The sequence below is a fragment of the Syngnathoides biaculeatus genome, chromosome 13, assembly GCF_019802595.1.
Source record: "Syngnathoides biaculeatus isolate LvHL_M chromosome 13, ASM1980259v1, whole genome shotgun sequence".
NCBI lineage: Eukaryota > Metazoa > Chordata > Actinopteri > Syngnathiformes > Syngnathidae > Syngnathoides > Syngnathoides biaculeatus.
Window position 1 is genome coordinate 20680995 of NC_084652.1, and position 70951 is coordinate 20751945.

Genomic DNA, 70951 nt, shown 5'->3' on the forward strand with positions numbered 1-70951 from the left:
CCACTCAAACAACACACTATCCCAGTTGAACTTTCTACACACACACCACATGGCGGTTTTTCTGATTTTCGCTGGGCTCATCTGATTCAAACTGGAAAAGTCTCCTGAGATCTGATGAGTCTACACTTCATATTGTTTTTGGAAAGAAACAATATCATGTCTTCTGGGCCATATGGCGGAAAACAAATTGATTGTTATCTGTGCAACGTTTAAAAGCCACTGGATCGTGATCCTGCTGCTGAACCCATCAGCTTCAGATTACAAACAACTGGCTGAGCATTCTTCTTGGGCATTTTCTCTTAAAGAGCAGAATTCATGGTTCCATGGATCACAGCCAGACGCCCAGGTCCTGAAGGAGCAAGCAGCTCAAGACCACCACACTGTCAATACCATGTTCGTATGTAACATGCTTTCTTACTACATTTATGCCAGATGTAATGAGACACACACCTTCCAAAAACCTCAACTTTAATCTCATCCGTCAATATAATACTCTCCCGAAAGTCTCATGCAGACGTTTTATTTGCTTAAAACAAGTCTTTATGTTCAGTATTATTATTATTCATATTTTGGGTGGTTTGGAACTCTGCTATGGAGGTTGTTTTGGCCGTGTCTCTTCCTTGTTGTGTCATTATCACTGACCTTAACTGAGACAAGGGAGGCCTGCAATTCTTTAGAAGCAGTCTTGAGTTCCTCTGTGCGATCTGGGATGAGTCAATGCTGTTCTTTTGGGGTAATATTTTTAGGACTCCCACTCCTTGGAACGCCATGTTTTTTTTTCCATGTAAGGATAACGGCTCTCCCTATTGTTCGCTAGAATCTTAAAGCTTGAAAAACGACTTTGTAACAGGTTCTGTCATGATCCTGCCGCTCCAGCACGAGCTGTGCGGGTGCCTGCGCGGGTGCGCTGATTGGGGCGCACACCTGCGTCTCATGCGGGCTGATTAGTCTGTGTATTTATATCACCCCGATGACGATTGGTCCCCGCCAGTTCGTTGAGCTTCATGTCCCGTTCCAGCACACTCGTATCCCTGATCGACAACCTGTGTGTACCGACCTTCACCTGTTCTCTGACCAACCTTGTAAGCCTGACTCCGTTACTTCTCCCTGCTTTGATTGTTCTCCGGTGTACCGACTCCTGCCTGCCCGCTCACCTGCTCTCTTCGCCCGACGTCCCAACTACCGCTGCTGCACCGGACTGCCTGCTCGATCCCCAACCTCGGCATATAATAAACGTTTCTCCTTGAACTACCTTGCATCTTCCGAGTCCTGCATTTGGCTCCTACTCTCGTTCCGATGGGACGTGACAGGTTCTACACCAAAAGATGTTACTTTATTTATTGACTGTTCTTCAATTTGTTTGCATCGTGACATTTTGTTGCAGAGAAATTTTTTTTAGTCATTTCTTGATTGAACATGTCTGGAGGTAATCACGCTTGGCTGTAATCCATAAAAAATAACCAAAAATTGTGATTAGTAACGATTCATGATTGAACATCGGGGATGGTAACTTTTCTACACAGGTCTAGATAAAATTGAATAGTTTTTATTTCCTTGATAAATGACATCACCATGTAAAAATAGCATTTTAACTTCACTTGGGTCATATTTGTCTGATATATACATACATTTGTTTGACCATCTTAAACATTAAAATGAGAAAACTATGAGACAACGTAAGAATGTAAGAAGGGACCCAGTACTTTCTCAAGGCACTGTGTGTGTATGTGTGTGTGCGTGTGTGTGTGTGTGTGTGTGTGTGTGTGTGTGTGTGTGTGTGTGTGTGTGTGTGTGTGTGTGCGTGTATATACAGTGGGTACAGAAAGTTTTAAGACCCCCATACATTTTTCACTTTTTTGGATCCATTTGCTTAACTCATTTAAGTGTGTGTGCGTGTGCGCGTGCGTGTGTCTGTGTGTGCGTGTATATACAGTGGGTACAGAAAGTTTCAAGACCCCCATAAATTTTTCACTTTTTTGGATCCATTTGCTTAACTAATTTAAGTTAATTTTTCCTCATTAATGTTCACACAGCACACCATATTGACAAAAAAATGTTGATTTTATTTATTTATTAAAAAAGAAAAATGAAAATAACACTGTCCTAAGCATTGAGAACCTTTCCTGTGACCCTCATAATTACGATGATTGGGATGACCAGAACCCTTCTAACAGATAGCTCTTTGGCCGATTCAGAACAACTCACTTTCACTCTTCGTCATGATGTTGTCGTATATGGACTTTTGCATCTCCCGCCATGAAAATACTCTCGAAGCATTTGTGTTGGAGAAGAACCAGGAAGTGACATTTTTTGCAGTCGCGGGGTCATGTGTTTATACTGGTTTATACCTATTGTACCGGCGAAAAATTACTTGTTTTTTTTCCATTGTGTTGGGCAAAATGTCGGTTCGTCGTATTGCTGGATTTTGCTCGAACACTTGTGAAGATGGATTCACTCTTCACACTTTGCCAAAACACCTGGTTCATCGTGAAAAATGGATTGGAGAGGTGCAAAGGACGAGAGCTTTGTGGGTTCTAAATGACAGGTAGGTGTGTTTAGAGGTATTTAAAACACTAATAGTTGTGGGGGACTAATTTGTCTCACAGTTTATATCATATGTTACGTGTGAATTTAGAATAAATCCCCTTGGTCAAACCAGCAACATATAACAAAGCATTTGAATACTTCTGTTTAAGACAATTTAATCACACACACAATACAATACAACACAAAACAATAAAAGAGAAGTACAAAGACAGTCCAGTAGCGTGTAACAAGAGGACGCGTAATCACCAAACTCGAACAACTTCTTCGAAAGTGTCAGGTTTAAGGAGCCTAGGACATTTAAAGTAAAATTATCAAGGAAGGAAGACAAGAGGAACTTCTGGCTCGCGAGGAGAATGTGGGATGTGTCTCTTTCATAATCTCCAACCCGTTCTAATCACATGTCCACGTCTCCACTTTTTTATTCCTTAGCGTGTTTTGCATCACAACAAGGCAAATGTGACAAACAAAGCAACCGTGACAAAAATAGTCCATGTGAGTCTTTGCGATGTCTTCACCATCCTCTTGCGATCGTCAGTCTTCTGTTGTCTTCTGCATCACTGTCTGGTGTTTCCACGGCACCCAATGTAACTTGATTGCATCACATTTGTTTAAGTACATCATAGCAAAGTTTCCATGGCATCCAATGGGCCTCTCGACTGTATCACATCACATAAGCAATGAAGCATTAAAAACCAAGAAACCAAATATGAGATAACTTTACATCCAATTAATCCAACAGAAAGCAGCAATCATAAAAAACTCCATCCACATCAACGACATAATCCTTCATCGCAGAACGTAACAAAAGTGCTGAATGTGTCAGTGTGCACGGCCGCGGCGTTATTGTCGTTCACCGGCGGCCGCGGCATTATCCTTTGACGCAGAAGTGGATTGTGCGGAGAGGTGGTTTGGCCGCATGTGGGAAGAAGAAAGGAGTTCCCCCCCTCACCGGCTACCAGTGTCTGGGCACCCCTGAAGTAGTTACTTCGCTTGGTATGGGTCCTCCTGAGTACGCTACATACACAAGACTTGTAAAAGAGTTAGGAAATTGAACAATTATATGCCAATCATTTTGAATATTTCCTATAAGTGATCTGCATATCGTCTTATGGCTCGAAATTATAGGGTAATATGCCCCCCACACACACACACACACATACACACACAGTGCCTCATTCCATTGTGAGATGTTCTCTTCTTCGATAAGAGCTTCTGTGTCAGAAGGGGTGTAGGAAAAATTTGAAAATCTGTTGTTCATCTCCCATAGCAGGTGGGACAGTGTTTTAAAACATTTCTGATACCTCGCTCAGGAGTTCGGTATCAAATTTTAATAGGTTCGTCGGAGATAGGCACTCAGAAATGAAGACAAGACACACTTCTGGCTACCAACAATTGGCACTTTATTGGTCCCACACAGAAATGGTAACACAAGCACAAGCACAAATCACGTGGTATGAAGCTAAGTAATATCCAACCAGCTCTTAGAAGAATATCCAGCTCTTACCGTGCGCTATTGGAGAGCCAACACTCCAGGTAGAGAGCAGCTTCAATACCGGCTGGGCATCCGTACGCAACCCGCAGCAGACTCTACCGAGAGTATCTAAAGTTCTCCTTTTATACTCTAAGCATGTGCGGAAGGAGGGGTGAGTGGCCAATTCATCCCGCCTGACGCCACACTATTCTTTGTTACCAACAGATGGCGTTGCACGACATCATATAACACAAAAACATCTTTTTATGACATTGCTGGTTATCCAAACATCCTTTTATGACATTGCTGGTTATTCAAAGCTATTGCGATCGTCTTTTAGGTTATACAAAGCTATTGCGAAACATATACGAAGCTATTGCGAAACATCTTTTAATTATGGAAAAACAACACAATAAAATTATTCTTACTTCAGACAGCATCTTCTCAATAATGACTGACCCACTGTGACATCTTTAAATGATGTTGCGGGCAATATGGCTGCCACTGGGATGTCGAGTGAGACTTCTGCAACTTTGTGCATGAATGACATGGCCTCCGCTCGTATTTTTTCTTTCATATAGACATTGAAGTGAATAATATATGTAGTTTTCATAACAATATCTATTTTAAAATGTATATAAGGATGTCGGTAGACCTTGAAATGATTTTAGCAAGGTGGCACGGTGACGCAGTTTGTTAAGTGTTAGCCTCAGTTTTGAGGACCGGGATTCAAATTCTGCCCCCCTCTGGGTGGAGTTTGCATGTTCCCATGCCTGCGTGGGTTTCCTCTCACATCCCAAAAACTTACATTCATTGGAAACTCTAAATTGCCCCTAGGTGTGATTGTGAATGCGACTGTTGTCTGTGTCCATGTGCCCTGCAATTGGCTGGCAACCAGTTCTGTGTGTACCCTGCCTCCTGCATAAAGATAGCTGGGATACAATCCAGCACTCCTGTGACCCCCGCCTCCACCCCATTCCATCTCGCACATCAATCTTAACCTTTTTCTTCTCTGTCTCCTAACCAGTCTAGCTCTCATCTTTACATTTGACGAGTCCTATTTCTACCTGGACCTTGTAAAGGCCAAACACATTATTTGCTGTCTTAAGTAAATCAGGATAAATAAATGAATCCACATATCAGAATAAATCAGGCGTCAAGTCTGTGATTTACATTTCTTTATTTGAACGGCTAGTTGGTAAGGTACAAGGTATGGTCATTACAATTACTAAAAAACAGCTAAATCATAAAATACTTCAGTTGGTGTGATGAATACATTACTTTAATTTTTTGTTTTAACAAAACATAAGATAAAACCGTTTTTATAAAATAAAGGCAGCATGTGTAATCCTGTGCAAATTAGATACAAGCAAATTATGGTTGAGACATTTTATTCTCATTCTGATTCACTGAAGCCACATTCCTGAGAAGGCGATATTTGTGAAGGACAGATACAGCGGGTATAATAACAAGGGTTCATACTCAGTCGGACCCAAAAAATTTAAGGGCTTTTAAGGGCCATTCTTAGGGGCTGACACGAAAAATTTAGGGCCATCGTGGGAAATCAAGAGTAAGGAAAAAAGACTCACCCAATGGTGCCATCGGCTGTTTTTGGTTCATCAAAGGTTCCAGTACCTCACTACCTGTGACAGTGATCACCTGTCACCCCTTGTGGTAGTTCTCATTGATATGACCATTGTCAATGTCTTCACATAACAGTCTACAGAAAAATAGATTCTAACTACAATTGCAACTATATACACAAATGTCTTCTACTGATGTCTGTCTCAGCACCCCTACTGTAGCTCCTTGAGCCTACCCAGTGCCTCCTCTATTTGCTGCTGCAGAGGTGCCAAAGTGGCTCTCTTTTCCTTTGCTCTGCCTCTGAATGGATTGGCATTGGTGATAAACCTCAGCTTCCTCTTTTCTTCTACCTGCTCACACAGGCTATCGGCCTTCTCAATAAGCGTAGATATGTCAGTCTCTATTCTGGCTTTTTTGGCTTTGAGGCAGTAGAGATGAAAAGTGGGCAGCGATGCCAAATGTAGCCAGGTATGAAGTCTTCCTTTCCCCACAGTAGTAGTTTTTAGCAATGTCACTGTCTGGGAACATGACTGCAAACACTTTTGAATTATTTTCACAAGATTTGTAACTTTAATGGCTGCAGATCACTTTTTAAGTGCACACGATCTCTGCCTTTAACGAGTCCGCCTTCGTGTATTGAACTTCGTTCATAGAGCCTGACTTCTGGCTGGTTGAAGTCGATGGCTGGACAACTGTACATGCGCATGCACTGCTAGTGCCACTGCCTGAAGTTGATGCTTCACTATCTTGATATTTTAGAAACAGATTCATACCAACGGAAGATGAGAGAGTCTTCGCCAAATCAGCGTGTCTCCTGTTTTTCCGGTGCGACTCCAGTACTGTGTTCCTTTTCCAACAAAGGTTGACTTTAAAACACTCATAATTACGATTTAGCGGACAAATATAGTTAAGGAAAATTACAGACATCTGAAAGATTACACACGATTAAATATCCATTATAATAATTCACTACTACTATCCTACGGTAAGTCACATATCAAACAAATATTAGACACAATTTATATTGTCTTTAGTACCATTCAAACAGTGTGAATCAACTACCTGTTTTTGTTGTGTTATTAAAGAAAATATTTGAAAGGAAACATTTTAAATATGGCTCCAACTCTAGCGACCTGAATTCAATTCTGGTACATGAGCGATTATCCAAAACAAATCATTTTGCTGCGATTTCAGCTCCCTGCTGATCAAAGACCACTTTCATTTGACCTGCACATTATTCACTGATCCTGAACCCGGAGTCGGTGTCTTATGTGCGTCCCATCTATGTCTTTCATACAAGCAATCAGGAAATTGCAGCACTTGCGTGTATACTGCTCCGGATATTCCCGGAGATGACTCACGTGGACGCTGGAGACAAAATCGTAAGTGTCCACAGGGACACCTTTACGTTCGAGGGTGCCTGCAAAGAGCCTGACGTCTCTCTGCCTGATGACCTGATCCGCACGAGAGTAGAGGAAGAAATGAGGCCAAGCGGGTGGCCTCTCTTGCACTGCGTCGTAGTGGTTCTTGTGCACATACTTGGTTAAGGGGTACAGCACAATTCGTAACAGGAAAACAGTCACGGCAAACAGTGCTAGCAGGACGGACTTGAAAATAAGGTTTATTTTGGGCCCCAAAGTGGCTGCCAATGCCCGCACTGCCCCGAGGACGTTCCCGCTACCAGGGGCGCTGTCCACAATGGCGCCGATTACAAACAGGGAACTAAACCGCTTGTCCTTGTGCAATAGCTCGACGACATATCTGTATAGCATGAAGCCGCCGTTACTGAACACGTGGAAGAAAATTGGACTGTGCTCCACCTCATAGTCATCGAGGATTTCCAGCAATTTGAGGGCTGTACTTCTAAGTTCTTGATATCCAAATGACTCTGAAATAAACACCGTCTTCAGAGGAGCTGTGTAACGGATAGTGACACATCCCTATCGTGGAGGACAAGCACAAAACGACGTCAAATAGATTGAACCACACTCACTATAAATGGAATAATTAAAGCTTTGACCTGTTTGTTGTAGATGGCGCTGTACTTGGTGAGGTGTTTGTCCTTGCAGCCTGCCCATCCCAACAATATCACAACAGGCTCTTTTGTTCCCCGCCAGTGTGTCTCTGAAAAAAGTGTAAACCTAAATAGTCACACAGATCGGAGACAGATTTCGAAAGCGAAGATATCGCACTGACGGAGTACAGTACAGGTGGAATGCACAATGAACGCGGCTCACCGGAGGTGTCTTCATCTGGAAACACAATATTGTAGTCGATTTCATCATTTTCCATTGCGCTGAAGGCAGTTTTTGCTTTATGTGTTTAGAAGATTTTACGACAAAATGAGATTTTTTTTTTCAAGCCATATGCCTATCATAATATGTACAGTACAATACAGTTTCAACAGTAGAGTTATACTGAAACTACTGTCGATGTGCGTTGTGCAACGCGCTAACGCCGGAAATCACAGATATGTGTCCGTAGACACGACTCGACAATTTTGCGTTCCGTACCGACGGTGAAACTACGCTAGGGAGGTCAAAGTCGTCATGCGTGTGTGGACGGCAAGAAAAACAAAAAGACCAAGGATGCCGGTACCTTGTGCGGCATGCGGATGCGTACAACGCCGCACAATTACAAGGCAACTCGGAGTCCCTTTCACACATAGAAATGTTTTTAACTTATTCGCCCCGCCCCCAAAATGTGTGTGTGTGTGTGTGTGTATATATATATATATATGTATGTATGTGTGTGTGTGTGTGTGTGTGTGTGTTGGTGTCATATATTTATTTATTCATGTATTTCATGTATTTATCTCTCTATCCAGCCATTCATCCTGTTCAACTGTATGGCCAGACACAATTGTTAATCTGTATGTCTTGTGTGTTGTAACAGATTTGCTGTCCAGCAGGATGATTGAAATTCTCCAACTGGTTAATTATTATTATTAATACTATTAGTATTACTGTTGTTAATTACGTTCTTGTTTACTGCATCTACAACCGGAAAGAAAAGTGGTTTTCGGAGACAGATATAACGGACACGGGTTGTCGACCTTACCAACATGGCCGCGACTTCCGACCGTCGGTTAGCCCAGCTGATACAGCGTGGTGACTTGTCTACATTACATCTAGGGCGGAAATTGCGTCTACTTTGGGACACAAATTTGCACGTTTTAACAATACACTCCTTTTAAACTGCGTGCTTATGGTGACGCTAAACGAGTGCGGGCAAAGTCGTCAGCGGATTTCGTGTGTGTGTGAGGAGAAAAGATATAAACGCACCGCCATACGATCACAAGAGAAGGGAATACCTCCAAAAGGAAAATAATGAAAAGAAAAAACCTTACGTAGAGAGAGAGAGAGAGAGAACGCGTTTACAAACAAATGCCATAAAATTGGGTTTTGAAATTAGTAAGGTATGACTTATAAATGCAGTGCCCATCCATGCACTTTGACGAGAGGGTCAACCTTCCCAACATGGTCGCTACTTAATCCCATTCGTTAGTCGTACTCTAGAATTGTATTAAAATGGGCGGATTGATGCGTTGATGGCTAGAGCAATATTTGGACGATATAATGTACGGATATTGTATGTAACTATATATGTTGAACTAGTTAAAATTCACAACGGGTAATCCTTGAAAAAAAAGTGACTTTATTAACCCCTTTTTGGGGTAAGAATTGTGTAAGTGAACCATACCACTGAAAGCAGTTTCAAAGTTTGTTGCACTTTACATCACCTCTCAAATACACCACAAAAAATTACAACCACAATCACTTACAAGTGCTAATACTGTATGTCTTGGAAGGAGTACGATGTTTAGCTCTGTGTAGAAAAAAATACAGTGACAGAAATACTGAGATAGTTTTATTTTGCAAATATATGTCATTACAAAACAAAAATAAGACAATACAGCTCAATTTATTTTCAGCAGGTTGTTGTAGATGACGATGATAAGATTGGCTGGCAACCAGTTCAGGGTGTACCCTGCCTGCTCAGAATGAGACACTTATCCTCACAAGGGTCGTGGGAGTGCTGGAGCCAATCCCTGCTATCTTTGGGCAGGAGACAGGGTACGCCCAATTATAGGGCAAATATAAACAACCATCTGGATTTATATCCAATCCACACCAACAGGTAATTTAGAGTCTTCAATTAATCTACAACACGTTTTTCTGGAGTCCCCGGAGAAAACCAACACCAATTTGAACCCCAGACCTCAGAACAGTGAAGCAGAAACTCTAAACAGTTGCCCACGGTGCCGCCATAATAGTAGTAATAATAATAATAATTAAAGTTCAATAGGATCCAGCACTCCCCGCAACCCTTGTGAGGATAAGCGGCTAAGAAAGTGGATGGATAAAAGGTCAAATAAAAAAAAAAATAATACTGGCTCAATTAACCCTCCTCTTTCAGAAAAGAACACTCTTTGTATTTCCAAAGCCCTCATCAGTTTGTCATTTATAAAAAGTTATGAAATTACCCTGTCCTGTTTGCTTCCCCAAACCATTTCCATCTTCAGCACATGGGCCTTGGATGACTTGGAGAAGGTGCTCTTGACAATGTTGAGTGGCGCTGCCTTGCCACTGAGATAGACTTTATTGAAGGAATTGGGAAGCAATGTCTTCTCTTCCTCTCCATTCGCTTCTTCCTTATTCTGCAGGGTGCATGAGTAGGCAAATATATAACCTGTCATGAAGGCATCAAACCCAGCCCGGTGTGTGCCCGACTCAGCCTTATTTTCATTTCTTCCGCTGGTCATTTCAGTCTTTGTGGACTCTGCTTGGTCCTCGCATATTTTGTTCTCCTGACTATCTGTTTTCATATTTTCCCCTACATGCAGTTGGGCATTTATATTACAGTCTATCAAATTTGAACTTTCCTGGCACCCTGGAGTCAACCCGTGATGGCCCTCTTCTGGAGTCAATTCCAAATGGGGCACTTTGCTCTGGGGAGCACCATCCGAAATAGAACTTTCCTGTTCGTCGTCTCTCTTTTTCTTCTTTTGACGCTTCCTCTTTTTTTTCTTGTCATTCTTGGAGTTATCATCTTGGAGAATGATGAGGTCAGTGTCATGGGACAAATGACATTTGGTGCCTTTTGAACACCAACCAAATGCCTGCCAGACAAACCCAGAGAGAAAAGTTCAGGAAAGGAGAGCTCATAATATGATAGGTGAATTTCCTGATCACATTTTGATTTAATTGAGGTAATTCCTAAATACCGCAATTTATAAATGATTACTCGAAAGTTTCTTTAAAAACTCCAAAAACAGTCATTCAAAATGCCTTACATTAAAAACCTTACATAAAATGTGGGCATTATTGTACACGTTTAAACAACTTGTGGTCATGACCAGACGTCATTTGTCTAGAGTGGTCAGTGTTTGGTTTTAACAAAGGTCTCCCACTGTAATGACTGAATGTGACGTTTTTTCTTTTTTTTTTAACAATACACTTTAATTTTAGAGTCACTGATGGTGTAGTTGTACACCCAACTGACTTTGGTGCAGGCAGCATGGGATCAATTCCCGCACAGTGATGGTGTTGATATCTGCCCTGCGACAGGCAGGGTGTAGTACGCTTTTCGCCCGAAGCTGGGTGGGTTAGGCTACAGCTCGCCCGTGACCCTTGTGAGGATAAGCGGCTTGGATAATGGACGGATGGACTTTAATTTTAATATGTGGCTGTAAAACTCAATGGGAAGCGATCAGTATTGGGCACATTAAAAACTAGTTATAGTTACTGGTTACGTCTCCAAAAAAGTAACTGAGTTACTAATTGAGTTACTCCACTGTAAAAGTAACTCGTTACAAGTAAAAGTAACTATTGCATTAAACCCCCCCCACACACACACACACACAAAAGCCAGATGCATAGAGCAGAACAGCAAAAAAAACAGGTACCTGCACAGAGGTTTGAATTTATTGAAACTCATGTTTACAGTGAACTGAAAATGTTTATGGATTTGTTAAATCCAACTCTTTACATGCATGGATTCCTCTTTCCAAACATCCACCCACCCAACCCAGTCATCTCCAAATTTTAGCCCTTAAACTAGTGGTTCTATCTGAAGAGGAGCAGCTTCTCAAACTTAAGGTCAGAGAGTCTGGTCCTCTTTGGTGTGAAACCAGCTTCCCCACAATTGACATGCACATGTTTACCTTTCACCTCAACGAGGTTAAAGTAGTGTCTGAATCTCCATTTGGCAAATGCCATCTGAGTCCTCCTCACTCTCCATCTCTCGCTATGGCTGAAGACATAATCTTACTTATACCTTAGCCCACAAGTGCCCAATGCGTTGATCGTGATCGACCAATCAATCACGAGGCCGTTTCGGTCGATCATGACGGCATGCCGAGAAAAAAAAAAAAAAGACATCAGGCTAACTTTAGCTCACTGCGCATGTGCAAACAAAGAGTACAGGAAAACACACTAGTCAGTGAGTCCCCCCCACCCCCCATTTTAAGCTCTCGTTTAAAGGTCAAAGGTGTCATCCCTATAAACATTCTAAAATAGTGAAATGAAAAATACATGTAACATTATTCACTTCAATGTCTACTCGAAAAAAAGAATTATGAGCGGAGAGCATGTCATCCATGTGCAAAGTTCCGGAAGTCTCATTCGACACCCAAGTGGTGGCCATATTGGTTGCATTTACTGTCCGTGACGTCACCCCGGACATTCGCCATTGAAAACACACTGTGGCCCCTACTGTGGGACGGGCCCCTTCTTTTCGAAGAAGAGAACGTCTCACAATCGAGTTAAGTGTCCGGGGCAATATTATCCTATCGTTTCGAGCCATATTTGGATTATATGCAGATTACTTCTAACTAACAACAGACCCCCCAACAGTATGACAGGATGTAGCGTACTCAGCCGCGTATCACTTTCATACGTAATGGGACGCAGACAACTTTTTCATGATGTCATTTTTGAAGTGCATTGCCTCATCTGCCAGTGTAGTGAAATGTGGAGCTGTTTATGGAAAATACGACATCAACATTCCACCGAAAAGCAAGCTGAGAATGAGAAAAGTGAACAAATCCCAATTGGCCGCACAGCAGTTACTTTTCACACAATATTGTTCAACAGCGAAAGCCACCACTGAAACATCGTTTCCGGGTTCGCCCCATCATCGTTTAATAACAAGAAGTCCTTCCAAGATCATCTTTTAAAAATAAGGCGGAAATATTATCGTCAATGAAATCTCTGCAGCTGTAAAGGAGTACAGTTACACGGCGATGTGAAGCCACAGCTGATGTGTGGAAGGACATCGGGGATTGAGTGTTTCTCACTGCAGTTGGACGAATCCACTGACATGAGTGACACAGCCCAGATGTGGATTTTCATTCGTAAAGCATTGAGTGATCATCAACAAGAACTCTGATCATTACAAAAAATGTTTAAAGTTAACTATGTTGTGTAATATTGGCTAATGCGGTAATGCAAGGCACACATACATTTACACAAAGAATCCTCAATATATTTTAAATATGTTTTGCATTTTTGTAGTGGGTAGATATTTGTGACTTGGTCATTCTATTTCATCATTGGTCATTCTAAAAAAAAAAAAAAAAAAAAAAAAAGAAAAAACACGTCACAACCCCCATCCACATCCCACCTGTCAATCGCAATAGGCTGGATGCTTGAGAAGATCTTGGGGTAAAAAAGTCTGGGCACCCCTGCCTTAGCCAATCATCATTGCTTAGGCCATTATCTCACCCTCCCCTCCCGTGTCACTCCGAAACACTCACACATACACGACAAGATATACACTTGCGCCTGAGTCCTTTGTCTGTGTGCGCGAAGTCGGATGACAGCTTTTGTGTTTTTCTTTGGGCAGCTTCAATAACGTGCAGTAACGGAGTGTTGATAATGGTAACGGCGTTATACTGACAGTCAGAGTAATTAGGTCAGTTACCCGTCACTGAAAAAAAGTAACACTGTTACTAACCCCGTTTATTTAAACGGCGTTATTCCCATCACTCGAAGTGATTGTAAATTCTTATTTGTAATCAATTGTTTTGGTATATTTGACATCAAAATGCCATAATTGTTGAGAATTCTGTGGTTGTTTTGGGAAGTAGAGCATTGCACTATGACGCATAATATAACAGCACCTACAAACAGATCACCCATCCATCCATTTCCGTAGTCGCTTATCGTCACAAGGGTCGCAGGAGTGCTGGAGCCTATCCCAGCTGTCAACGGGCAGGAGGCAGGGTACACCCTGAACTGGTTGCCAGTCAATCACAGGGAACATAGAGACAAACAGTCACAGTCATATTTATTATTTCATAACTGGATTGGACACGAAACGTCTTAGTCTGTCTGAAAGTTCTGAGGCTTGAGCTTCGGACACCGGCTGCAGCTTCCCTGCGTGGAAAATCAGTCCGGCACTTGACAGAAATGAATGTTGGAATAGTTCCTATGCATATTATAGAGTTGGAATGAGAAATGGAAGTGGTTAAGATTGTGATATTGTGTAGTCTGTATTTACCTCATTTTTAACCTTGGACGAGTACACACAAGACTGATTCCCGTTCAAATTTCTTCAAACCAAGCAAGCATGACCTCCACAAAGTTATTACTTATAAATAAATGTGATTGAAGCTTGGGTAAAACTCACCGAGAAGGACTGGCAGATGTCAGCCTGCACCGAATGAGGGGACCCAGGTGGACAAAATCTGTAGTCTACGTAGCGACACATGGCGCCAACATACTGACAAAACTGCAGGTGGACCTGACGGCAAATTTTACCAGAGGCCACATTTCGACTATTATCCAACTTACTAGAAGGAGCAGAGAAATGCAAGCAACATATCCATTACCTTTTAGAAACAAGATGTATTCTATTGGCCTAAACATACCGTAAAAATATACCTACCATTTCTTATAGGCATACTCCAGGTATGAGGCACTGAAGCGAAGATCGAATTCTGTTACGTATTTAGTGTCAAAGAGGCCAGCAGGAAACATCTCAGAAAGGTCAGCTGTGAAGGTGGCTAAACGATCTGGTAGATGTGCATAGAAATTCTAGAAGAAGATACAATTAAGTGTTAAGGAGGCCAATCCTTGAATGTAGCATCAAAAAAACAAAAAAGAAGGAAACTAGGGATGTCCCAAGCCAAACTGAGATAGGAAATCAGTCTGATGTCAGCAAAAAAATAATAAAAATATAAATCAGATTGGACTGGATCTAAAAATCAATGTTTTTACCACTCTCATGCAAGGAGTCCATTCCACACGCCATTCCAACGCTTCTAGCCAGCAGTGCTCAGACAACATGCAGAGCCCACATGATCACAACTACGATGGAAATTTGAGACCCTTCCGTGATTTCTAAGTGGGAGAACTTTCAATATAGCAATGTGTTCAAATAATTATTTTCTTCACTGTATATTCTTCAATGTGAAAAATGAGGTATATTGACACAATATTCAATGGTGACTTTCTTTGTTACTGTAAATTTCATTTCATTTCAAAATTCATTGTCTCCACCACACTGCCCCTCAGAGGTCAAGACGTGCACAGCAGTTACTTTATTTCACTGAGTGCTAATGTTAATAAATGGGTGTTTCTGATTATTGTTCTCTTTTTCTGTACGATCATTTGATCAAGCCGTTTTTAATGCAACATACCACAAAATAAGCAAATAAAATATAGAAATGTATGATTATTGCTGAAATCGGATCGGAGCAATATTGGCATCGGCCAAAACTGAAGGCTGCAATATCCGTATCGCATCAGAAGTTAAAAAGTTCGATTGGGACATCCCTAGATGAAAATGTACACATATCCTACCTGGTAGAGGAAAGCAATATCAATGAGGCCATTGTGGAGGACCAGAGGTTTTCTAGCACGGAGTAGCTCAGTAAATAAAGCCCGGATATGGACACCCTGATTGTCGGATCCTCCCTTTCATGAAGAAAAAGAAAGCAAAACTCCAAAGTTAAATGATCAGATAAAAGGAAAGCCAATAATGTAGTGCAGTAAGTCCTAACACAAAACAACACCATCCTAAAGTGCAGTAAAGCCCCACACACAACATTAATCATAAAGGTTTTAAGAACTAAAAAAATGAGAGGTTCTTGCCCATGCTAGTCAAGTCCATGAGGTCTGTAAGACAGTGACAGGTTTTTCTTTTTTAACTTTAAAACTTGTCCAACAATGTAGTCTTTCAGTGCGGCCTAACAGGCGGCAACCATAGACAACAAACACAAAAAAAGTGAAGAAAAACAAATCCGAGAATGACAACTTATGTAATAATGATAGGCACATCATTCAGAAACATGCAATAAAAAAAATAATAATAATAATAACCAGCCAGTGTTCCAGACACACATAAAGGGAATATGAATTCTAATTTAAGATGATGAAACCGAGCTTCACCACAAATTCAAAGGGTATGTTTGAGGATATGCGGAACGGAAGATGAATGAATGAATGACACCGCATGCAGCTGAAGGACTGCAAGATGATCATTACCTTATTATTACCCTTATGATACGGGATCCCTTCTGCATACTGCTTGTTGAAGTCAAATCCATGTTGTACCAGGAACTGGACCGATTGGGGCTCTATTATGTATTCTTCCGAGCATAGTAAAGTGAGGTTATACACCTGAACCAAGTATGTGTCTGCAGTCTAAATAAAAAGGAAGGAGGGTAGATTTTAGAGTTTCGACAGAACCAAAGATATGCCATGAGCTGGGGATATTATTTTACATATGCGATACAAACAATTTCAAAGGTCTAATCCAGAAGAAATTTATTGTATTTGTCTATCATGCAAATGTAGCTAAATTATCATTTAAAAAATATTTTAAAAATTCTCAACACAACAGAAATGAAATGAAATAAATTAGCGCCCAAGTGTAGATTTTGTTTGTAATCTGAATGCCTCTCATGTCTATTTCAAACCTCGGCTCTGTTGAAGCTGCTTCCGTGTGATGTCACGCGAGGACTACCCCAGTACAGAAACGACTTCCAATATAGACAATCATACAAACGAGTGGGATTTAGAGAAGATAGACAGCGGTGACAAAGAGGTTTTTATGTAATGTGTCAATGCTACTGGCTTCTTGTGCGTGCATAAGACATCACACAGGTTTCCGAAGCAATGAGTGTTTATTGAACTCCGAGGACACGGAACAGAGTGAGCGGCTACACATAGACTGCCGCAGGTAAATAACTAGAACATAGATTAGGGACCTAACCCATAACACCAAGGAGAGGTGTATGGCCCTACTCGGCATAGTGACAAAAACCAATAATCGACAGAATGCTCTGTGGAAGAGATAGAAACAGGAATTTTCTTATTCATTCCATGTTTGAAAAAACATCCCATGCAGGTGTAATTCAACCATATATGTTCGAACCGGAGTTGACAAATGTAACAGGGACAGGATTCGACAAAACCTGACGAAGCTGACGTGGAACGTCGCACCCGAAACACAGACTGGTAGTTGCCTCAAGAAATCTATGTACACTTTGTTGACGAAATCATCTAATTCAAACACGTTTAAACATCTGATGCTACTTGCACACAACATATATGTTGTTGTTGTTGTTCTACTAGCGACTGAGTCGGCGTAAAACAAAAATCGAAACCTTCGGTATCGTTCTGCGTTTAAAGATTTAGCCCGTATTTTAAATAATGCACCAAAAACTTGAGCGCACACACTGGCGTAGTCGAATTTCAGAAAGATCTCAGCGTCAACAGTACACTAGCTTTATACAGTGTCCAAATTTCATCACCTCCTAAACACCACATGGACACGGATATTAGCTGACATATCTATCTGTATCGGTATTGTACTTACATTTAAAAAGAGGTAGATAATTGCCAATACTAAAAAATTATTATACACTTACTTGCTACTGAAGCCAAGTGAACGCTGTCCCGGGTTTTCAAAGCAGTCCTCCGTGAAATGCTTGGAACATATTACTATCCACTTTGATTTGTATGTCCAATACGCCCGCTTTGTCTTCACAAACCTGGTCCATAACCTGGCTATCCATTCATGTTTCGGCTATTCATGTAAGCTGACCTAGTCAGCGTTTGACACAGAACAGACTTTTGTAACACACTTCCTCATTATCGTTGCTACCTTTTTCACTCTCTGGCTAGATGTTGTCTTGCCGTGACGTTACATTCCGGAGAGTAACAAATCATGATACTGACTTTGACGCTAATGTATTTCATTTCTGTTGTGTTGAGAATTTCAAAAATATTTATGAAATTTTAGCTCCATTTGTATGATAAACAAATAAAATACATTTCCTCTGGGTTAGACAATTAAAGCATTTTGAAAATGCATCATCTTGTTGTACCTTATCGGTTAACTTCTTGTAGCTGGCAATTCCCAAGGAGAGGATGGAGCGAGAGCGGGCTGCATGACAAATAGCTTTATATCTGTCTTCTATTGACCTGAACCACAATATGAAAGACAGTATATTTATAAAAAGGCTACGAAAATAACCTTGCGAATTTCACGTGTAGTGTGGGAGCGTTAGGACATGTTTAACTCACTCTGCAAGCAATGAAGCTCGATTTCCAAGCCCACTCAGCTCCTACAACAATAAATTGCAATAATTAGGGATCATTTACTTGTCAACGTGAAAATTTACTTTATTTTGTTTATGCAAACTATAGTACTCATTCACGTACCGTATCAAGAGCAACGAAGGAAGCTGTTTTAATTGCCACTACCATAGCAGGCCAAAGTTCTTTGAAATTGCCAATGTGGACATCAACAACAGGAACGACAAACGCGGATGTCATCTTGCCAAGTAAAAGCAGCTTCTAACCAAAAGGAAGACAATATATTGCGGTTCGTCACTTCCACTTGCTTCGTTTACTTGCAGTCGCTGAACAAAACTCTCAACTGTCTTCATTCAAAGCTGCTTTATGGGATTTATGGCATGCTGAATTCATAGTGCAATAAGAATTGTTCAAACAAGTACAGTATAATAATCACTGTGAGAAGAATCACTAAATGTTAGAAATTAGAACGGGCAAGTAAATACGGACCCAACGTATTCGATGGGTCTTAAGGTGTCATACGCGCAGGGAGTTTACAATAGGCCTGTTTTACCACCACCGTTGTTCCAAATAACATCAAGAATATCAATATAGTATCTTCATTACATTGCAATCAAATGAATATTCTAAAATCTTTCCATGTATTCCAAACTTTCTTTTGTGTATCTCTTCAATTAACGTCTATTCCCCTCCTGTATATTTTTAATCAGGCGTTTCCTGCGGACATGTAAATTACGTCACATTCAACTAGCTAACCGCAGGTCGCCATTTTGGCTCAAACAAAGTAAGAACATTTAGTTGGATATTAATATTTTGAAATATTTGGTGAAATACAATACAAATCCTTTGCTGGCCACCTTTTTAATGTAAGTGAGCTACTATTAGATTAATAACTCATTTTTGTTCCGAAAACGTAATGTTTTATTTCCACAAAGTAATGATTAAAATTTACCGAGCTTGTTTGGCAATATAACAAAAAATTAATATCATTCACTCAGGTTTTTTTTTTTTTTTTTTGCGTGAAATGGGTGGATGCTCGGCTCCTAACTGCACCAATTCAACTAGTATAGGGAAACAACTGTTTAGATTCCCCAAAGATCCTGTCAGGAAGAAGAAATGGATTGTAAATTGCCGACGTGACTTTGAACCAACGCCACACTCGAGGCTGTGTCAGGTGAGTACCTGTAAATCTCTTAGTGGGGAAGGAAAAAACTTCATAGGGGTAAGACTAATAATTACGATAGTATTAAGAATAATAGTGATGCATTAGAGGCAAATATTGAAGGGCAGTGTTTTTTTTTCCCAAAAAAGAAACAATTTTTAACGGTCTAATGAGGGTCATCTTCGCATCTTTTCATGTGTTCCTCATTGTTGTGTGCCAGTATTTTCGTCCAACTGCACCTTATCATTGCATTCAAAACAGTGACATATTTTATATATAAATTCATTCCATCATTTATATGATCTCTTCTTAATCCTTCCTTAATACTCTAGGACCATTTTGAGCAGAGTCAGTTTGAAGAGTTGGCAAAGTCTCCAGCAGGAGGAAAGAAGTTGAAGCCCAATGCCATCCCAACTCTCTTCAGTGCTGGAGACCCTCCATACCCTGCGGTTACTGCTCCATTTGTTATACTGCCCTTGAAACCTGAGCTAGGTAACTTTTTCTCTACTGTACTCTACATCGACTTAAGTTTATCTTTTGATCATGCCACAATGAGTGTAGTTTAACACTGACTGCTCAAGCATGTTTTATTTGTGCAGTAATTTAAGATCTATGTTTGAGTCAGTTTCCCAAATGCATATCCATCCATCCATCCATCCATCAATCCATCCATTTTTCTGTACCACAAATCCTCACAGGATCTATGGATGCAGGCGTGCTGGCATCTATATCAGCTAACTCTGGGCGAGAGGTGTGGTTCACCCTGTACTGGTTGTCAGCCAATTGACCCCTCGTACAGGGCACTTAACCACGCCTCCTGAAGTGACGTCACGCCACGTGCGCCTACGTCAGACAAACAATTAGCAAAAAGGGCGACGCAGCAAGAAAAGAATAGAGCGAAACTGTCCAATTTACCGGCTGATTTCTCACTCGCATTCTTAGCTAAAATATCGTTGAAAAGCAGACAGCAGGGCTTCAAGTACTTCAGCGAGGGGTATTTCAATGGTATTTACATGCATATCGATGGAGAAATCATTGATATTAGCGCGAGATCTTTCCGGAGTCAGAGGAAGACCGAGAAGCCACATAATAAAATATATTATAACCCAAAGACGAATTCATCATTGACAGTTTCCTATTTTCGTGTTACATATCACACTTGTGTGCAGAATCTGTATATGTATCTGTATAGCCGTTTGTGAACCGCCGTATGAAGGAAAAGAAGAAGGCGAGGCTTGATTTACGAGTTGTTTCTCTCGTTTTCTTTGTGTAACGTCACGCGCTCCCCTCAATAATTACTCTTGAATTAGTGGCGAACCTACGTAAGTCCCGACCGAGTACGACAATCACTACTTTAGTGTCCTCAAACATCCTTCCTTCAGTCTTGGTGTCTCGGTGCACGTCGAAGACTTTTAGGACTGCTAGTCCGGTTTAGCTTAGCTCATTAGCCGCGAACAAAGGGACACGTTTGTGGAGTCAGATCATCGCAAAATATCGCTCAACACAGATCAAGTGTGTCAATCATTCACACGTAGCTATGTTATGCAAGCGAAGAACTGCTAATTCATTTATATGAGACATGTATTGAAAATAAAATATAGGGCTTACCTTCGTGCAAACATATATGTTCTGGTTGATGGATTCAGTTGATCATGCGGTCTTCCACAAAGTTTGATCCATCGAAGACATTTTTCGTACTCGGTCTTCTGTTCCGGTTGATTTGAGATGGATTCAGTTGATGATGCGGTCTTCCACAAAGTTTGATCCATCGAAGTCATTTTTCATACTGGGTCTACGGTTTTGGAAAGGGTACGAAATGAACTCCACCAACTAGCCTTTCAGGATACCTGTCGTCACTATTATAAAGTCTGTGACTACACCTCTTAACCATATCTATTGTTAAAGAATCCAAATACGCGATAAAACGCTAACAAAAGCTATACTGGACCATGCAACGTTGTCTGAGGGAACTGGGGGTTCAAAAAAGGGGTGTGGTTTAAGCAGATCTCTGGCCTCTGATTGGTCAGCGACGCGGATGATGCACTTTCTACGGAGGGGTCAATTACATGGGACATATAGACAATCAATCATTCAGACGCACATTCACGCCTAGAAAAATTTGAGTCTTCACTCAATCTACCATGCATGCTTTGGGCACATGGGAGCAAACTGGAGTACCTGAAGTGATCCCATGCAGGCACAGGGAGAACATGCAAACTCCAAACAGGGAGGCCAAATTTGAACCCAGGACCTAAGAACTGTGAGGCAGATGTAACCAAATGGACTACCAATGGCACCGTGTGTAACTCGACTTTTGTTGAGCCATGGTATGTTAGAAAAGTCCCAGGCCACAAAAGCAAATACGAATGTGATCCAAAATATATGCATACTGAAATAATGATGATCTCTTCTCCATTTACTCACAAATGTACTTGGGATGAAATCCTAGACACATCAGGAATATTCATGTAGATGCAAGGGCTTAATATCCATCGAGCCATCCATTTTCTGAATGGCTTCTCCTCAAAAGGGTGGTCTCCCTGCTGGAGCCCATCCCAGCCATCTTCAGGCAGCAGGCTTCGTATAGAGCTTGTGCACCTACGTTACCAAATCATGTCACTGGTCCGAAGTGTTGGTCAAGCAACGCATTCTTCAATGCTAAGTTGGTTGGAGACATCACAAAAATACATCTTATAGCACAAGGCCCAGAGTTTTGTCCAATGCCGTTAAACATTTAGAAGGTGATAATAAACGAAGGTATGTGGAAAAATGGGAGACATTCGGCACAGAGGACCCATATTTGATGCCGAAGTCGATGTTTTCGCCGATAAGAAATTGGACTGTCAACCCGCTTTCGCTTGTCCTGGATAACTGGATCTACACATGTATCTGGTGAGGAAGTCGAGATTTACACGGAAAAGTTTGAATGCGTAGAAAAGTCTGTACGCATACAAATACTTCGTTGCTGGATCTGTTCTCAATCAAGAATAAATCCCACATAGTGATGGAGCCACTCAGATTTTTTTCAATACAAATACCAATATTTACCATATTTTCACGCCTATAAGGCGGACTTAAATGTCTTGAATATTCTGCAAAACGGAAAGAGTGCCTTATAATGCGGAGCACCTTATACGTGATCCGTTGTTCGAAATTTGTAACCGACTGGAAGCATTTCCTGCTGACACACTAGTTATTTAAAGGAAAAGCGGACCTGTGAGAGGACACCATGTGGAAGTTACAGGAGAAAGTGTGGGCATGGAGAGGGCGCGAAAGACGCGTCCCCTAGAAGGTACATAATGCCGGTATGTGTTTTGTGCTAAACAACATAGCTTTAGCTAAGGTCCCCCAAAAATGGCACCAACAAAGAGATATGCTGACAAAGAACAAACCACCGCCCTGAATAAACAAACGCAGCTAATGAACTTGAAGCTTGCTGTTATACTGGGAGCCTATAAGGCGAGGTGGCCCAAGTTGGAAGAACAACACGAGCAATGGATTACTTAAAGAACAAACAATCGCCATGAAAAAAAAACAACGAAGCAACTTCATTCACTGGACATCGTCATGAACAAAATAAAAGTAAAGTTAGAACCGATGGATAAAAATTACGAACATAACGTTATTAAGAGGCAGCGCCGGGCGAGTTACACCACAAGTTCTGAAAGGATTGTGGATGCTTGGGCTCACGTGTCTGCTTCCACTTGAGGAAGTAGGAAAAAAAGCTTTGTCATGTCGAGAAGACCAAGCTGAATTTCCTTGGAAACAAGACGAGGTGGCCCAAGTTGGAAGAACAACACGAGCAATGGATTACTTCACAAAGAACAGACAATCGCCGTGAAAGAAAAACAACGCAACTTAATTCACTTGACATCGACCTGAACGGGGTAAGCAAAGGGAAGTTGCCAGCGGCGTGGGATATACCGTGTACAGTACACAGTGAGTTCGTTTGTACTTTATTAACGTATTTAATAATGTAGCTACACTATGTAGCGATACTAGCTTAAAGCATGCGGTAGCATGCATGGACGCTATTTAAAAAGGCACCCGGAGGAAAACTTGAGTTCGGTTGTACTTTAAGTATTTAACATTGTAAACAGTCAACTTGGTTATACTTTTATTGAAGTATTTAAAAAGCATGCATACACGCTACCGTGTGGTTTCGGCTAGTATCTCTATACAGCTATACTGGATAGCTACATAGTCAAATACTTAAATACAGTACAATTGAACTCACGATTAACACTGTTAAATATGTCAGTAAAGTACGTACCACTGAACTCTGTTTCCGATCCGGTACCTTTTTAAATAGTGTGCATGGATGCTCCCGTATGCTTTAAGCAAATGTTGCTATATAGCTATATCCTTGACAACATTTAACGAACATGCGTTTGAGTTCGATGTTTTGCTTTCACGAGCGTACCCATGTTGAGGCACTAACAATAGTAACAGTAACACCACCCCCTCTCGCATTCTCTCAAGATGTTGCTTATTTTGTGTAGTCTTGACATCAATTTACATATTTTTTTCATAAACGTTGTTAACTAAGCAAGCCTGCACCCAAACAACCGGTATTCACCCGGAAACAGGAAATGCTAGTTAGCCCGAAAGCGCATGTTCAGAGCTGCTTCATGTACTGCGAGCGCATTTACGTCCAAAGTCATCAACATCATGCCAAATTCAGTTACACCAGGGGTGCTCTTTCCTTCGATCGAGGCAGTGTAGTTGTCGATAGCGAGGCAACTTTATCTGCGAGCATGACTGAGCAATCTGGTTGAGTGTATCAGTACAACGCGACGTAACAAGATTGAGACTTAAACGTTAATAGTAGTTACTACAGATCAACTTCCTTAACATGTTTTGCTGTACGGTGTAGAAATTCTAGGACATAATTTCGTGGATATTCTATATCTATGCTATAATATGTATAATGTGGGGAAAAGGACAATTTTAGATGTCTTTCTACTGAATAGTTCACTTAATTCATTTGTCTTCAGATAAGCTGTCATATTTTAAGCATATTGTAATGAAAAATGTGATTTTGTGCTATCCAGTGATAGGGGCATGGGGGGGCAAAAAAATCTGGGCTTGGCCCTTCGGGTACTTCTGCCTTTTTTTTTTTTTTTGGTCAGGACTTGGAAATTTTACTTTCAATTTTTGTCTGAATTTTGTTCACAGATATCGCCACAATGCACCACAGCCATCCATTTTTTTAAAAATGCATGCATGCTCCCGGTCCCTCTTAGCAGGACTTCACACCTTCAGTGGTTGCATTTATATTTTCAGGAATTTTCACCAAAGTCCACTTTCATCTCTAATTATTTCTTCGCTCAGCATTTTGTTGTCTGCTGGTTGTGCTGTTCTGTTTGCTGTGGTGTAAAGATTTTGGTTTGGTGTGAAACTGTGGGTGAAGATGGTGTGTTGACTCATGACTCGCTTCCACCGCTCATTGTGGTGGGAAAAAAAAGTGTAAGCTTGTTCTTCTCCTTACAAAAATAAAGATGCAATTGTTCCTCACTCTCGCAAGCGCCACCCTGCGCCTTGTACGTGTGTTAAATACTGGAATTGCACCAGGGTAAATAAATGACACCTGGTTTTGCACAAACTCGCATTCATTAACTATGATGGGGGGGGGGGGGGGGGGGACAGCGAGTCGGCTCCTCCGTACACGAAGCGTGTTGCGGCCACACGTTAAACTTCGGTAAACTTCTCCGTGACAGACCTATTGTTTTAAATATGCATTGTTCTCACATGAGTCCAATGCACATTTAGAAAAAGAAAACAAATCGGTGGGATAGGCTTTGGCCCTTTTACACGGAAGCGAGTTGTGGCCACATGTTAACCTACGTAAACCTCCCTGTGACCGACGGTTTATTTTCTTTTATTAAATATGCGTTGGACTCATTTGAGAACAATGCATATTAAAAAAAAAAAAAGTTTGTCGGGGAGAGCTTTACTGAAGTTTAACATGTGGTCGCAACACACTTCCATGTATGTTGGAGATGACTCCGTGTCACTTTTTTTTTTTTTTTAAATACGCATTGTTCTCAAATGAGTCAACTTGGCATTATAAATACTTCTTGGGAATTTGATATTGAGAAGAATAATTCATACCTGAATTGAAGTGATCGCTACACAGTCATGTGTATTTGGTTGGGCACTATTCATCACGTTTAATTGCCGAAATCCATCGATCTTTTCTCGTCTTTTTATCTTTTTATCTGGTATTCCATTGAATGACCTCTCTGAATGTCTGTTGTAACAACCAACAACAAGTCTCGGGCATTGTGAATATTCTGCTCCGGTTCAATGTGCCCCACACTCTCGAGCAGCTTTTTTTGACTGGCAATATGATGACGTCACGTGCACAACCTCTATACCCTGAACTGGTTGCCAGTCAGTCGCATGGCACAGAGAAACGAGCAACCATTCAAACTCACATTCACATATAAGTCTCCAATTAATGCACATTTTTGGGATGTGTGAGGAAACCAGAGAAAACTTACCCAGGCATGGGGAGACCATGCAAACTCCAGGGGCTGAACAATTTTGGGAAAAAATGATATTGCAATTTTCTTTAACCCTGTGATATTTTTTTGCAATGTTAAAAAATACAGGATAGAATACATGTAACATGAAAACCAAAATACATTTCTCCTTTTCAGACAAAACATGGTCAGTAGTGCTACTCAAACAAATATATTGAATGACAGTTTGTCGCTTTTGGGAACATCACTTGGTGTCTGGGGCGGGGTCCTAATGTGCTGCAACACATTTAACATCACTGAATAGTCTATACAAAAAGAAGATATCAAACCTCTAAAAAAAACTGATGAAATAGATCACTGGTGTGGTGGTTCCAGAATAGTGAATGAATCTTCCCTCATCAGATACATGTTGCATATTTTCTGCGGGTACTGTAGATGCTGATAGAAGACAGGGAAAAGACATAAAACCAATACTACACTTAAATGTCTAACTTTACTAACGAAGGCATAATGCACGGCTCAGTCACATTCCAGATGACCCATATGTATATCCATCCATTTTCGTAGCTGCTTATCCTCACGAGGTTTGCAGGAGTGCTGAATCCAATCCAAGCTGTCATCGGGCCAAAGGCAGGGTACACCTTGAACGTGTTGCCAGCCAATTGCAGGGCACATAGAGACAAACACTCCCACTCAATCACACCTAAGGGGAATTTAGAGTGTCCAATTAATGTCGCATGTTTTTGGGATATGGGAGGAAACTAGAGTGCCCGGGCAAAACCCACGCAGGCACAGGGAGAACAGGTAAACTCCACAGAGGCGGGGCCGGGATCGAACCCTGGACCTCAGAACTGTGAGTATTACTAGATCTATATCTAAGATAGTGAGCAATCTGGTCGAGGGTATCAGTACAACGAGTTAGGTTGTACTTTAATGAATGAATGACGCCCCAGATGCATATTTTTTTTTAAATGTATAATTACAGTACAATGGAATAAGTTGCCAACAGAGGTGAGGTCAGCCCCAAGTGTGAATGTTTATTCATTCCATGTTGAAAACTCTTCTTTTTTCTCATGCTTTTTAGACTATATCCACTTTTTGATCCTATTATTTGCACTGTATGCATTTTTAACTTTTTTTTTTACATTTTGCTTGTCATTTTTATTGTTTTTATTCCGTTTTAAATGTTTTATCTCTTTGCTTTCAAATGCCTTTCATCATGCAAAGCACATTGAGTTACCTCGTGTATGAAATGCGTTACACAAATAAATTTGCTTTGCTTTGCTTTACAATTGTAAAGAGAGGTCAACGCTGCAGGGCTGTTCCTGCTTCGAATGTAATTCCCCTTACTTAAATTCTGGTGGCCTCTTCTTTTCTTATGTTCTTTATTTAGCACACTTGGTTGAGGTTTTCTTCACTGGGAGGAAGTTTCCTGAGATCCATAACATACTGTAGTAGGAGTTGAAAAAACAAATACATTACTTACTTGTTGGAGTCTGTCCATAGTGGAGAAGGAGCTAAATGTTGGCGACCATGGCTATGCTAGACGCACTCCTTTCTTCAGCCTGGAAGAGGAGGACGGAGAGAGAACGGCTCTGGATCAACAGTCCTGCACACAATGTCACCTCCTGAAGAAACAGCTAGAGAAAGAGATGCAGCACACCATGAAACTGCAAAAAGAGGTGAGATTAGAGATTAGTCTACACACCCCTGTTAAAAAGTGATCTTTTTTTAATGTAAAACAATGAGCCCTAGAGAAAGATTTCCAGTTCCAGAAGTTTTCCACTCTGAATGTTACATATAACCTATGTAACTATCCATTTTCGACAGTGCTTAGTCTCAATTTAACAAAAAAAAATCATTTTGAGAAGAAGATAAGTAACTAAGATTGTGGCTGCACATCTTGTGACTGTGTTCACAATTCAAATTTAGGTTAAATGGGATTCTTCACAAACCTATCCCCCCAAATGCATCTTACTTGTTCTAGTAGCCTTTTTTGACATTTTTTTAGTCACATACATTAAAACCATGGGCTGCAGAGAGATTCCGCAGCATCATCGTTTAAAGGTATCAATCAGGACAAGGAACCAAAATAATTGATAAGGCTTTACATACACCATGGAACATCTAGAAAATATGGCAAACGGTGTAATTTCAAAGTACTGCACATCTAGAATTGGGTAAAAATATTGTTTCACCAGTGCATTGTAAAACTCCCCCACCTCCTTTCCATGTTATTGGCATTGTATGGACGAAAACCACACTCCTCCAAACTACAACAAAATAGTGAATAAAGCAAGCAGCCCTGGCAGTCGTAGCAATGTGAAGCGAGTGACTTTTCTTTGACATCTGACCTTTACGGTCATTTTTGACTTCCCTGTAAATCTGGTATATAGGAAAAGGACAAAAGACAATCGAACCATGATACACAATACCATCACGAAAACATGTCAGAAGTCGGGGTTCTGAATCTGTACACAATGTTAAGAGAGGAGTTTTGGAGTCATTTAAGTCACCAGCAAGAGCAACAGACCATTATGTATGGAATAATAATTTCTCATTTCATTCTAACAAATAGGAATTAGTGTCAAATGTGCAGACTAGAACCCTACAATGGAAGCTATACAGCGAGCTTGGTGAGAGAGGCGAAAAATGAATGAAATTTAACAAATAAAGTACAGTGGTGCCTCGGTTCTCGACCACAATCCGTTCCAGAAGGCCGGTTCAAAAGTGAAATGTTCGAAAACCGAAGCGCGTTTTCCCATTAAAATGAATGGAAAATGAAATAATGCGTTCCAAGCCTAAAAAAATTGTGTTTTTAGCTTTTCCTAATAATAATAGTATAGTAGAAATACATGTATAGTTTAAATATTTTTGATAATTAAATCATTGAAGAAATGTATTTATTTTTTGCTTAAACTGTATGCTTTACCAGTAGAGTATGCTAGACTGGGAGTGCATTGCTGTATCCGTAGTGACTCGGCCCCCACCCGTGTAAACGTTTTTTTATTAACAAAAGTGCAGACTAACTTTAAACAAGCAATAATGAGGGGGGGGGGACATTTTTTTTATTTTCACAGAAAGTACATAACGTAAAAAAAAAAAAAATCTATATATATAACTTGCAACTAGAGGTAGGGTTAATGGAACCTAAGAAAAAAGCAATGCAAAACAACTGTTTCAAATGTCTTCGGTGGGGCTGACTTGCCCCTTTTTCACAAGAACGAATCTAATGTTTGTTTCTGCCGTCTTTTAAGCACTTTTCTGAAGTGGCTCATAACATCAAAATTTTGCAGCGCTCTGCAACATTCTGCTTTGTTAGGGTGATGGAGTTCTACAAAAATATGAATGTTGATCCATTTAGCACAGATAGCTTTTATATCGACACGTGAGACATCCTTCCTGCCTTCAGCCTCATCAGACAACATCTCCTCCCTTCCTCGCCATCACTATGCCCAGCTAACTGTTGCTCGTTTGCGAAAATAAAAAGCAACTTTTTGACTTCTTCCAAGATCTGTGGCCTCTGCTTGGTCAACACTGTTGCTCCTTTAGCAACATCACTTGCATTGAGGGCATCCTTGTGTTTTAGAATGGTGCTGATCGTCGATTTCGCCATGCCATACTTCTTTGAGAGCTCAGAAACACGCACACCAGATTCGTATTTGGCTACCAAAACCTTCTTGAAGTCTAGAATTTTACGCACCACTATCCTTTTTTCAGCACCAGCAGTTCCACTTGCCTTTTTTGGAGCCATGATCGGGGGTTAATATTGCTCAATTGAAAGAAAATAAGTCACTACCGGGACACATCTGTGTGCAGAGTAGTGTCTGGGTCAACTGGATGCGTTGCACGCTATTGCACGCGTTACGTCGTTTACATTCTTTTCGGGGGTGCGTTCGAAAGCACAATAACAAATCGTCATGGGTCAGCTGGTCAGGGCGTTCGAATACCGATTTTCGTTCGAAAACCAAAGAAAAAAAATCTCAAAATTTTCATTTGAAAACCGATTCGTACTAAAACAGAGACGTTCGAAAACCGAGGCACCACTCTACTTGCAGTTGTCAGAACACCATACACATGGTATTTCATTAGCTACTATTTAAAAACCTTGCAAATACTTACAGTAACCTGAACCCAAATAAGTAAATAAATTGAATGTATGCATGCAATTTTTCAATACAGAGCTGTGATAATGTTTACTTTTATACTGTTATTATTGTGCACAATTTTTTTTAACAGTTTCTATGGAAATAAACATTTAGGTGTCTGTCATTTTCATTCATTTCCAGTGCTCATCCACAGCTGTAATATTTTTTTTCTTTTCTTTTTTTTTGTTTTTTATTTTTTTACTTTTGCACTTCATGTGCATTAATAGGTTTTGTGCAAATTTCCATTTTCGGATGTTTCTATTCATTGCAAAATGTGATGTGACATACAAAGTTTAGAAGGCATCAAAAATAAATATTTCAAAAGTCTCAAAATTCACTCTTAATTACGTATATGAGTATTTCTACTTCTTACTTAGTTGATGTTAGAGCATTTAAATCAATATCGAATCCAATTGCCAAATATAGATTCAAAGTCTATTTTAATTGTGATGTTCTTAACAATGCCAAGCTCTATGCACATCCCTACAAAATTGTTTCAAAGATGAGAAGAAAACTTGTTCGGGAGGCTGCCACTATTCAGATAGCAACACAAAGGACATGCAGGATTTCCTGGCAAGTACTAGCACTTGAGTACATGTGACAGTAATCTCCCATTTTCTTCATCTAGTATGTCTGGGCTATTGGGAAGCATGGCAAGATGGGAAAGCCTTATCTTACAAAAAAAAAAAAACACTTGGGAGGAATTATGAACAGCTCTGCATAGCAGTCAGTCCTGCTTATTCTCACTAGTGTAGCATGCCTATCCCAGCTATCTTCGGGCAACCCCAGAAACAAACAACTGCTTGCTTTCACATTCACACCTACAGGAATCTTAGAGACTTCAGTTAATCTACCTTGCATGTTTTTGGGATGTGCGATGAAACTGGGATACCCAGAAAAAAGCGACGCAGGGACAGGAAGAACATGCAAACGCCACACAGGCTTGTATGGGTTTTGAACCCCGGCCCTCAGAACTGTGAGGCAAATGTCATCATTTAAGTCTAAATATGATGTAAACTTATGAATTACAAGATCTAAAAGTAATTGATGGCATTTCTGAAACACATCTACTCATATTAGTAGTGAGGCGGGGAGGTGCTGAGTGTATCGTCCCCATAATGTGGGGGAGGGAGGGTGCGCAACGCAGCGAGTACTATGGAGAAAGCAAAAGACTGATAGTCAATTGGAAGCCATCTTGCTAGAACCCGCCTTTATATTGCACATCTGAAGTGTTAGAAGTGGCCACCACTAACTCATATACTTCATATCATTGTGAAGTAATTTTAAAATTTTTACTATCTTTATGTATAACACCCAGTGTTGACTTTTGAAGTTTTTTTTTTTTTTTTTTTTTTTGTTGCGCATTATACCTGACAAGTTAGGGTGTTACAAAATTCCACTAACCCTATCTTGGTAAATAAATGGATTCCATTCCAAAAAATGTAATCTGGTCTTTGACAGGAAACATTTGAATTACCTTATTTTCCAGACAACAGTGTGCACCGCTTGATAGGTTGCGCCCACTCTATGCAGCAATTTCCCCCGTGCCGCATTGGATCTGCTATACTGTATGTCATATGCACTTGTATGTTGTAAGTAATAAATATTGGAGCTGTAATGTCAAATTAAATCTTATCAACTCTTCATCTGCGTGTGTCCACGTGCATGTGCGTGTGCGTGTCTGTGTGTGTGTCAGGCAGAGGAGATGAAGAAGCGTCTCTACCGGCTGGATCGGATTGAGAAGGGACTCCAGAACTTTCTCTATGAGGACCAGATCCGTGCTCTGTCCCTCACCAAGCGCTCTCGCCGAGCCGTCTGGTCTCCAGAGACTATCCTAAAAGCCAGGAAGATCCGAAGCGCAGTCGGCACCAAAGGCTATGAGTACCTAAGGGAGCTGGGCTACCCGTTACCTTCCTACCGGACTCTCTGTAACCGCTTAGAAACCAAAATCATGGTAACGACAGACATGAGCTGTGAGGAACTGGCAGAACTGGGCTTGGGACTCATGGCCACCTGCGATAGCCCAACAGAAAATGTTGGCGACCATGAGGAGGAAGACCTTCTTGGTGTCTTGTCCTGATCTGTGCTGTTTGATTAACTCATTAACCATATGTGAGATCTCATCAAGTGAGTGCTTTGTTCGCCTCAGAAGTTTTTTTTGTTCCGGCGTGTCCTTAATTAAGATAAGATGCAGGAGAATGCAGCCAACAGTTTTATGCAAAAGGTTTGTTCAGAAACTTAAACATGCAACAGAATGAGCCATATGACCAGTAGCAGACCAAACAGTATGTGTGTGCGTGTGCATGTGCGTGTGCGTGTGCATGTGCGTGTGTGTGTGTGTGTGTGTGTGTGCAACGTGGATAAAACCAAAAGAACCCTCAATGAACACTAAATGTTTGTTTCAACTTTTATCATGTGTACAGTCCCATGGAATTTAGTTAATGGGCTGCAATAGTCCAGAAACTATTACACAAAGCTGAAAAAAATACAACAAATCCTGCAATAGTACAAGCATGCAGCATGTTTATTGCACATTTTATATGTACAGTTGGTAAATGTAATTATAATGCTCCTATGCACAAGAGTATGGCTCTAAGATTCATTTGCAATTCTTAACTCTTTAGTGAAGCACCAAAAGTTATGCCCAAGAACAAACAAATGCACGAAACACCCAATTTGAAGGAGTAAAAAAAAAAAAAAACGAAATCAAATGATGTAAAATGAATGGAGATAGTACTGAAAATAGCAGCATGATGCATAAACTAAAAAGTGCAAGAGGTGTGCGCATATAGTAAGCAGCAGTTATGGTTAAAGTAAGGCTTGGCATTCCTTAAAAGTCCAAAATTTAAACTTAAATATGGAAACATGAAATCCATCCATCCATTTTCTTTGCTGCTTATCCTCACAAGGGTTGCGGGGCGTGCTGGAGCCTATCCCAGCTGTCAACGGGCAGGAGGCGGGGTACACGCTGAACTGGTTGCCAGCCAATTGCAGGGCACATTGAGACAGACAACATTCACACTCACAATCACACCCAGGGTCAATTTAGAGTGTCCAATTAATGTTCCATGTTTTTTGGGATGTGGGAGGAAACCATAGTATCTGGAGGAAACCTATCCAAACACGTGGAAAACATGCAAACCCCACACATACACCTCAGAATTGTGAGGCCAACACTTTCCAGCTGAGACACCACACTGCCTGGAAGCATGAAATGTGCCACAAAATAAAGATTGCTATCAAGATTTTAACATATTTTGCATTGAAGTGTAGTTGTTGCCAGTGCCCACAATATATATCACAGATATGATAACGCCAATTGCTTCTAGATTGTGACAAAATAAATTTGACACACAGACATAAATTGGGCTGAGCCATCATAATGAATCTTAAAAAAAAAGATTAATCGTCCGCTCTGTTGCAACATATGTATTCTGACTCTAGTGGTGTGTGTCTTGTAGTATTTGCATTGAGGTAATGCTATCAAGCAAGTCTAGATAACAACTACTGGTTGGATAAATGGGTTGCATACTCTGCACAGTACTGTTGTAAAAAACAAAATTAAAAAAACTTTACACAGGATTGTCACTTTGATCTTCTGGTTGTGAATGACCTTGTTTTTGGCCTCTTACTTAGTTCCAAAGATCAAATTGTGTGAGTCTTTCAGTCACGTGGCATTGGCCTCAACTTCCACAGTCACAGTTCCAAATTGGATTTGTGCATATAAATGTAAAGTATGTAGAGATGATGTTTGTCGCGCATTAGTGTGTTATCCCTGCAGGTCTTTGCCAAAATTTACAACTTCTTGGCAGGGGTGGATGTTTAGTAAGGTATTATTTATATATGTGCATAATCAAGCCATGTATTTTTAAAGCATTATATCCTGTCAAGCCTCTGGAAAGGTTTCGGGTGATTGACAAAATACTGTTTTCAGATTTTTAATGCTGGTTTCAAAGAGTTCACATAACAATGGGCACATCAACTAGTTCATGTTGAAATCTCTACATTTGATTGCTGATGATGTAAAGCTTTATGGATTTTTGGGAGTGATGCCATGACACAAAAACTAAAGAAAAGAGATACACCTCCAAAGCACATTTAACAAACATATACATTTATTACTGCATTCTCATCTGTAAATGAAGATGAGGGTGAGAACAAAATTATTATTTGTGTGATGAAGTGGTTATTGCATCAATTAAAGTTATCTCCAGCAATCCCCGATCATTACTTTCATATTTGTTAGGTGTCTGTCAGTCTATCATCAAAGCTAAAGGTGAGAACAAAATCTTTTTTTTTTAGGATTAAATTGTACATGGGCAATTTTTAAACTTGTGTGACTGTTTAGAATGTGGCATAGACCTTGGACTTTATAAATCTAAAACCCCGTTGTTTGTGGACAGTGTTTCACTCCACCTCTTTGTTTGCTTTGGGGGAAGAGTCCAGCTAAGAAGCTTCAAAAACAGCTGAGGTGTTTGTTGGGTTAACAGGACAGCAAGGATACAACGGAGGTAAGCAATTATAGTTGGGCTTTGCTTTCTTTAAAGTATTATTATTATCAGACTGTCCTGTGTCCTAAATCATGGTGCTTTCCTTTGCAGTCTAACAACCAAATGTATAGTTTCAACTTCCTGTATAATAAACCAGTGATGATAAATTTACATCCTAGATTCACTGCAATATAATTACATTTAGGAAGATTAAGATGTGTAAATGAATGTACTTTCTCATGTGGATCTGTTTCAGAAGCCAGTGAGGACAATGTCCTCACACCTGTTGCTATGGACATGTTCGGTCTTGCCAGGTCTGCTGTTGTCCTCCCAAAGCAGTCTGTTGGTAGAGGGGGAGGACGCAGGCACCAGGATTTGTAAACCTGCCCCCTACTGGGATGTAAGGGGACAGGCACCTATGCAGGCATTGCTGGGAAGTGTGGTGGTGGTGGCACTACTGAAAGCGAGCTGACAGTTTTGTCTCACTCAAGCCTCCAAGTAAGAAAGCAAATTTGATGTGATTCAAAATTGAACGTTTTTTGAAGGTGATAGTATTGATTTGTACAATAGATAATTGATTGATATGATAGATAACTGTTAGTTTTAAATGAGGCAAAGGATTTAGAATGTTTTTTTTTTTTGTAATCGTAGAACATAGACATCTTTGAGCCTTTGAGCAGCATCTCATATAAGATTAAATGAAAATATGAACAAATAAATATTCGCAGGTGGCACAGTGAAACAAATGGGTTAGAGCATCTGGCTCACAGTTCTGAGGGCTGGGGTTCAAATTCCAGCCCTGCATGTGAGGGGTTGTCATGTTCTTCCCGTGCCTGCTTGGGTTTTATCCCAGACTCTGGTTTCCTCCCACATCGCAAAAACATGGACCATTAATTGGACACTCTAAATTGTCCCTAGGTGTGATTGTGAGTGCGATTGTTGCCTGTCTCCATGTGCCCTGCTATTGGCTGGCAACCAGTTAAGGGTGTATCCCGCCTCCTGGGTTGGGATAGGCTCCAGGATGCTCACGACTCTCATGAGATCAGCAGAAGAGAAGATTTATGGAAAAAAATTCCAGAGTCCTCAGCATCTCCAATTAAGTTAGGTGAAACTGTATGTAAATAAATAGTTCACCTCGGTTGCCAGACTAAAAAGCAAAACAGAAGCTGTTGAAGATATGCTTCCAAATGCTGAATATCGAAACCAATAATCGGCCCAGAGGACAATCAATCTATCACTAAACATTTTACCACATATCTACCAATGAACTGTACCTGCAAGTCACAAGAAATAATCTTGCATCCTTCTGGATTACATATTGTCATTTATTGAAATTTGACCCTTTTATTATTCTATCCTAATCTTTAGAATTGGAGGCCTGCGTGACAAACTGAACCATAGCAACCTGACAGAGGTGTCCTTCATGATAGTCAATGAGCGAGACCCTGTGTCCAGAGCAATGTACTGGGAGCTGAAGAGAAAAGCACCTCCTGAAGTTCCAGTTTATCAGCAGACTCCCTTTCAACTCGACGTGTGGGAGGCACTTGACGGTGACAAAGATGACTTCCTAATCTATGACAGGTGAGCCTCCTATTCAGAAGTAGAGTAAGACACTTGGCCACACACTTCTGGTAAGAAATGGATAAAATAATATTTGTACTCACTGTTTGGTGTTCCAACATCGGAAAATGCCTTTTTGTAAAGGTTGTGTTTTGGCAAAATATTTTTCTGACTTCATAACTCAGGAGACAATCTTGTCTTTGTGGATTTTTATGACAAAAAGAAAGGAAAGTCATTGCAAACAGCAGAAAAGGTACAAGTTTTATGAGTTGTGATCCCTTACTAAAGATCAGACTAAAAGTCCGTTCATTATATTAAAATGAGAGAGACAAAACAAGAGAGTTATCCATGTAGAGCTATATACACTTGAGGAACAACATCCCGTGACTGACTGGGAGAACTCAAAGCCACAACAGGACAAAACCTGTTAAAATTGAAAGTAGAACTAATAGAACTAATATTTGGTATAGATGTAAAACATAAATCTGCCAACAGAGTCCCCCCCCAAACATAAAAAACAAAGTCATCAAAACACCAAAAAATAAACCCAACAAATTGCCCTAATAACCCCTAATACCAAACATTATTGACCTAAAAGAAACTAAAAGTGAAGTAAAGCATCTAGATACTAAATATTAACACGCTAGAAGAAAGTAAATCAAGAAAGGTGAAATGTTAAAAAAATGAAACCGCAAATCATCATCTAGGCATTTAAACAAGCCTTCATAGGCCGACCTTTATGACTTTGATGACCTTTATGGTTAATCGCTGTTGAATAAAAGTAGAGTGAAGGATTCAGGACCTTCACACAGTGTGTAACGTGAACCCACATAGCCCTTTCAGCAAAACCTTCACTGCAGTGTTGGTCACGAGGAAAACTTGAAAAGGGCCCAGCCAGCGCTGATGCCTCCACGTTTTCCACCAGAAGTTCTGTATCAGCTTGAAGTCACCAAGTTTGATGCCCCGGTAGTGCTGCATGAACTAGTTTCCTGACATCAGAAAGCTGTTTAGTCAAAGGTGTGCAATACCTGATCATGTTGTCCACGCAAAAGTGTGTGTCCATCGGCAAGCCTGGAGGATGCACTCCAACATTCGGCAGGCCTGAAAACAGGATCTCAAATTGGGACAGATTGTGCCTCGGACGCACCCGCATTTTCATATACTGTACATCAAGACAATTGGCACCTGATCCAATTTTATTTCGTGACTTCACATCATTCACTCAATTTAGCTTTTAGAATCTCTTCTTCTTTTTCTATTGCACCATCGGACCGGGGATGGTAACTCCAATGTGTTTTGAGGTAAAATTGTAATCAGTCAGAATGCTGAGTTATCACTTCATTCATTAAGTGTTTCTCGTCAGAAGAAAGTTTTTCAGGAATTCCCCATCTGGGAACAAGTTAAGTCAACTTAGTTTTTGCCACTGTAGGTGCTCATGTGTGAGCTTCACTGGAAATACTTCAATCCATTTTGTAAACATAACTAGACAATTTCTTGTCGTCATCGACATGTTAATTCTCTGAAGTCCATCATTGCATGTTGGAATGGTGGTGGATCTGCCACCTGTTATGTGAGCGGTCACGGTTTACCAGAATTGAAGCGAGCACATGTGAAGCAAGATTTGCAAAAACCTGCTGTAGAAGGGCAAAACCCTTTTGAAACCAATGACAATGCACTGCAAACCCCCCCCCCCCCCCCTTGAAACATGGTCCAACTCATGTGGCATTTTAGCATAACAAAAGAAAAGACGTGGCTTACCTTCAGGGCCCATCCAAATGCCATTCTCGAAAGACGCCCCGCATTGTCGTCAGACAGCATGTTTAGCGGGAGTAGATAGTGAGCGAGTGGGCTGCGGAGAGGGAGGAGGTGAGATGGAATGAAGGAAGAGGCAGGCATGATGCAGCCTTGGTGGCGTCCGGACGTGCATTTCCCTGAGAGACAGGGTCAGACAAGTCACTGTGGGTGGACTGGGAAGTGGATTTCCAACATTGTCATTCGCAATACCCATGGTCCATTCGAGTTCCAAGAGGCAGTCCTCGCTTACAGCTGCTCCTACCCCCCTTGTTCTTCTATGGCAGCGTTTTTGTCAAAATTCTCCACTCCAAGATGGAGGCGGAGACGTTTGCGTACCTCAGTGCCGATGGGCCGGCACTGTCGGACAAACTGGAGGAAAACTCAACACATCTTACGACCACCTTCATGAAGATGTGGCCACTCTTTTATTGCCTCCTTCATTTCCGGGTCCATGTGACGGTACACCAGGAGATACACAGTCATCAGTTTCTTTGCGCTCTTTTCCTTTTTTCACTTTTCCCTTACCGCAATTCTTTTGACTCTTCTTTTGCTTATTAGCGTCTGTCAACCATATTTCCAGACAATCTGAATTTTTCTCAGTCTTCTAAGTCCTTAATTTTAATTTTTTGTTCTTTAAATTATTTTTCCTCCTCCTCCAACCTTTCTTTTAAATGTTGTAACTGTCAGATACTTGAACTTCCCGTGACTGGAAAACCATAGTAAGTTACTAATTTTTCTACCCACGCGATAGATTTCTCCCTATATTTCCCCCTCATGTAAGTCATGATTGGTGAAGTGTACACTGGTAAATCCCTATTTTTGCTCTTATCACTGGTTTTGGTCTTCCCACTTCCCATTATCTAGAAGCACTTCTCTTTATCACAACATTGCAACGTCTTCAAAATTGTCACTGCCTCCAGTCCCTAATTGTTGGGTCATTGGGACACAAACCCCTCACTGTACTTAAACCTGGAGACACAAACCCCTCACAGACAGGTTTTGGGACCTTGAACACCTCACTGAACTGTACTTTACGGTACGGACCTGAACCTTACCAATGGAATGTGGGGAGAGCAACTACCAATACCCCTCAATACAAAGACAAGATTGTTCCAAAAATCAAGAAGTAAATGGTTAAAACTCTTTACCGTAGTTCTTTGTTGAGGTTCGTTTGAAATCCCAAGGTGATGGCCGATCCAAGAAGGCAGCGGCGCAGTGCCCCATCCTAATCCTTGGGTAAGGGCAGGACTAGTGCGCTCGTCCTGGATGATCTGTAACTGGTCCAGAGAGGCTCTGGATCGGCGATCAAACCATGGAATCCCACTTCTGACACCAACTGTGTTGGTAAAATCTTTTTCTGACATGATAATCAAGGAGAAAATCTTGACTTTTGGAAATTTTATAACAAAGTCAACAAGTCTTTGCACTAAGAGGAAAAGGTACAAGTCTTAAAAGTTATAATCCCTGATTAAAGATCAGACTAAAAGTCCTTTCATTATATTAAAGTGAGAGAGAGACAGATAGACAAAATAAGACAGTTATCTATGTCCAGCTGTATACACTTAGAGCCGGTAGGAACAACATCAAATGAGGAACCGCCTGACTGAGAGAACTAGAAGCCACAATAGGACAAAACATGTTAAAGTTGAAGGTAGAACTAATAGAACTAATATGTGGTATATATATATGTAAAACATAAATCTGCCAATAGTCATTTTTTTTCTTTTGATGTCCTGTCCAGGTGTGGTCTCCTTACATTCCATATAGTGCTTCCATACAGCTTCCTGCACTACCCCTACGTTGAGGCTGCCATCAGAGCCACATATCATAAAAACATCTGCAACTGCTCTGTAAGTAATCACGCATCCACAAATTTGGCATTGTTGCACACAAATCACAATCCATTGATCCTTGAAATGGTGAATAATTGAAAGAAATGGAGTCATGACGAGTTATCTCAGTGTCAGTCTAGGTAAAATCAACTCGCTACAACTGATCAATTTTCAAATTGATGAAATAAATAGAAGTGCTCTACGAAACAAAAAATGCGTTTACAAACCAGTTCTGCAATTTTAAATATTACTATTGTTCAGACAAATTTGGGTCAGTAAGTCCATCACACTGGGAGCAGTTTCTAATATTGTGTTCGCCTTATTTATTGTCCCTGAAGAACAAAACATGAGTGGCTGGAAGATTCAGCACCAGATCAATAGTTAACAATGTAATTTTATTTTTCCCAGACAAATTTTATTACAGCGAATGGGATCATCACAAAGAAGGATTCACTTCCAAATGTCAACCACACCACAGCATCGCCCCAAAATCAAGTGGAAACAACACTGATGCATCCTAAACAGATAGATCCAAACCGCCACCAGCCTCACCAGCATCAACATCATCAGCACCATCATCATCTTCATTCCAGCCACCAGAATCAGTCTTATCATCAGAAGGACCACAATACAACTCAAAGTCTTGGTCATCTTCAGCACCATCATCATCATCTACACTCTTACTCTCCACAGTCCTCGAATCACAGTCGTCATACTAGAAATGATGATTAGGGTAGCAGTTTAGGTCCTGTTTGTTTTGGTTGACTTCGTATTGGACATTTATGTTTAACAGTTGTAGTAAAAAAAAGGTCAAATCTGTTCAATTCCTTTGAAGCATTAGACAATTGTGCTGCGTCTGCTCGTATCCTCTCGCTATGTGTGGAAACAGTAGCTGACGTTCCTCTATGTGTACTCCTCATAATGAAGTCTACAGTCTAGAACCTGGCGACAGGAAGCTGCAGATAGATGTGGCGGGCGAGACACTTTGGACGGACAGGTGCTGTTTCTAAGACAGAGCCAGATAATGTGGTGCATTGATGCTAAGCACACCTCAGTCAGTTTATTGTTTAAACTTTTTGTTTGTCCCGTGCCACTTTAATTAGTAATGATCTAAAGTAATGCTTACATTCAGTTGTGCAGCACACAGCTACGTATCTACAATGTTTTCGGTGTGCTACTCCTTTAGTGTTGCACATTTTTTACGGGACCTTGGAAACAAGAGGAATGGGTATTAATTTGTAATTTTCACGAGATTCATGTATCTTAAGACCATTATTATTAGCAGTTGTGCACCCTTGTTATCACTCGCAAAGACTTTTATTTCATTTTCTGGGTTTTGTACATTTTTGTTAACTTGTATTCTAGATTAACAGAAAAATCTGTTTTATCATTTATACATGTTTAAAATCATTATTAATCTTTAGTTTTTTTCTTCTTTCAATGAGCTGAATGTCAATTAAGATTTAGATTGCTGTCATGGAATTGAAAACAAATGTTCTCGAGGCCTGAAATTATTTGCACTCAACAAGACCAGGGTTTCTAAAACATATGAAATAAAATGTATTACACACTAAATGAAGTTGCATTAAAAAAAAGCGAACTGACAAACTAGATTATAGATCTATCTATGACAAAAGAAAGTCATTATGGATTTTGTCCATGCTGTCATGGTCCTGCCGGTTCAGCCCTGGCTGTGCGGGTGCCCGCGCGGTCGCGCTGATTGGGAGGCGCACACCTGCGCTTCATCCTGGCTGATTTGCCCCAGTGTATATAGGACCATGGGGACGACTGGTCCGCCGCCAGATCGTCGCAACTCATGCCCAGTTCCTGCACTCCCGTATCTCTGATCGACAACCCGTGTGTACCGACCACCGCCCGTTCTCCGACTGACCCCGTAAGCCTGACTCCCTTGATACTCCTGCCTGCTTTGATCGTTCTCCCATGTACCGACTCCTGCCTGCCCACTGACCTGCTCTCTACTCCCGACGTCCCGACTACCGCTCCTGCACCTGACTGCTTGCCCGACCCCCGACCTTGGAATAATAAACGTTTTTCCCCAAATACACCTGCATCTCCCGACTCATGCATTTGGGTCCTACCTCCGTTCCGATGGGTCGTGACACATGCATTTTGAAAAGACGATTCAATTAAAAAACATCTGTTCAAAACAAACAAATCACATGAGAACACAAGGCAGTTGGGGAAAAAAATATTTGTAGGCCAGTAGAAAGAGTTAAGACAACATACTTTATAGATAATACTAGCTAAATATTACTGCTGGGACATGTAAAAACTGATTTTCTTCTTATAATCATAATGTAGCGCCATGTAGAAGGGATGACAAAAACATGGCCAGCATTAACACTTTTTATTAGTCCTACAAATTATTTTTTCAGCACTTTGAGCTCATTCTGGTGCGATGTGTCTTGTGTGTACGACAAAGGGATCCCTCCGGGGGAAGATTCCAGTACGGGCGGGGCATTCCAGTACTAGCAGTTTGCACACACACATCAAGTTTTTCCACTTCCTTCATAAGTTGTATTTAATGTATTATACCCGTACTTACTTTGTTGAATGTCTTAACAATAAAAAAGGAACAAAAAAAAAAAGCTCATACAAATGCAGTTTAAAGCATGTTTAGAGATTTGTTGTACCATGACTGTATTCAATGTAATCTGAGTCCAGTTTTTAATTACAATATCTTCTCATCAGAATACGGTATAGCATAACCATCTCACAAATTCTTGAGTTTGGATCAACAATGACTGAGTGATAGTCAGATTCAAGATCATGGTCAAGTACAACTAAAGAATTTATCACCGCTTGTTGAAACAAAATATGCAGCACACTTTAATTAAGCAGTGTTGTAGAATACACTGCTGTACCATAGTTCTGCATCACATACTGTTCCCAATATTTTACTAATATTTTACACCCATCTGTGTCTTTAACATGAAAAGACATTTCCACGCCCTTGCCATATTGCTGTGCAGTGCCACAGGTACGTAAGCTAAAGAGGTCTATTGAGGACATTTAGAATGATCTAGTGCAATTATCGTTGGTATAACCTGTGAACAGGTTTAAATGATCACAATTGAGTTTATATTTCAGTACTGGGCCTCCCTAATTGTGAATATTGCAGAAAGTAGTAATCCCTGAACTGTTCCAGCATCAAATGGAAATGTTGAAAGTGTGCTAATGACCAAAAGTAGTCACTAGGAGGCAATATGTCAGGTTTATTGTTGCAAAACGGGAAAAGCTTCTTTGAGAAGTTGGACTTGCCGCAGTATGAAGACCCATGAAATGGATCGTGAGTTTGGCTGGTACTGGAACTGGAGAGGACAGTCAAGAATTAGCCACCTGAATGGAGGTAGGTCCTCCTGCTTAACAGTATACTCTACGCTACAGTAAAAGCCTTATTGATTACATCATAGGCAAACATAGATTTGAAGGCATTGATTTTGTACAGGTTGCTGATGTTATTATTAGTCAAGTGTATGCATAATCAATTTTCACAAACTCTCCACCGATGATTTTCTATAGCCTGGGCAAACATTTGTTCTACAGGTTAACCGTCATCTCACTGACGGAAGATGCCTGAGGATTTTCTTTTATTATTCATAAAAACTTGTGTTATGATTTGTGTTACTTTTTTCTGCATAAATTACATATTGTAATATTCAAGATTGGCATTTTACAAAACTTCTTGATTGAGAATGAGAAAGTTCCTCAATTAATGGATTGATTGCCTCATAACAGGCCGGAGACCAGTCCGAGGTATCGTCCTCATTTCTCCCAAAGATAGCGAGGATAGGCTCCAGCTCGGATAAGCAATCAACAGCACTCTTAATAATTGAACACTGCGATCAATCCATTTACCTCAACTGAGACATGGAGTGGTGTTTCACACAGTTGATTCACAATCGAGAGCTCCAGGATTGGAATCTTGCCCCCGTTCTTCCTACGTATCCAGAGTTTAAATCTTCTGGCTATGCTTGCGTGAGTTTTCAGTAGGTACTCCAGTTTCCTCTCTCATTTAAAACAATATGATCCTTTGGATAATTGATGACTTGTGGTGAGCCACAACTAAGGGACATGTTTTCGACATCATGCAGAACCTTTGGGTGTGAAGGCCTCCATTAAGATGGTTAGGCCCAAGTTCATCTGGCTAGACCTCCGGAGAGACGTCAGTATGTGCGCTACCTCTTGCATGGCATGGCATACCAAAACCCCCTGCAACCCCGTTTCTAGCGCCGGAGAGACTTTTTTACCATGTGAAAGTGGACGTTAGCCCTTGCTCCCTCCTTGGGGTTCATTTACCTCCTCATCATGCTGAACAGGAGGACGAGGTTCTCAGAAGTTACTTTCTCATCTACAACCTATGCAGAGGTCGTCTGTGTGTTCATCACATCTTGGGTTCATTGGTCAATAAAAGCCTCTCCCTAGGCGAGATTCACAGACTGCAACTGAACCGACGGCATCCTGTGGGTCATGCTGGGTGTCCGCTCTGCCCCCACAAAAGACCTGAAGACCTAATCTGCTGAGCTGTTTTATGGCCATAATTGTCACATGATGTATTATGGAGTTTGCAGTCTGCTATGACTCAAGTGAACCAGATTATTTTAGAGAGTATGTCCATAAAAATTAACTGAGTTTCCAACCAGTAATGCACTCTTTATGATGTACTATACTGCAGTAGATGCAAAGACTGCTAATACAACTAATTTGTATGTCTAAAAGAGAACACGAGAGATGACCCAAATCATGAATGGCAGCACAGTTGTCACTGTTGAAGAAGGTTTTTTTTCCATTGTCAAGCGTTTATGTTCTTGGACATTATATTAAATACTGCATGTAAAGCCTGGAATATTTAAATGGTACATTTACTGTATACAGTTATGTTAATTGCTTGCTGACCTTGTAGCACAGTGATGACCGTTTCTTTTCCAATTCAGGGTTTTCAGGAACTCACCATTTGGCAAAAAGCGCAGTTTTATTACCAGCGAATGCTTGAAACTGGAGGTATGCTTTCATTTGAACTTTCATTTGGCACCAAGGTACTGTAAGGAAATGTTCATGATCCACATTTTCTCTGTCTATTTAGATAAGAGAATAGAAAACTGGCTGCTGGTCTACTCCCCGGCACCCGTCACCATTATAATTATGTGCTACCTGGTCATTGTTTGGGTCGGGCCAAAGCTGATGGCAAAAAAGGAGCCCTTCAACCTCAAACTTTTCTTGATACTTTACAATTTCACGATGGTCTTCCTGTCTGCATACATGTTCTATGAGGTACTGATATGTGACAAGTTGCATCCATTTATTGTTACCCCTCAACAAAAACAGAAACAAAGGTAAATCCAGATAAAGGTTATGGACCAAAGTATACCAACAACAAATACACCGCTTCCTAAGCATTTGAAAGATTCAGGGCAAGTCTTTTATTTACATTTTTTTGATACACTAAAACACAAAACTTTAAAGATAGCAACTTTTTTGCATGGATCCGTCTTTTTTTTTTTTCTATGAACAAAATATTTGTGGGGGAAAAAAAAACAGCCTCTCTGGCCCCATCTTGTGTCTCTTATTTGATTTGCAATAAACCAGCCAGAGACAGCATGTGCGACTGTAAAATGAGTGACAAGTGGGGCACAAAAATAGTGGGCACACCCACAAGCCTCACGCTGACCTTTTACTTTAGACTTTAGGGTGTTTGCTGAAACTATACCAGAATATCCACCTCAGGAAATTATATAGGAATATAGTGAGACGTGAATTCAGTTGTTCAGCAAGAGAATTTTGTCTCTTCACGTTAACATTCAACAGAGTTCACTTTGATTCCTTTCTTTTTTATGATACTTGTTATCATGCTATTTTACAAAAACATACAAAAACATTTGCCTTTGTATTAGTGTTGAGTGTCCCAAGATGTGACGGTTGAGATGAAAGGCAAATTCTGCCTTTGCAGTTTACGGCAGCTTCCTGGATGGCGAGTTACAGTCTGCTGTGCCAACCAGTCGACTACAGCGACAGTCTACTGGCCATGAGGGTAACACTTTTCCAAATAGAATAATACTTTGGATTTGAAATTGCCAACAGTGTGATGTTGATTTTTTTGCCAATTAATATTCCAGTACCCCCACGACTGTAATGAGGATAAGTGGTGTGGAAAATGGATGGATACCTGCCCACTTTGTGGTTGGTACTGACCAACTCAATTAAACTGAACGGCACCACGGCTTTTCTGGGTTTTAAATGAGCGAGTGGGATTTGAGCCCCAGTCCTCAAAAGTGTGAGGCCAATGCTCTACACAGTTGCTCCACTGTGCCGCAGTGAATTGTACTTTACATGTTATATATTAATGAGGAATCTAACCATCTTGCCAGGCAGAAAAGACCAACTAAAATTGCTTGAAAACGGGCATTGTGGTTATTTCCACCCCAATTTAACTTCCCAACCCACTAATTACATGCGTCTGTCCATGTTGTACAGATGGCCAGAGTGTGCTGGATTTTTTACCTCTCCAAATATGTGGAGTTCTGTGACACAGTGAGTATGACAGTTACATTATTGTTGCTGATTCAAATGTAGTGACAACAAAGATGTGAAAGGAGCCTGCAGCCGCATTTATTTATGCGAGTGGCTAATTGTCTTTTTCTGTAAATCAGATGTTCTTCATATTGAGGAAAAAGAATAGTCAGCTGACCTTCCTCCATGTCTACCATCACAGCACCATGATCTTGAACTGTTGGCTGGGCTTAAAGTACACGCCAGGTGGCCAGTGTGAGTACTGTACACAAAAATCCACAAAATGGACACAACAATAAGGATGCACTTATATAGCAGTACTCATTTTGTCGTACGTGTTGAAAGCTTTCATGTGTGGCCTGGTCAACTCCCTGGTTCATGTGGCAATGTATCTCTACTATGGTCTCGCTGCGTTTGGACCACGTATGACCAAATATCTCTGGTGGAAACACTACCTCACCATCTTACAGCTGGTTAGTATTGTCTCAGTGTGTACACTTTAGAAATCCTGTGCTTTGCATGAACAGTGTATCCAATAGGTCTATATGTAATATGTACCCTATTTTGACAATGTGATTGGGGTACACCCCGTCACGACCAGAACACGGGGTTGGACCCAAATGCACGTCTCGGGAGACGTAGAGGCAGTTCGGGAAACATATTTATTCACTCCAGTCTCGGGGATCAGGCAGGCAGTCAACAGGAGCAGCAGTCACAAGAACGTCAGGTATTGGAGGCAGTTCAGAGGGCAGGCAGGTGTCGGTACACAGGAGATCAGGAGAGTGCGAGAACGAGGCATGAAGCAACGATCTGGCAAAGGCCAGACCGTACGTGTGGTTCTATCTAACTGGGACGTAATTACTAGAGATGAGGCACAGGTGTGTGTCTCCACCGAATGCGGCAGGTGCTTGCAGCATCGGGGACCGGTACGGCCAGGACAGGCCATGACACACCCTGAACTGATTGCCAGCCAATCGCTGGGCACAAGGAGACAGACAACCGTCGCACTCACAATCACAGCTAGGGGCAACTTAGAGTGTCCAATCGATGCATGTTTTGGGGATGTGGGAGGAAACCGAAGTGCCCAGTAAAAACCCACGCAGGCACGGGGAGAACATGCAAACTCCACACAGGCAGGGGCGGGATTTGAAACACAGTCCTCAGAGCTGTGAGGCCAACGCTCTAACGAAACATGCCACTGGGCCGCCTTTTATTAAAAATTTAATAAAAGAAGAGCAGCAAGGTGAATTATGAACAGTAACTCACCTGGAGCTTCTCTCTTTCTCTCTCTCCTGTTTTTCCCACAATTTGCATTCAAAGCCCAGTAGAATTAAAAGCACTAATTTACAATGGAGCGCATCTTGGTCTCACAGCCACCCTACAACAGAGCACACAACAATTTGTCAAAATATTAAAGGTCAATACGAATATATACATCCATCAATCAATTTATCTTACCGTTTATCGTTACTGCGGGTGAGAGCCGGGGTCCTTGCCAGCTAATCGCAGGGCACATCCAATCCCAATTCCAATGAAGTTGAGATGTGTTTAATACAAAAACAGAATACAATGATTTGCGAAGCATGTTCAACCTATATTTAATTGAATACATTATATAAAGACAAGATATTGAATGTTCACACTGATGAACTATTGCTTTAGGGCAATAATCATTAACTTGGAATTTTATGGCTGCCAAATGCTCCAAACACGATGGGACAGATGGCACAAAAGACTGAGAAAGAGTGTTGACGTCACAGTTCTGAGGACTGGTGTTAAAATCCCGGCCCCGCCGGTGTGGAATTTCCATATTTTCCCCGTGCCTAGGTGGGTTTTCTCTGGGCACTCCGGTCCCCCCCCCCCCCCCCCACACATCCCAAAAACATGCAATATTCATCGGACACTGTAATTTGCCCCTAGGTGTGATTGTAAGTATAACTGTAGTCTGTCTCCATGTGCCCTGCAATTGGCTGGCAGCCAGTTCAGGTTGTACCCTGCCTCCCAACCCTTGTGAGGATAAGCAAAACCACATTCTGCATGTGATACAATAGCGTGGCTTCATAGTAAAAGGGTGAAGGTACTAGAGTGACCTGCCTGCAGTCCACACCTGTCTCCCATTGAAAATCTGTAGCACAATATGAAATGTAAAATACAGTAACGGAGACCCTGGACTGTTGAACAGCTGTACATGAAGAAAAAATTGGAACGAATTCCACATACAAAGCTTCAATAATTATTCTTCTGAGTTCCTAAACATTTACTGAATATTGTTAAGAGAAAAGGTGATATAGCATGGTAAACATGACCCTGTCCCAGCTTTTTTTGGAACAATAGATTTTATCAATTTGAACTGTAAATATATTGTTTTTGTCGCGTATTAAATTAAATATAGGCTGACCATGATTTTAAAATCATTGTGTTCTGTTTTATTTTATTTTTAACTCAATGTCCCAACTTCATTAGAAATGGGATTATATAAACTATAGCTAGTCGTACTCATACACACCTACGGGCAATTTAGAATCTTCAATCAACATACCACTCTTTTTTGGGGGGGATATGGGAGGAAACAGAGAAGGTTTGTTAATTAGTTAGAAATCAAATCCATGTGTATAATTTTTATTCATTAGTGATCTAAATAGTTAATTGGCTCCATGAGACCTACAGTAGTGTCGCTGTTTGTGAACTGGTGTATCGTAATGGCAGTTATGTCTCATTTGTGAGAGTCCCCACGGATTGGTGAGTCTCCCATCATTTTGGCGCTTGGATTCCACGTTACTCAAACCTGGCCAAACAGGCTCATGTTGGCATCAACATATGATCGACACACTTTGCTCTTATTACTTTAACAACTTATGTCGTTAGTTTCTGATTACGTTGCAAACAATTTAACTTGTCTTCATTACTGATACTCACAAATTGGACTTGTGTTTTTCTTTTTTTTTAACTGTTGTTAACAGACCTAGTTATATTTACAACAGTAGACATGTTACAGTAGCTTGATGGCTATGTTTCTATGAAGAGGCTTAAACTGCCCACAACTTCCTCCTTAGCACCCTAAGAATTAGATGTCAAATACTATACTGGCTTCTTTGATTCTCCTAAATGACAGTAAATCAACTATTGAGTCCAATAATAAATTTGCAAAGCTTGATAAAAATTGTCTGCTGCATCACTGAATGCACATTCACGCAGATTAATTTCACGAGGAACTGCATTCCCACAGGCACACTGGATTATGGTTTTGAGTGTAATCATGCTTAGTAGCCCAAAGAATGATCAAACAAATATCATAATGGTCACTGATGGTGTACTGGAACACACGCCTGACTTTACTGCGGGCAGCGTGGGATCAATTCCTGGTCAGTGATGGTGTTGATATCTGCCCTGCGACTGACTGTTGACTAGGTCAGGGTGTAGTCTGCCTTTAACCCGAAGCTAGCTGGGATAGGCTCCAGTGCTCCTGTGACCCATGTGAGGATAAGCGGCTTGGATGATGAATTAATATAAAAATGAAAGTAATATACAAATGTTTAATTCATCTATGCATCTAACATAAAATGAATAGAAAATCCCAAATTGCATTGACCCAATCAGCAGGAGTGCTAATGAAAATTAGCTGTAAATAGAATTTGACGTCTTTATTTTAATATCAAAATTGCTGTTTGCCCATTTTGCAAATTTGTGATGGTGAATTTTAACTATTAAAAACGGGAGTTACATTTTAAAAAGAGGGTGAGTAACTCCGTTGTAATAGTCACCAAAATATGAACTGTTTATTTTATTTAGCAGTAATTCAAGCCTACGCGTGAATCTAATTTTCCTGAGTTATATGAAAAAATATTGTAGTGGACCTAAATAGGAGAAATGATACTGCGGGGTGTACGTGACCCAACACTACACTATTACTGCAAGTAATTAAATGCTCTAGGGCGCAACCAGGTAGTGTAATTATAATCATGTCATTCCCTTAGGTCGTTGTATAGGGCTACTTTGTGATCTAACATGATAAAACAAAACAAATAATATACTGCACCGTGAAACACTTGAAGCCCACCAACTTTACTCAAGAAATATTCTGTACAGGGTCCCAACAATAACCTCCATACACGGTCCGTTGTGATGAGAAGCCGATTTACACCATTGTCCTTTGTGAGCGATTGGATTTTATTTATGACTTTGTTACCAATCTCACAAATTTCCTTATTTTCTCTTTCTTTCCAGCTTCAGTTTTTCCTGTTAACCCTTCACACTGTTTACAACTTGTTTGCTGACTGTGACTACCCTGACTCCCTGAACTTGATTGGGTTTATCTACGCTCTCACCCTCATCGCGCTCTTCAGCCACTTTTACTACCGCAGCTACATTACGTCGAAGACCAATGACCTAAGGAAATGTAAAGTGTGAGAAAGAAACAACTTTTTATGTATGCATGGAGGAGAGAACTGGTGAGAGTGACTTGAAATTAGTTGCACTGGCCAATGCTTTATTTCAGGTGTTTTATGATCTATTTCCTCACATTATATTCCACGGAGGACAAAATCTTGTATAGTGCACATCATTGTTGTTTCACTCATTAATAATTCACATAATTGCATATCCAAAATCAACAAAGACATAATCACAAGGTAAAGAAGCCAATCTTTTTTTTTTTTTTTTTTACCATTTTCGGGGGTATGTAGATAAATCCCAGGATCCCTAATATTTGAGAGAGTAAAACAAAAAAAAAATTAAACCGTATGTCGTTTTTAAGCAACATATAAAAATGTAAAATCATAGCTAAAGTACTTAGTTGAAACGTAACATTTTAAGAACAAAAATACAGCCCATTGGGTGGGTCAAAATTAGTTTGCTCCACCCAATCCCTCCTTGGGTGGGCTCTGAGAACTCTTGGGGCACAAAGAAATACGTTATGTTCCAGTGAGACATGTAAGCATCTAGTTTAATCCAGAATACCGGATGTTGGACATGTCTTATCTTGAACCACTCAGTACCAACATACTGTTACCCTTAAAAGTCCTCTTTTTTGTTGTTGCTACATTTGAATAGTAGGTCATGACTGGATATTGTTAGCTGAAGTTTTTTTTTTCTAACTCAGAAATGGGTTAAGTGGGCACCCAGTACAACCTGTACACTCTGCTTGAACTTGAATGGGAGAAGCTAGTTTTTGTGTGACTTACATGTGATAATACTAAAGCCCAGGTGCTACTGAATGGTAAAATGTACAAAACTGTGAAATTCATGCCTGGTGTGGGGTTCAGCACCCCAAGACGTCTGATCCTTGATTCACCGGTGAGGCAAAACAATAAATGTTTGCTTTAAACACTAACAAAACATGTTTGTTATAACTTTGGATGACACTGTTTAAACCGACTGCGATTGGCTGGTGACCAGTTCAAGGTGTACTCTTAAAGATGGCTGGGATAGGTTCCACTATGCCAGGCCACTAAGGATAATTGGCATAGAAAACGGAATGAAATTTTAAGTTCAAACCTTGGTAACATTTCAAATGGTTTGGATGAATATTTAAATTTTTTTGTTGTCATTACTCTAGTGTTTAATGTATGTGTGCAACCCCCTTTTAGGTTCAAGTGACAGCATGATGCAGTGTTGCCTCAGAGAAAATATGCATAAAATCAGAATTTCGTAATTTCACCTTTATGTGGTAAATATATAAAATTACAAATGTACAGTAAATATAATACAGGCAAGTCTTTTTTTATGTCCTCAGAAGAGGCTTCTCTAAGATTGAATGGACGTACATTCCACATTTTGGGAGCAGCGTTTTTCTAAAATTTTATGAGGGACAGTAAGTGGAAGGCAGTCAGCAGTGGCTGAACAAAACCGTGAAAAGACATGATATCCACACATTATTGAGGAGCCTGACAATTGAGAGCTCTCTAGGTGACTGTTAAATGTTTGTATCAAATCCTAAAGTGAAGAGTAATCCAGTTCGAGAATGACAAAAGGTGAGCGACTTACCTGAAAAACTGGCATCTGGACAAAAGCCTTGCGATGACATTCAAAACTAATTGGAGGAGGTCTAATGAAGTATTGTTGAGACAGGTGAGGAGAAAATTGCAATGGCTAACAGACAGACAAGCATAAATGATCATGATTGTAGTTCTGAATTAGATGGAACTCGGTTTAGAAATGTTTTTGAGGTGAACAAGAGCAGGAATGGGTTACAGTTTTAACATTCATCCATACATACATTGGGGTTACGGGCATGTCAGGGTGGTGGTGGAGTTGGGTGGCAAACGAGGAGGCATTGGGTCCTTGCGGCCACCACTGGGTGGACAGTTTTTGGGGTGCCTCGGAAGGACCGGTGGACCGCCCTGGGACCTTCGACGTGGAACGTGTCCTGTCCATTACGTTGTTCCTGGGCCTCTGGTCCCAGTCCTGTCCTTGACTGATTGGGTGAGATTCTTAGCCTCTGTGTAGCAGGCACAGCAAATATTGGACATTTCTGTTATTCTTTTTCCATGCAAAAAGTTGTGCATATGTCCATTAGCATGCACCCGTGGAATTCTTTCATTGGTAGTGGGACCACTGACTTACTGCAACAAATAACTCGTGTATCTCCTCCACGTATATTCTTGTTCTTTTGACTCCTATATTTCACTTGGTCAGTCCCACCACATTTGAGATGTATAGCCGAGTTCACCATTCTTGTCTTGCATGCTTCCTCCCCTGTCCTTGTCCTGTCCTAGCTTGTCTCCTCCTTCCTTCACACGGTGAAGTGCTATCGTCTCAGGCAACATCCATATATAATATTTCTTTGTTGTAGATATGTAGTGGTAGACTTTTCTCATTCTGTTTTCAGTTAGCACTTTGTCTTCATCTTTGTCTCTATTGCCCTTCTAGAAATTCTGATGTACTCTGATCCGCTATAAACTTCAATTAAAATATGAAGAAACCACTACGGAAGCTCAAAAACTTCACTGTGACACAGTGAAACTGTTCTGGCATAAAACGGAAGGAGCCTATCCCAGGTAACTTCAGGCCGAAGGCAGGTTACTCCCTGAATAGGTTGCCAGCCAATTGCAGGGCACATACAAACAAACAACCATCTACACTCACACACTGACGGTATTTCGAGTCTTCAATTAACCTACCATGCATGTTTTTGTGATGTGGGAGGAAACCAGACCACCCAGATAAAACCCACACAGGCATGGGGAGAACATGTAAAGAACACACAGCAGGGGCTGAGATTTGAACCCCAGTCTTCAGAACTCTGAGGCAAACATGCTAACCAATCGTCCACTGTGCAGCCAGTTTTAACATGTTCATCAAAAAGCATGGCTAGATGCAACAAGCACAGAAAAAGATCTATTTGAATGATGGGATATGAAGCAGTTAAGGACGGTCCCTGAGATGTGTATCCAGTCTCTCAGCCCGTCTACGAGGATCAACTGTATTAAAAGCTCCACTCCTTCTTAGAGTGGTTATGCAAAATTAAATTTCAGTCCACCAGTAATTTCACCTGAATCCTGAATGGCCCTAACTTTTTGTGAGTCATCTATCCTGTAAACTGTATACTGTATACCAGTGGTGTAAGGTCAGGGAATTCAAGACTTTCTTTGCTGGCTTAAACATGATCAAAACCACAGACATAAACAGTATTTACAACTTACATGACATTTGATAAATTTATTTTAACAGTCTTTTGTTTGAATTTTTATTGTCCAGTCAGATCTTAGCTTTTTCTGTTCTCATATCAATGTAATCTACACATGCTTGACACCAGGGTGAGCAGCGTGGGCTCAATTCCCACTCAGTGGTGGTGTCGATATGTGCCCTGCAACTGACTGGTGAGGAGTTCGGGGTGTTTTCCACCTTTCAACTGATGTTAGCTGGGATAGGGTCGGGCATTCCCACAACCCTTGTGTGAATAAGTGGCTTGAAAAATTGACTTTGTCAGGGCCATTCATCCATATTCCAGACTGCTTACCCTGACCAGGGTCAATGAGCGTGCTGGAGCTTCTCCTAGCTCACTCTGGGTGAGAAGCAAGGTGCACTCTGAACCATTCGTCAGCCAATCGCAGTGCAAACATAGACAAAGAAGCATTCGCTCTCCTATTCACACCTATAGGCAATTTAGAGTTTAGAGTTTAGTGTACAACTGTGATTTTCTGTTTTTGCCTTGTGTCCGTATTTTAGTTGTGTTTTGTTACTTCAGAATCCTCCCATTACTTTCTGTTCACCTTCTTTTGTTGAAGGTATTGTTTTGTGTTCACATGAACCATTTCTTTTGTTTGCTTTTGTTAATTGTAGGTAACCACGATTATGTGCACTTTTTGTTCAATAAAATCTGTCAAACTTGCTACATTTGTTTTGCGTTTGCTTTTTTGAATCCTGGTGACTAAATAACTTTTCCAAAAAAAAAGAGTAAACTTGGAATAAGTGTTACTGGCATAGTTGAAAACAGCATAAGAGCATACTGCATTAGCCAGCATGAGCACTCAGTCTATGAAATCATGTCATTTATGTTTTAACCAATAAACAGAATCAGAATCAATTTAGTTGTCAAATACAACAGGTAGACAAACACAAATTTGACTTGCCAATCAGCTCCAAAAAGGACAATTTGAGTAATTAAAAACTAAACTAAACAGATATACAATGAAAGCACATTAGCTGATATGTACCAGTATATACACTATTTAGCGGATTCAGATGTTTTAACCAATAAACAGAATCAGAATCAATTTAGTTGTCAAATTCATCAGGTAGACAAACACAAATTTCACTTGCCAATCAGCTCCAAAAAGGACAATTTGAGTAATTAAAAACTAAACTAAACAGATATACAATGAAAGCATATTAGCTGATATGTACCCGTATATACAGTATTTAGCGGATTCAGGGGAAAATCAGAACTAGTCGAGTGCCAAGCAAGTACAGTAAGCCTACATTGAAATATTTTGAAAAATCAAAACTATAGCTAATTTTCTACAGATGATGAAATGTATATATATTTATACATTTATGGAGGTTACTGAGTCTGTGCTTCCTTCCAGGGGGTGGAGTGGCGATGTCTGCGCCATTAGTTTTTTTTTTTTTTTTTTCCCTTTCGGCTTGTCTAGAATGGAACAGCATTGAGCAGGGTGGGGTATTTAGGTGATGTGTTGTCCTTTTCCTGATGGCACGTTACTGATTTCCTGAAGGGAACCTGTTGAAGAGGTGGCACTCAGAGTGGGAGGGATCAACAATGATTCTAAAATTCCCTCATCATTTTCTAATTTTTGGGATAAATTGAGGAGAGTTTAAGCATACAAGTGGGCAGTCGCCCGCTGTGGTCTTTTTTCGGCACAGATTTAATCCTGTTGCGAAAATTAACTAGCAGGTCAAGATAAAGTGATTTGCTTGGAGGACCTCATGGATTTGCCGATAATACTCAACAATCAGCTTCTATAATATGAACAGATCAAGAATGTGAACATGAGCAGTGTATGTTCCAGGGTCGGATAGCATAGGGGATGATGATGGTTGAGAAACTGAGATTCTTGCCATTTCGCTCTTCTTCAGATCCAGGATGGACAAGTCCATGGAACTTGGTGGAGGACCACTGGCAACCATGGAATCAAGTAGCCACGAATCACATCTTAGAATACCAGGAAATTGATGTCTTCTCGACTCGTTCAATGGCGGCGTCTCCTCCACCTACCTTGGATTCCCAGGGACATGAGAAGTACTGTGAGCACCTTGTATTGGTTTTAAAGTGAAAGACCCATTTTATATCTCAGTCCCGGGGGCTTATTTCACTGAATGGTAGCAGCGTGGAGGTCACTGCTTTTGGTGGACTCAAATGCTGATGACTGTTTTGTGGACTTTTCAGTTACTAAGTCCCTTAGTTGTTTACCTGTAAAATTAGACAAGGTTGAAGAGGTGTGAGACCTTAATGCCAATCTTCTTGCCATTGTCACAGACGAGCCCAATGAGTTTAATTTGATTGTGTCACCATCAAGAATATAGAGGTTGTGCCCCTGTATTGCTGGGCAAACACCCAGCATAAATCAGTTGCAACTTGTTTGGACATTCTCTTTGCTTACCGGGGACCGTACCCTCTTCAAAAATTTCAACACCTGAGGAGGTTGAATGGTCAAACCTGTTTTCTTCCCTACCGAAAACCAAGAGTGAAGTAAATAAAGATAGGGCCCAATCTCTCCTGCCGCATCTTCCTGATGATAACACGACTGAACTTCTTCCTAAACAGAATGAGAATCAGAATCAGCTGTAATAGCCAAGTATGTCATAACACACATTGTCTCCATCAGTCGGTAGCGCCCTGGAACAACATTCAGAACAAAGTGCAAACTAACGAGAACAAGGAACAAGAGATATTCAGTTATTAGGAATTATTCCTTATAAGAGTCACAGTTGTATAAGGTGCAGTCTTCTTCATATAAGTTGAGAGTATGTCAATGCCCCACGTTATGTTGAGCTTATAGAGAGTGCCCTTACCCGTTCTCGGTTCACTGTTATAGACCAGTGCGATGACAATTGTGTGTTGGCCTCACAGTTCTGAGGTCCCGGGTTCAATCCCAGACCCGCCTGTGTGGAGTTTGCATGTTCTCCCCGTGCCTGGGTTTTCTCCAGGCACTCCAGTTTCCTCCCACATCCCAAAAACATGCAACATTAATTGGACACTCTAAATTACCCCTAGGTGTGACTATAACTACGGCTGTTTGTCTCGAGGTGCCCTGCGATTGGCTGGCAACCAGTTCAGAGTATACCCTACCTCCTGTCCGTTGACAGCTGGGATAGGCTCCAGCACTCCCGCGACCCTCGTGGGTATAAGTGGCTAAGAAAATGGATGGATGATGGATAGATGGATGGATAGTTTTGATCTGCATTGATCGATAGCGCCTACCTAATGGGAGGAGCTGGAAGAGCTGTGGCCAGGACGTGGTGGTTCCGAAAGGATCTTGCACTCTCTGGTCCTAGTTTGAGTGGCATGTAAGGTGGGTCGGGTGGTGCCAACAGTCTGTTCAGCGGTTTTGATTGTCCGTGGCAATCGGAGTTTGTCCTTTTTTGTGGCAGCCCCAAACCAGACTGTGATGTAAATACACAGTACTGATTCGATAACCGCTGTGTAGAACTGTCTCAGCAGCTTCTGTGGCCGTGTTTCCTCAGATGCCGCAAGAAGTACATCCTTTGCTGGATGGCGTTGATGTTCATCTCCCACTTCAGGTCCTGTAAGACCGTAATTCCCAAGAACTTAAAGGTCTCGAAGGTTGACACAACACAGTTGGACAGCACAAGGGGCAGCTGTGGTGACGAATGGCACCTGAAGTCCACAATCATTTCTACAGTATTTTACGTATTCAACGCCAGGTTGTGCTCCAGTCTCATCACTTCCTGTCGATACACAGACTCGTCATGCATGCTTCTTTATCAAGTACTAAAATTTATCAAGTTTTGAAACCTGAGACTACCTTAAAGAGTACATTTCTTTACCGCTTACGTTGGGGGTCATTTGTCCTTCATCCTCCTCAGTAGGCGTGGGCTTCTTCACTGACGAGATAAGACCGTCCATCTGTGCACTGACTACAAGTGTCATAATGACAAAATGTTTAAAAAAAACTGTTGCACCTTTTGGATATTCTGTTCGTTCTATTACACTCTTCATCTTGACTTGCGTAATGGGTATCATTTGGTGAGGATGAAACTGATGTGTGGAACGCCACATTTTACAGGTGGTTCACTTTGGACAGTGATGTGCTCTGTGAGATGATTGGCCGGTTCTGTTTTGTTTATTTGGATGATATTCTTATTTTTGTGAAGAAACTGGGATGAACACCGGCAACAGGCTCACTTGGTATGGCAACGCGCACTGGAGAATAAGATATATGTCAAAGCCCAAAAAAAAATACAAATGTGTGGAGAGAGTTCTCCAACACCATGGGATCCACATCAAGTCTCACATTTGATTAATATAGGGTTTAGGTGAAGGGGGGTGGGAGGGCTGGGGGGAAGAAGTAGGCGGTGCGGTGCTCATGTGCAAGTATGCGTGTGTGCATGTGTGTGTTTATTCAGACTATCTGAGCCATCTGCTTTTTTCTTTTGTTTTTCTTACATGAGTGATAAAGCTGCTGTTGTTTCTCTTGTTCGGCAGCATAATATAGGTCAGTACAGCGGCTGACTACAACTATGCAACAATAATGATGGTGACCTCAGTGATGAACCGCAAAACTTTTTCATTGACAAGGTCAGACAGTTTGGTGACCTGAAGCTGCAAATGTGTGTTTCTGTGTCTTCATATGCATGGGTATGAACAAGATGTTACTTTGGTGTTTTTATAAGGCATTTATTAAGAGCATATGGAGGTGTGTTTATTGGGGGGAGGGTGGGGTGTCATTCTTGCATCAGTGAATTGTTACAAACTGTCCATACAACTATTTGTGTTCAGTTTCAGTTCAACTAAAAAGTTTCGTTTCATCTTGTTTTGACTCAGACCTCTAAGCAAGAAAGCATATTTCATGTGATATTCATTTTAAACATTTTTTAAACAGTGGTTCTGATATTGATTGATAGACAGGAACAAGAACACTGAGATAGACAGAGATAACAATTGATCAACAGTCCATAGCCACTGACGGCTTCAAACAGGATGTTCTCAGAGGGAAGGGGCCACTGAGTTTAGTGTGTCATAAGAAGGTTGCAACAGAGATACAGGGAGACGAGAAGACTAAAAAAAAGTGATCATTGGAAAGCAAAAAAACATGAATATATAAGCCTTTGAGCGAGGACAGCAAGTTATGCAACAATACTAAAACACAGATTGAAAACAGTTGAAAATGTCCATATAAAGGCTTTTCGAATACCATCAAGATCACCATGTTGTCATGCATTTATTAATCTTTTTAAGACTATTGTAAATCAACTTGTGACAAGAATGGGACAAAAAAAAAGTAAGTTTCTTTCAGCTTGTCCCTTTTGTGGTCGCCACAGAGTGTCATCTCAGATGAACGCACATATATGTTTGGCACAATTTTTACGCCGGATGCCCTTCCTGACCCAACCCTTCTCAGGGAGTGGAGGCCCCAGTGGGTTACAAAGCCACAACCCCTGGTTTACCAAACCAGTGTTCTAACCACTTAGCTACAGGGCCTCTAAGAATGGGACAAAGATAAAAAAAAAAATAGGTTACACATACCTCACTGGACACACAATATGGAAGAAAAGGTGATTGGTGCAAACATGAGGGCAGATGTGGGAGACATCTGACAAAATAAAGGGTAATGTTAAGATAATAATGAGACACAAGCAGGAAAACAGCCGAACAGCAATAGCGATAATCAAAACTGCTGAAAAAAAAAAGAAAAAGTTTGTACCCCCCTATTTAACCTTGAGGACTTGCACACGGCCAGAACTAAGACAAGAATATGCAAAATTTTCTTGGACCCTCCACATCCTGGTCACCATCTCTTCCAGTTCCTTCCTCAAGTAGGCGCTATCGAACAATGCAAACTAGAACTAACAAACATTCGAAAAGCTCCTTGCCTCTTGCCATCAACTTCTTTTCCAGACTGATGGATTTCAATCACATTTGTTGTCATTTCTTCTTATTTGTTTGGCTTGTGGTATGATACATTGGTTCTCGAGATCTTGTAGATATTTAAGAGGTTTCTTGATTCAACAAATATGGTGGTCATCACGTTTGGTTACGGCTTGTGAAATTGAACTCACTTATCACAAATTTGTGGTTAGTCAAGGGTACTTAATGATTTAACAAGAAGGGAAATTACTTTTTCACAGAGGGTCACAAAGGTTTTGATTTTTTGTGCCTTAATAAATTAAATTGTCATTTGAAAACAGCATTTTGTATTTCCTTGGGTTGTCCCTGACTTACATTAAAATTGGTTTATTGATTTTAAACCTTTGTGTGTGGTATGCAAATAAATAAATAAATACATAAATGAAAACAGAAACTGGGAGAAGAGCAAATGCTTTTTCACAGCACTGTATGTGCACCATTTTCCCAATTGACACCATACCAGATTATTGCACTACTAGTCACTTTAAATTGCTTAAGTTTCTTGAAGTGTCTCACTAATGGTCACTGTACCAAACTATTGTTTTATTAGTCATTTCAAACTGCTCAAAATTCCTCCAGGACTCAACATCATTTGCACGTTTGTCAAAAAACGCATCAGTATTACCACATTACTCATAACATTTAATTGCCTAGTGAGTCTCTGTACTGTTTTTATGTGTCAAAAGTATTTTCTGACAAAAGGTTATCTGTTGTCGTAGAGTAGAGGTGGCAAAACCGCGGCTCACGAACCGCACGTGGCTCTTATAAACGTGTGAAAGCATATCAAGATTTCGGTTTTTTAATATGCGCGCTTGCTTTGTTTTAGTTTTTATTTCGATTTTTTTTTTTTTTTGTAAAACTGGCATGCGAATTGAATGAAAATAGCTCAAAGTTTCCTATATGAATCACAATCTTTTGAGAAAGTAATTTGTCAAATTTGGCCACAAAATGGCAGGGAAAAATGCAGTTAAAGAAAATATGTGGATGTTTTTACCAGAGTAGGAGAGCTCATATTTTTTGCTTTGACGGGAAGCCACTCTGCCTTTTGTGTCAGACGTCTTTATCGCATTTCAGAGCTTCAAATCTTCACCAACCCTCCAACACACTCCACGCTAACATCGCCCTGGAATTCCCAATAGGGAATGAACTTCGCAGTCAAAATTTGGTAACTCTGCAAAATAATCAATCTGTTCTTAGTAACACCCATGTGAAAGAACTGCTGCTGCTGCTGCTGCTGCTGCTCCTGAAATGGTAAGGCCTAGATCGGACTACAGGATTTTAGCTCTGACACTGGCCAGATTAGCTATCATGATTTGCAAGATCATGACAAAAACATATTTTGTCAAGAACGACAAAACATTTCGTAGTGTTACAGTCAAGAAAATAAGTATTTGAACACCCTGCTATATTGCAAGTTCTCCCACTTAGAAATCATGGAGGGGTCTGAAATTTTCATCGAAGGTGCATGTCCACTGTGAGAGAGATAATCTAAAAAGAAAAATCCAGAAATCACAATGTATGATTTTTTAACGATTTATTTGTGTGACACAGCTGAAAATAAGTATTTGAACACCTGAGAAAACTAATGTTAATATTTGGTAGGGTAGCCTTTGTTTGTAATTACAGAGGTCAAACGTTTCCTGTAGTTGTTCACCAGGTTTGCACACACTGCAGGAGGGATTTTGCCCCACTCCTGCACACAGATCTTCTCGAGATCAGACAGGTTTGTGGGCTCGCGCTGAGAAACACAGAGTTTCAGCTCCCTCCAAAGATTTTTTATTGGGTTTTGGTCTGGACACTGGCTAGGCTATGCCAGAACCTGGATATCCTTCTTACGGAGCCAGTCCTTGGTTTTCCTGACTGTGTTCTTCAGGTCATTGTCATGTTGAAAGACCCAGCCACGACCCATCTTCAATTCTCTGACTGAGGGAAAGAGGTTGTTCCCCAAAATCTCACAATACATGGCTGCGGTCATCCTCTCCTGAATACAGTGCAGTCGTCCTTTCCCACATGCAGAAAAACACTCCTAAGCATGATGCTACCACCCCATGCTTAACAGTAGGGATGGTGTTCTTGGGATGGAAATTTGTCTACCTCCAAACTCGGTTTTGGCAAATTTAAGACGGGCCTTGACATGTGCCAGTTTAAGCAGGGGAACTTTCCGTGCCAGGCATGATTTCAAACCATGACGTCTTGGTGTATTACCAACAGTCACCTTGGAAACGTTGGCCCCGGCTCTTTTCAGGTCATTCACCAGGTCCTGTCGTGTAGTCCTATGCTGATTCCTCAACTTTTTAAGGATCATTGAGACCCCACGAGGTGATATCTTGCAAGGGGTCCACCCTGATTGAGAATGACCGTCATGTTTAGCTTCTTCCATTTTCTAATGATTGCTCCAACAGTGGACCTTTTTTCACCAAGCTGCTTGACGATTTTTCCGTAGCCCTTTCTCGCAAAGTGGAGTTATACAATTTTGTCTGTGGTGTCTTTGGACAGCTCTTTGGTCTTGGCCTTGTTACAAGTTTGAGTCTTACTGATTGTATTGGGTGGACAGGTGTCTTCATGCAGCTAACGACCTCACACAGGTGCATCTGATTCAGGATAATTCATAGAGTGGAGGTGGACTTTTAAAGGTGGACTAACAGGTCTTTGAGGGTCATAATTCAAGCTGATAGACAGGTGTTCAAATACTTATCATCTTAATATCTTGATTAATATTATCTATCAAATATAATTAGATTCATATCTTAATCATTAAAAATTATTTTAATTTATTTATTTTAGATTATCTCTGTCACAGTGGACATGCACCTACAATGGAAATTTCAAACTTCTCCATAATTTCTAAGTGGGAGAACTTGCAATATAGCAGGGTGTTCAAATACTTATTTTCTTCACTGTAAATAAACCACGACCAACAATTTGGTCCCACAATACCGCTACAACACAAAAATGAAATGTCAATTTTTTGGGATATTTTCCATATTGCGTGAGGTATCAAGAAACAACTCCCCGACAGGAGACATTGATGTCAACCAATAAGATTGTGTATTGTGACTGGTGCTTTGGTTCTCGTGCTTGCTGTTGTCAACATACTTGGTCGCAGTTGTCAACATTTATTCACACACACAAATGAAATGCTTACTGAAGCTCTGGAGCAGCGATGGCCAACCTGCGGCTCTCGAGCCACGAGCAGCTTTTTGCTTCCTTTTTTGTGACTCTCATGAAGGCATGAAAGCATTATCGAAGTTGTTTGTGTGCATGTGCATGCACCTGTGTGGAGTTTGCATGTTCTCCCCATGCCTGGGTGGGTTTTCTTTGGACACTCGGGTTTCCTCCCACATCCCCAAAACACGCTTGAATTGCAGACTCTAAATTGCCCCTAGGTGTGATTGTGAGTGTGAGTGTTGTCCGTCTCCATGTGTCCTGCGAATGGCTGGCAACCAGCTCAGGGTGTACCCTGCCTCCTGCCCATTGAGAGCTGGGATGGGCTCCAGCACTCCCGCAACCCTTGTAAGGATAAGCGGCCAAGAAAATGGATGGAAAAACATTTTTTAACAGATATAATTTGCAAACAAAGAACTGTTAGCTCATGCTGATGATGTGTCAGTGTACAATTGATTCCCATATGTGCAGAAATTCCAGTATGGGTGGTTTGCTGACTCATATCGAGTTTTTTTTTTTACCTCCTTCATAAGAGAAGGGTTGCGTCAGGAAGGGCATCCGGCGTAAAAATTGTGCCAAACATATGTGCGTTCATCTGAGATGACACGCTGTGGCGACCCCGAAAGAGACAAGCCGAAAGAAACTTACTTTATAAGATGTATTCATGTACTTGGGAAAAAAAAGGAACACTTATAAATAGTTTGAAGTAGGTTGAGAGAGTCCATTACCATTAATGTATGTATGCATGCATGTAATCTGAGTCATTATTATTCCATCTGTCTATCCATTTTCTGAGCTGCTTATCCCCACAAGGGTTGTGGGAGTCCTATCCCAGCAATATTCGGGCACGAGGCGGGGGACACCCTGAACTGGTTGCCAGCCAATTGCAGGGCACATGGAGACAGACAACAATCGCACTCACAATCACAAATAGAGGCAATTTAGAGTAATAGTGCAAACTCCACACAGGCGGGTCCGGGATTAAACCCGGAACCTCAGACCTGTGATGTCAACGCCTTACCAGATGATCCACCGTGCCGCTATGATTATTATTATTATTATTATTATTGTTATTATGGCGGCACAGTGGAGCAGCTCTAAAGCATTGGCCTCACAGTTCTGAGGTCCCAGGTTCAATCCCAGATTTCCTTGTGTTTTGGATGTTCTCCCCGTGCCTGCGTGGGTTTTCTCAAGGCACTCCGATTTCCTCCCACTTCCCAAAAACATGCAACATTAATTCGACAGTCTAAATTGCCCCTAGGTGTGATTGTGAGTGGGGATGTTTGTCTCTATGTGCCGTGCGATTGGCTGGAAACCACTACAGGGTGTACCCAGCCTCCTGCCCGTTGACAGCTGGGATAGGCTCCAGTACTCCCGCGGCCCTCGTGAGGATAAGCGGCTACGAAAATGGATAAATGGATATTATTATATATTATTAGTAGTAGTTATGTTATTATTTACAATATCAATTTCTATATAGTACAGAGCGTCATCACAAATTATTCAGTTTGGTTTGACAATGACAATATTATTGATATTCTATATTCAGAATCATCTTGATGGTTAAAGTAGTATTAGTACTGGTACTTGGTTTCACAAAAATAAAATATACAGCACACTTTAACTAAGCAAAGCTTTACAATACACTGGTGTACTATAGTTCAGCAGTACATACTATTTCTGATATTTTAGTCAAATTATTTAGCCACGTGTGGGGGACACGCATTTTTTTTCCAACATGAAAAGATAATTCCACGCCTTCCCCATGAATGTGCTTTGCAATGCCAGAGGAATGTAAGGCTAGAGCATTATTCAGAACATTTTTATAGACTTGTCTAGAAAATTTATCTTTGGTGTGGTCTGTGAACTGGATTAACTGATCGCTATTATATTTATACTGCAATGCTGAAACTACCCATTTGGGAATATTGCACAACGGAGTGAAAGATCAACTCTTTTGGGTTCAAATCGAACAGTTGAAAGTGTGCCAACAAGCTAAGGCAGTCGCTGTGAGGTAATATATCAGGGTTATTGTTGCTAAACAGGAAATGCTACTTTGAGAAGTTGGACTACCACAGTACAGTTGTAGACGTTTGAAATGGATCATGAGTTTAACTGGTGCTGGAACTGAAGAGAAAATCAACAATAACCACCTGAATGGAAGTAAGTCCTCCTGCTTAACATTAAAAACCTCACAGGGAAACAGAAATAGATTGGATGCCATTGATCTTGCACAAGTTGCTATTGTTATTAGTCAGGTGTAAGTTTGTTCCACCGTGACAAACTGTTCACTGATGATTTTCAACAGCCGCGTATACATTAGGTCTATATGTTAACTGTCACCCCGTCGTATAAGGTTGCCTGATAAATTTCTTCTATTTTTCATAAAGAGTAGGTTTATGTTTTCCAGGTTTGTGTGAAAAATATATTTGTATCAATTCTGTACTTAAATATTGGGGATAGGCATTTATACAAAGTGTTTATAAATTGTCAATCAAGACAATGGTAATGTGCAATCAATCACTTTATTGATTGCCTTGTAATTGACTGGAGACCAGTTCAGATATAATCCATATTTCACCCAAAGTTAGCTGGGATAAGGTCCAGCTCCCTATGACAGAAAAAGCTAAGCGGGATATAAAATGGAGGGTCAAATACTGTATATAATTCATATATTCATCCATCAATTCACCCATTTTCCTCTGCTTATCTGAGGTCGGGTTGTGGGGGGAGCACCACCTTAGCAAGGAGGTCCAGCCTCACCGCTCCCCAGGAACTTTGTCCAGATCTTCAGAGCAATCCCGAGGCATTCCCGGGCCAGCCGTGAGACGTAGCATAACTTCATTTAAAACACAAAAGGAGCCCGTGAGAGATGATCCAAACAATAGATGGCAGCAAAGTTGACAGATGATGTTCTTGGACAGTTACATTGGAATAAATTTGAATCGTGTCAAAAGATTAATCTAGATTTAATTTCTAAAAGTGAAGATAGGTAAATACCACAGCCTTTGTGAGGATAAGCAGTTAAGTGAACGGATGGATGAATCTCACTGAGATGCACTACACACACAAAGTGAAATATTTCACTTTTTTTCGGATATATGTTTAATTTTGATGATCATGGGCATTCTCAAGTGTTAGATTTAGAATGTATCAGGAGTTGAGTTCTGTTGTAACTTATTGGGTTTCCCCATATGTCAAAAAGTGCATGTAGCCAGGAGATTCCTTTCAAAATACAATATTCAGATTGATTTGTGTTCATGCCTTTCTTTCTGACCTTGTAGCACAATGATTATTGTTTCTATTCCAATTCAGGGTTTTCAGGAGCTCACCATTTGGCAAAAAGCCCAGTTTTATTACCAGCGAATGCTTGAAACTGGAGGTATGCTTTCATGTGAACTTTCATTTGGCACCAACTTACTGTTAGGAAATGTTCTTGATCCACATTTTCTCTGTCTACATAGATAAGAGGATAGAAAACTGGCTGCTGGTCTACTCCCCGGCACCCGTCACCTTTATAATTATGTGCTACCTGGTCATTGTTTGGGTCGGGCCAAAGCTGATGGCAAAAAAGGAGCCCTTCAACCTCAAACTTGTCTTGATACTTTACAATTTTGCGATGGTCTGCCTGTCTGCATACATGTTCTACGAGGTACTGATATGTAACATTTATCCATTTATTACAAAGCAACAAAAATGGGAACAAAACATACAGATACAAATACACCTCCCTCCAATAATATAAAAAACAGTTACTTTATTTCCTTTATTTGTACTGTAAGGTTAGAGATGAACATTTAAATGTTTGTCTTCTTCCGAATCAAACACAAATCCTAAAAATAAGATACAGTAGCACTTTTTGTTCGAGTCCACCATTTTTCCCTTTGCTTTTAAAAACTACATTGGTATATCTTTCCTCCAAAAGCCTTAGTCTCTGTAATGGACTTCCTCCTCTCCTTCAAACCTCATATGAAGCACTAATTCAGGCCATCTGAAAAATGTTGACTGTCTTCACTGCTATTTCTCTGTTGTTGGATTCCAAATCATTTCAAGACCTTCTTCTTTAAAACTGTGTTCCTCACCCGACCAAAATTAAACTGCCGCCATCACAAATACTTTTTTGCAATTTCCCCCCCAAAATAATTTTTTTGCTACACAATAATCCCTCACTACACTACAATGCATGCGTTGCACGAGTTCACACTCCCGCTATATTGCAGATTTTTTTCATTACAGCCATTACTTTTTTTTTGTACAGTTTGTACATTTTTTTTTTTTATCCATTGCTCTTGTGCTCTCTACAGTAAATGTGATGTGTTTAAATGAGCTTGTATTGTGTCTTCGAAGACTAAAAAATAATCAAAAAAAAACATGCCTAAGGAGTATTTAAATAGGATATTTCTTTATTACGGATTTCATTTATTGCAAGGTTGGGGGGCAACTGTACTGGTTGAAATTCTTACGATGACCTAACGTAGGATATGAGTGAAATGATCGATGACAGTGATTCCCAAACAGTGTGCCAGGGTACATTAGTATGCTGTGAGCGCTCTTCAGGTGTGCCGTGGGAAGTTATCCAATTTTATGTAATTGCGAAAAATGAACATTTATTCCAAGAAACAATGTATCTTTATTCATCTATTTATGCCAGTGAGGCACAATGGCAGACAGAACAAAAAATCCTCTTCTATTAGATGGCAAGAAGTACGTACAGTAATTAATCAATTCATTTTTGGTGACATTTACTTTTGTTGGTGTGCTGTGGGATTTTTCAATTGTAAAATATGTGCCTTGGCGCTATCAAGGTTGGAAATCACTGATCTATGAAAACACTTTAACCTCTCTGGCCTCATTTGGGGCTCAAATTTGGTTTGACTTCATCAGTCAACATTCAACATTGGTAACTGTCATACAACTGGAGAATGGTCACAACTTAAAAAAAACAACTGACGTGGCAGCATGGGCGGGCCACTGGTTAGCACATCACCCTCACAGTTCTAATGACCGGAGTTCAATCCCAGCCTCGTCTGTGTGAAGTTTGCATGTTCTCCCCATGCCTGCGTGGGTTTTTTCTGGGTACTCTGGTTTCCTCCCACATCCTAAAAAACATGCATGGTAGATCAATTGAAGACTCTAAACTGGCATTAGGTGTGAATAGTTGTTTGTTATGTGTCCTCCAATTGCCTGGCAACGAGTTCAGGGTGTACCCCGCCTCCTGCCCAATGACACTTGAGAGGATACAGTGCCTTGTGAAAATATTCGGTCCCCTTGAACTTTTCAACCTTTCGCCACATTTCAGGCTTCAAATATACAGATATAAAATTTTCATTTTTTGTCAAGAATCAACAACAAGTGGGACACAATCGTGAAGTGGAATGAAATTTAATGGATATTGTAGACTTTTTTTAACAAATAAAAAACTGAAAAATGGGGCATGCAATATTATTTTGCCCTTTTACTTTCAGTGCAGCAACCTCACTCCAGAAGTTCAGTGAGGATCTCTGAATGATCCAATGTTGACTGATGATGATAAATAGAATCAACCTGTCAAGTCTTTGTATAAATGCACCTGCTGTCTCATAGTCTTGGGGTTCTGTTTAAAGTGCAGAGAGCATCATGAAGACCAAGGAACACACCAGGCAGGTCTGAGATACTGTGATGGAAAACTTTAAAGCGGATTTGGATACATAAAGATTTTCCAAGCTTTAAAGGAGCACTGTGCAAGCAATCACATGGAAACAGAAGGAGTATCAGACCACTGCAAATCTACCAAGACCCAGGCGTCCCTCTAAACCTTCACCTCGAATAAGGAGAAGACTGATCAGAGATCCAGCCAAGAGGCCCATGATCACTCTGGATGAACTGCAGAGATCGACAACTGAGGTGGGAGAGTCTGTCCATAGGACAACAATGAGTCGTACACTGCACAAATCTGGCCTTAATGGAAGAGTGGCAAGAAGAAAGCCATTTCTCAAAGATATCCATAAAAAGTCTAGTTTAAAGTTTGCCACAAGCCACCTGGGAGACACACCAAACATGGAAGAAGCTGCTCTGGTCAGATGAAACCAAAGTCTTTTTGTCCACAATGCAAAATGATATGTTGGGCGTAAAAGCAACACAGCTCATCACCCTGAACACACCACCCCCACTGTCAAACATGGTGGTGGCAGCCTCATGGTTTGGGCCTGCTTTTCTTCAGCAGGGACAGGGAATCTGTGGGCAGAGGTGAAGACTGCTGTTCACAAACGCTCTCCATCCAACCTCACTGAAGTCGAGCTGTTTTGCAAGGAAGAATGGGCAAGAATTTCAGTCTCTCAATGTGCAAAACTGATAGAGACACACCCCAAGTGACTTGCAGCTGCAATTGCAGCAAAAGGTGGCACTATAAATTATCAATGCAATGGGGCCAAATAATATTGCATGCCCCACTTTTCAGGATTTTATTTGTTGAAAAAAATTAAAATATCCAATAAATTTTGATCCACTTCACGATTGTGTCACACTTGTTGTTGATTCTTGAGCAGAAAAAAAATAATTTTATATCTTTTCCTTTGAAGCCTGAAATGTGGCGAAAGGTTGAAAAGTTCAAGGTTGGGCAAATACTTTCACAACGCTGTGTAAGCGGCTCAGAAAATGGATTTATGGATATCCTGTATATATTGCCACATTAGCCTTGAAATCCAATTTCCTATTATACTGAAGTTGAACAAAAAGATAACTATTCCACTTTATATTAGCATTGAGTGTCCTTTCGTAAGGAAGATGTGAAAGTTGGGTTGAAAGTCAACTTCTCTCTTTGCAGTTTACGGCAGCTTCCTGGATGGCGAGTTACAGTCTCCTGTGCCAGCCAGTCGACTACAGTGACGGTCTACTAGCTATGAGGGTAACAGGTCTCCCCTGAATAAACCACTTCTTTACCGCGTATCATCAGATTTTTAAATTCTGTGCCTAATTAACACCTAAATAAACTTTGACTAATACTAATTACATGTGTCTGTCCATGTTGTACAGATGGCCAGAGTGTGCTGGATGTTTTACCTCTCCAAATATGTGGAGTTCTGTGACACAGTGAGTATGACAGTCACATTATTGTTGCTGATTCAAATGTAGTGACAACAAAGAAGTGAAAGGAGGCTGCAGGAGCATCTATTCATGCGAGCGGCTAATTGTCTCTTTCTGTAAATCAGATGTTCTTCATACTGAGGAAAAAGAATAGTCAGCTGACCTTCCTCCATGTCTACCATCACAGCACCATGATCTTGAACTGTTGGCTGGGTTTAAAGTACACGCCAGGTGGCCAGTGTGAGTAAAACTACAAATACTCAAGGCTAACATAAGATTAAGTAAGTACTGATGTACTCATTAGACTTTGTCCTATGTGTCCAAAGCTTTCATGAGTGGCCTGGTCAACTCCCTGGTTCATGTGGCGATGTATTTCTATTATGGTCTTGCAGCATTCGGACCACGTATGACCAAATATCTCTGGTGGAAACACTACCTCACCATCTTACAGCTGGTTAGTATTGATGTATCAGTGTGTACGTGCTTTAATATTTAATATATATTTAATATATTTAATATTTACACCCTGAACGTGTTGCACTCACAATCACACCTAGGGGCAATTTAGAGTGTCCAATTAATACATGTTTTTGGGATATGGGAGGAAACGGGGGTGTGCAGACAAAAAAAACACGCAGACACAGGCAGAATATGCAAACTCCACACAAGCAGGGCCGGGATTGAACCCTGAACGTCCTGTGTTCATCCCTATATTTTGTTTTTATAGTTGTGGGCTTGTCTGAATCGCATCTGCACATACAGCACACTAACATCTGAGGTGGATTTTGGAAAATATGTGGGAAGGAGGATGAGGAGATAAAAAATGAGGAAAGCGGGGAAAGAACCAGTGACAACAATAATAACAACAATAACAAGAGCAGCAACAGTTCTTTTTTCCTCCCTCATCCCCTTTGTCATATATTTTCTATGTTCCCTGCTAAGGTTGATGTCAGCTCTCTCACAGCCATCGAGGAAGCACTTCAAGCACTCTGAGGTGGACAGGCTAGATACACTTATTATGGA

At 40.7% G+C, this 70951-nt stretch overlaps 5 protein-coding genes across 14 annotated transcripts in view; 3 read left to right on the forward strand and 2 right to left on the reverse strand.

Moving 5' to 3' along the window:
- Positions 1-2685: 2685 nt before the first annotated feature.
- On the reverse strand, positions 2686-8286 carry tmem53 (transmembrane protein 53). 4 transcript variants are annotated; one of them, XR_009797867.1, is made up of 4 exons: positions 7840-8286; positions 7623-7726; positions 4052-7542; positions 2686-3203 (listed from the first exon to the last, which is right to left on the reverse strand). XR_009797867.1 is itself a non-coding variant. In XM_061840121.1 (3 exons), exons 1-3 carry the CDS (start codon positions 7892-7894, stop codon positions 6841-6843), a joined length of 861 nt encoding a protein of 286 aa, XP_061696105.1. In that variant the 5' UTR covers positions 7895-8286; the 3' UTR covers positions 2686-6840. The 4 variants fall into 4 exon arrangements, 1 of the variants encoding a protein (XP_061696105.1); XR_009797866.1 differs by having other exon boundaries at positions 2686-3561; XR_009797865.1 differs by having other exon boundaries at positions 2686-3575.
- A 1018-nt stretch (positions 8287-9304) lies between these two features.
- Positions 9305-18776, reverse strand: toe1 (target of EGR1, exonuclease). 2 transcript variants are annotated; one of them, XM_061838996.1, is made up of 9 exons: positions 18643-18776; positions 18280-18414; positions 18142-18182; positions 17943-18039; positions 16096-16254; positions 15412-15525; positions 14495-14643; positions 14237-14399; positions 9305-10724 (listed from the first exon to the last, which is right to left on the reverse strand). In XM_061838996.1, the coding sequence occupies exons 2-9, from the start codon at positions 18391-18393 to the stop codon at positions 10077-10079; spliced, it is 1485 nt and encodes a 494-aa protein (XP_061694980.1). In that variant the 5' UTR covers positions 18394-18414; positions 18643-18776; the 3' UTR covers positions 9305-10076. The 2 variants fall into 2 exon arrangements, with proteins under 2 accessions (XP_061694980.1, XP_061694979.1); XM_061838995.1 differs by lacking the exon at positions 18643-18776 and having other exon boundaries at positions 9307-10724; positions 18280-18636.
- Positions 18777-18923: 147 nt separating this feature from the next.
- si:ch73-382f3.1 (uncharacterized protein LOC100151273 homolog) lies at positions 18924-41265 on the forward strand. 6 transcript variants are annotated; one of them, XM_061838999.1, is made up of 6 exons: positions 19730-19807; positions 34355-34462; positions 34698-34939; positions 35810-36022; positions 39537-39645; positions 40036-41265. In XM_061838999.1, the coding sequence occupies exons 3-6, from the start codon at positions 34713-34715 to the stop codon at positions 40357-40359; spliced, it is 873 nt and encodes a 290-aa protein (XP_061694983.1). In that variant the 5' UTR covers positions 19730-19807; positions 34355-34462; positions 34698-34712; the 3' UTR covers positions 40360-41265. The 6 variants fall into 6 exon arrangements, with proteins under 6 accessions (XP_061694986.1, XP_061694985.1, XP_061694983.1 ...); XM_061838998.1 differs by lacking the exon at positions 19730-19807 and adding an exon at positions 33964-34227; XM_061839002.1 differs by lacking the exons at positions 34355-34462; positions 34698-34939; positions 35810-36022; positions 39537-39645; positions 40036-41265 and adding exons at positions 18924-19019; positions 19152-19327; positions 27310-27485; positions 31648-33701 and having other exon boundaries at positions 19648-19807.
- Positions 41266-44558: 3293 nt separating this feature from the next.
- Positions 44559-50722, forward strand: LOC133511048 (elongation of very long chain fatty acids protein 4-like). Its single transcript, XM_061839635.1, has 7 exons — positions 44559-44649; positions 44732-44919; positions 45596-45676; positions 46120-46176; positions 46296-46410; positions 46501-46628; positions 50380-50722. The coding sequence occupies exons 1-7, from the start codon at positions 44559-44561 to the stop codon at positions 50560-50562; spliced, it is 843 nt and encodes a 280-aa protein (XP_061695619.1). The 3' UTR covers positions 50563-50722.
- Positions 50723-64928: 14206 nt separating this feature from the next.
- Positions 64929-70951, forward strand: part of LOC133511519 (elongation of very long chain fatty acids protein 4-like) — a 7312-nt gene continuing 1289 nt past the window's right edge. Inside the window, exons 1-7 of the mRNA XM_061840512.1 lie at positions 64929-65029; positions 66182-66248; positions 66331-66518; positions 69669-69749; positions 69878-69934; positions 70054-70168; positions 70255-70382. Of these exons, the coding sequence (XP_061696496.1) occupies positions 65024-65029; positions 66182-66248; positions 66331-66518; positions 69669-69749; positions 69878-69934; positions 70054-70168; positions 70255-70382 (642 nt within the window). The 5' untranslated portion in view covers positions 64929-65023. The remainder of the gene's footprint in view (positions 65030-66181; positions 66249-66330; positions 66519-69668; positions 69750-69877; positions 69935-70053; positions 70169-70254; positions 70383-70951) is intronic.

Bases quoted from the DNA above. Each gene is read 5' to 3' on its own strand.
- LOC133511048 (XM_061839635.1), top strand. From the start codon at position 44,559: ATGACCGTTTCTTTTCCAATTCAGGGTTTTCAGGAACTCACCATTTGG. The intron at 46,177-46,295 runs GTGAGTATGACA...TCTGTAAATCAG, and splicing joins ATGTGGAGTTCTGTGACACA to ATGTTCTTCATATTGAGGAA. The intron at 46,411-46,500 runs GTGAGTACTGTA...ACGTGTTGAAAG, and splicing joins GTACACGCCAGGTGGCCAGT to CTTTCATGTGTGGCCTGGTC.
- tmem53 (XM_061840121.1), bottom strand. From the start codon at position 7,894: ATGGAAAATGATGAAATCGACTACAATATTGTGTTTCCAGATGAAGAC. The intron at 7,727-7,839 runs GTGAGCCGCGTT...CACTTTTTTCAG, and splicing joins TCCAGATGAAGACACCTCCG to AGACACACTGGCGGGGAACA. The intron at 7,543-7,622 runs GTCAAAGCTTTA...CCTCCACGATAG, and splicing joins GCGCCATCTACAACAAACAG to GGATGTGTCACTATCCGTTA.
- toe1 (XM_061838996.1), bottom strand. From the start codon at position 18,393: ATGACATCCGCGTTTGTCGTTCCTGTTGTTGATGTCCACATTGGCAAT. The intron at 15,526-16,095 runs GTAATGATCATC...TCTTCATGAAAG, and splicing joins ATCATAAGGGTAATAATAAG to GGAGGATCCGACAATCAGGG. The intron at 14,644-15,411 runs GTAGGATATGTG...ATCTTCTTCTAG, and splicing joins ATATTGCTTTCCTCTACCAG to AATTTCTATGCACATCTACC.
- si:ch73-382f3.1 (XM_061839001.1), top strand. From the start codon at position 19,178: ATGGGTGGATGCTCGGCTCCTAACTGCACCAATTCAACTAGTATAGGG. The intron at 19,328-19,647 runs GTGAGTACCTGT...TTAATACTCTAG, and splicing joins CACACTCGAGGCTGTGTCAG to GACCATTTTGAGCAGAGTCA. The intron at 27,486-31,647 runs GTGAGATTAGAG...TGTGTGTGTCAG, and splicing joins CCATGAAACTGCAAAAAGAG to GCAGAGGAGATGAAGAAGCG.